The sequence below is a fragment of the Citrus sinensis genome, chromosome 5, assembly GCF_022201045.2.
Source record: "Citrus sinensis cultivar Valencia sweet orange chromosome 5, DVS_A1.0, whole genome shotgun sequence".
Taxonomy (NCBI): domain Eukaryota; kingdom Viridiplantae; phylum Streptophyta; class Magnoliopsida; order Sapindales; family Rutaceae; genus Citrus; species Citrus sinensis.
In genome coordinates this window covers 21,292,006-21,355,786 of record NC_068560.1, presented here as the reverse complement: position 1 = coordinate 21,355,786, position 63,781 = coordinate 21,292,006, and the positions used below count along the sequence as shown (strand labels likewise).

The window sequence follows — 63,781 nt, the reverse complement described above, 5'->3', positions numbered from 1 at the left end:
GTTTTTACATTTAATAAAATCAGAGTCTATTTGGCTTGCACCAAAGAGACTGTTTATACAAATCACTCAAATATAATGTTAACATAAATATGTTAATAATATTGATTTTGATGATAACAAATTTTAAATGTATTTTGACAAAAATAATGGAGTTATTTCTTAATAAACGAAAACTCTTTTAATCATTGCCTTATTTCTTCATAAAAGATGGATTTCAAATTAGAAAGAAATTCTCTGCAAAAACTTGTTTAAAATTGCAATACTGGTCATAAACGGTGAACCGTTTATTTTAAACGGTTAACCGATTAAAGGCAGAGAGTAACACATTTCCTTAACCTCTAACCGTTCATGGAAAACGGAAAACACCCAAGATGGGAAGGTTACTGGAAACTAACGGTGAACCGTTTATTTTTAAACGGTTAACCGATTATCACCAGAGAGCATCATATTGCCTAAGCTCTAGCCGTTTACGCTTAACAGAAAACACCCAAGATAGGAAGGCTACTGGAAACTAACGGTGAACCGTTTCTTTTTAAACGGTTAACCGATAACGTCCAGAATTGAGGGTTGTCCGCCTCTGGTATTGATTAACTGATGTTCATTTTGCAGGTTACTGGAGACAAACGGCTAACCGATTATTGTTCAAACGGTTAACCGATAATATCCAGAAACGTTACCTCACGCAAGTCCTTAACCGTTTAGCGTAAACGTATAACGAATGCTCATCTTGCAGGTCTCTGGAAGTTAACGGCGAAAGGGCAATCCTAAACGGCAAACCGTTTATTTGAATTCTGGTCCAACGGTAACTTTGAACAAGCGAAACGGTTAACCGTTTATCGTTAACGGCGAACCGTTTTCTGCCCGACAGTTTGTAACGGCTAGATTTTCAGCTCCAGATATAAATAGGCTCATTCAAATTCAAAGAAGGTTGATCACAACACAATCATTGAGCTTATATTCGAGAATACAATCTTCATTGAGCTTTAAACACATTCTCTCTCCATCTATTCACACATTGGGCATTGATTTGTAATCTTAAATATTGTGTGAGAGAAAAATAATTTGTAATCTTCTACTTTGAGTGATTGTAAGTGTTGGGATACACTTGGGTTAAGAGATTGGGGATAATCTCTTGTTGTAAAGGTCCATTGACACCTTGGAAGTCAATTGTAAGCGTTTGAAGCCTTGGGAGGCTAGCTTAGTGAAATCCTCAAGCCCGGTGAGCTTGGAGGCGTGGACGTAGGCGGGGATTGCCGAACCACGTAAAAAATCTTTGTGTTTGTTTTCTCTTCCCTTACTCTTTTAATATTGTGCATGATTGAATTTATTGTTTTCAATTTGATTAAGGCAATAGATTAAATTGTTGAGAGAATTATATTGCATAATTTTTAAAATCCCAATTCACCCCCCCTCTTGGGTTGCATACTTGTATTTCAATTGGTATCAGAGCAAGGTGCTCTTGTGTAGACTTAACCGTCTAGAGTTAAAGATCCATGGCAACCCATAATGACTCAATTTTTAGGGAAGGACAATCCACAATTAGACCACCGTTCTTTGACGGTAATGACTACCCATATTGGAAAACTAGGATGAGAATTTATTTACAAGCTTTAGATTATGATATTTGGGAAATTGTTTGTGATGGTCCATTTATGCCTTTGACTAAAAACGAAGTCGGGGAAGATATTCCAAAACCTTCAAGGGAATGGAATGAATTAGAAAAGAGAAAAGCTTCTCTAAACTCCAAAGCTATGAATGTCTTGTTTTGTGCACTAGATAAGAAAGAGTTTCATAGAGTATCTAGTTGTGAAAGTGCTAATGAAATTTGGCACAAATTTGAAGTTGTTTATGAAGGCACAAATCAAGTGAAAGAGTCTAAAATTAGTAGGTACACTCGACAATATGAATTGTTTCAAATGGAACAAAATGAGAGTGTATATTCTATGTATACTAGATTTACGGACATAGTGAATACTCTAGGAGCCCTAGGAAAGACCTTTTCAAATAGCGAGAAAGTTAAGAAAATCATTAGGTCGTTACCTAAGGAATGGAGACAAAAAAGGACTGCCATTGAGGAAGCTAAAGATTTGAATATCTTACTTATTGATGATTTAATTGGTTCTCTTATTTCTTATGAGGAAGACATGGCAGCCGAAAGAAGCAATGAGGAGAAGAAGAAAAGCATTGCTCTCAAAGTCTCGAAATATGAGAGTGATGAGGAAAGTGAGCTGGATGAGGAGGAGTTGGATATGCTGGCTAGGAGGCTTAGAAAACTTTTTAAGAAATCCAGTGAGCTAAGAAAATCTAGAGACCTCAAGAACCGAAAGGAGAAGAAGGAAGTAATCAAATGTTATGAGTGCAAGAAGCCCGGTCATATAAGAACGGAATGCCCTCTTCTCAATAAGCTCAAGAAGAGAGCAATGGTAGCCACATGGGATGATAGCGATGAGGAAACAAGTGATCGTGAAGAACATCAAGAAATGACAAATCTAGCTCTCATGGCAATTGGAGATGAATCGGATGATGAACTTGATGAGGTAAATGATCTTTCTACTTATGATGAATTATATGATGCTTTTAAAGAATTGCATGATAATTAGATAAAAATTGGTAGAAAGAATGCTTGTCTTAAAAAGAAAATGGTAAAGCTCACAAATGAGAATGAATCTCTAAGTGCAAAGATTACATGCCTAGAATTAGAGAATAAAACATTGCATGATAGAGTTGCATTATCAAATGAGAAATCTAGCACTTCACAGAAGCATCTAGAATCACATGTAAATGACTTGAAAAATGAAAATGATGCTTTACAAAAATGCAATGGTTCATTAAATGAAAAGATTAAAGGACTAGAGTTAGATAATAAAATTTTGCATGATAGAATTGCATCATTTAAATGCAAACAAAGTACTTCATATGAGCATGAAAAATCACATGTTGGTGAATTGATGAAAGAAAATGAAGTGCTTAAGAAGAAGAGTAATGAGCTCAACGAAATTGTGTTAAAATTCACAAATGGTCAAAAGAACTTAGAAAAATTACTAAGCACTCAAAAATGTGTGTTTGATAAAGGAGGACTTGGGTATAAGCCTTACTTGAAACAAAAATATTATAAGAATTATTTTGTTAAGGCTACCTCCACAAGTGATCATAAAATTATTTGTCATTATTGTAATGGAAATGGTCATATGAGTTTTAGATGTCCAGTTAAGAGAAATGCGTATTATGGAGTAAAATGTATTTGGGTTCCAAAAGAAATTAAATCTAACGTTCAAGGACCCAAGAGTATTTGGGTACCAAAGCACACAACTTGAATTTGTTTTGTAGGTACCACAATCAAGGAATGGTGGAGAAGTTCCTTGATGGAAGCTTGTGAGGATAATCATTTGAGCATGATCTAAGAGAAAAAGATGAGGCAAGATGATTTAATTATTTTGGTAACAATTCTTGCCATATTAATTTTGTTGAATGAATCATGATAAATAAAGTTGCGAAAGTATGCTTGTATGTTTACATGATGGAATTATCATTGTGTGTAATATTGAGTGATTTATCATGATGGATTTGTTTGATGTTAATGTTTATGAAGTGTTTAAGCATGATAGTTAAGTGGTGTGTTTAATTTATTCACTTTTGAATGTTTATATGTTTAATTATTGTGAAAATCTCTAGTCTGCACAAGTTGTAATGAATTGGTCATAACTCCTTCTAGAGAACTCCAAATCCAGCTCTGTAAAATTTATTGGAAAGCTAACTTAATTATCTTTCCAACGGTATATAGTTTGCATGTTACTTTCTGCCTCAAATTGGACTACCGGTTAGCAAAACCGGAAAGCCGGATTCGCAAGGAACGCTTGTTGGACCAAACCGGATTTCCGGTTCTGTCAATTCGGAATTCTGAATTCGAGCTGCATTTTGGCAAATCGGCAAGCCGATTCTCTCTTGCTATCTTCTGGATCCAACCGGCAAGCCGGTTCGTGTTATCCAGAAAACCGGATTTGCGTGAAACATTTGCTGGAACCAACCGGATTTCCGGTTAAGCTCATTCGGCAATCCGGTTTCGGGTGCTATTTCAACTATTCATCTTCTCCCTCTCTTTCGGCTTTCCGTTTCTCTCTTTCTCACTAAAAGCCAATTACTCCTCACTTGATTTCATTCCAAAATCCATCATTCTCATTCGTTTTCAATCCAAATTGATTCATATAAATTATTCTCATCCATTCTTGTGTCTAAAATCATCTCTAAAATTGTTTTAATTGATTCCAACTTACACTTTTTACTCAATATCTTAAAAAAATTCGAATTTGTGCATTTTGAGTATTTCAAATTACCACTTCCATAGTGTGCTCTCCTTATGGATTTTACCATAGTTTTCTATTATATTATGCACCTACATTTTCATATGCATTGTTGCTTTCATTGTGGATTGATGATGATTATTATTTGATATTTGGATGCAAATGTTTTATTTTGAGCACAAAAGATAATCTTGGCAAATTTGATCCAAAATTTGATGTTGGTATTTCTCTTGGCTATTCAAACACAAGCAAAACTTATGGAGTGTATATCAAAAGAACTTTGATTGTGGAAGAATTTATACATGTTATATTTGATGAGTCTAATTCTTCCTCTATGGAGAAAGTTGTTGTTGATGATAATGTAGATGAAAAGCTACAAGAAGATTATCAAATGATAGCCAAAAGAATGCACCACTTGAAAATCAAAAGGAGCAACATGAAGAAACAAATGTGGAGTAAGATGAAGGTACTTTTCAAACACTCCCTAAAGAGAGGAGGTATATTTCTTCTCACCTTAAGAATTTAATTTTGAAGATCCATCATAAGGTGTAACTACTAGATCATCACTTAAAAATATATGTGAGCATTTGTAATAATGGATTTGATCACTTGTTCTTTAGCTCATAATGATGGCTTTTTAGCTATGTTGATTTTGATGATCTATAATGGCATATGTTGATTTTGATTATCTATATATTGCTATTATATACTTATGCTTTGATGACAAAGAATGTGCTTTGATGATTCCATTGTAGTTGATGAAATTTGATCTTATGGAATCTATGATTGGTGAATGGATACATTTTTTGTATGCTTTCTTGACGTATTGTTAAATATCCATTACTTGCTTTAAATAATATCGAAAGGGGGAGAAATACATGATCCTTGAGATCTTGGCGCATATGAGAGTGTAAATTATATTAAAATGTCACATTAGATCTTTGATGAGTTTAGTTGTCTTGATTTCTAAAATGTGATTAGTAATTATATGTTTTTTGAATTGTTGACATTATGCTCTTATGACTTTTGCATTCCCTTGCTTAGCTTATTACTTGTTCTATTTTGGATAATATGCTTTTTGAACATTTTTATTGTCCAAAGGGGGAGACAAAGTAATAAATCATTTTAATGATATAAATTGGGGGAAATAATATGCATTTTGAGCATTCTTTTAATGGTTGATATATGATTATGGAATCCTCGGATTTAATTGTTACAAGTGTTTGAGGAATTCATATTGATTTTGATGATTAATGATTATATGTGCATTGCTTGATGAATGGATGGAGTTGTTGATTTATTATAATTGTTTAAGCTTATATGGAAGTATTTTTAACCATGTTGTGTATTTAAGGATTTGTTCATTTTTAAAGGGGAGACTTTGCCGAAATTTTTTCTCGCACAAAATGGGTAATATCTTTATTAAATTATTTTTAATGATTTTGTTTCAATTGCATCTATCTATCTTTTCTTTTCTTTTTTTATGATGAAAGGGGAGATAAATATGATTTTTTTGGATAAAATCATTTTGGTTAAATTTTTAATTAGCTATTTCGAATATGATCCGGGGAGCACATCTTCTCCACCTCCATAGTTTCTGAGTTCTGTTTTCGCACATACATTCTTCATTTTGATTTTTAGCATTTTTATATTTCTCTCATGGATTTTGATGCATATATTTGTGATGTTCTTGATGATTACATGATTGATGATTTGTGATTGACTGATTGTTGGATATTATCATATTAGATTATTTGTGGATATTGGAGTGTTGATATATGTTTGTTCATGGAGTTGTTGGCTTGTTGGAAGAAGCAGTTGCTGTTAATCTATTTTTGGAAGTGTTTTTTCTCTCACTTTGTATTACTGGTTTTGCTCATTTTTAAGGGAAAACTCTGCCGAAATTTCCACTCGCCATAACCGGACAATTTTTTTTTAAACGGATTTACGTATTTCTTATTTCCTCTTTTCTTTTTGATGATGAAGGGGGAGATATTTTGTGGCTTTTTAAGATGAAGATGATTTTTTTTTGGGATTTAATGACATATTTTTTTTTGGATTTAAAATGGGAAATTTAAAGCAAGAATCCTTTTATTCACATTTCTCATTTTGGCCATACATGTAGGGGGAGCACATATTAAGGGGGAGCTAAAACTTTGAATGAAATTTGTCATCATCAAAAAGGGGGAGATTGTTAACATAAATATGTTAATAATATTGATTTTGATGATAACAAATTTTAAATGTATTTTGACAAAAATAATGGAGTTATTTCTTAATAAACGAAAACTCTTTTAATCATTGCCTTATTTCTTCATAAAAGATGGATTTCAAATTAGAAAGAAATTCTCTGCAAAAACTTGTTTAAAATTGCAATACTGGTCATAAACGGTGAACCGTTTATTTTAAACGGTTAACCGATTAAAGGCAGAGAGTAACACATTTCCTTAACCTCTAACCGTTCATGGAAAACGGAAAACACCCAAGATGGGAAGGTTACTGGAAACTAACGGTGAACCGTTTATTTTTAAACGGTTAACCGATTATCACCAGAGAGCATCATATTGCCTAAGCTCTAGCCGTTTACGCTTAACAGAAAACACCCAAGATAGGAAGGCTACTGGAAACTAACGGTGAACCGTTTCTTTTTAAACGGTTAACCGATAACGTCCAGAATTGAGGGTTGTCCGCCTCTGGTATTGATTAACTGATGTTCATTTTGCAGGTTACTGGAGACAAACGGCTAACCGATTATTGTTCAAACGGTTAACCGATAATATCCAGAAACGTTACCTCACGCAAGTCCTTAACCGTTTAGCGTAAACGTATAACGAATGCTCATCTTGCAGGTCTCTGGAAGTTAACGGCGAAAGGGCAATCCTAAACGGCAAACCGTTTATTTGAATTCTGGTCCAACGGTAACTTTGAACAAGCGAAACGGTTAACCGTTTATCGTTAACGGCGAACCGTTTTCTGCCCGACAGTTTGTAACGGCTAGATTTTCAGCTCCAGATATAAATAGGCTCATTCAAATTCAAAGAAGGTTGATCACAACACAATCATTGAGCTTATATTCGAGAATACAATCTTCATTGAGCTTTAAACACATTCTCTCTCCATCTATTCACACATTGGGCATTGATTTGTAATCTTAAATATTGTGTGAGAGAAAAATAATTTGTAATCTTCTACTTTGAGTGATTGTAAGTGTTGGGATACACTTGGGTTAAGAGATTGGGGATAATCTCTTGTTGTAAAGGTCCATTGACACCTTGGAAGTCAATTGTAAGCGTTTGAAGCCTTGGGAGGCTAGCTTAGTGAAATCCTCAAGCCCGGTGAGCTTGGAGGCGTGGACGTAGGCGGGGATTGCCGAACCACGTAAAAAATCTTTGTGTTTGTTTTCTCTTCCCTTACTCTTTTAATATTGTGCATGATTGAATTTATTGTTTTCAATTTGATTAAGGCAATAGATTAAATTGTTGAGAGAATTATATTGCATAATTTTTAAAATCCCAATTCACCCCCCCTCTTGGGTTGCATACTTGTATTTCATATAAAGTATTTGATTTCAAAGACGGATGCTAAACTAAGGTTGATTAAGTGGATTTTGTTACTACAAGAGTTTAACCAAGAGATTATGGATAGAAAAGGCACTAAGGATCAAGTAACAGATCATCTCTCAAGGCTAGAAGCAGAGGCAAGCACTCTAACTAAGCAAGACATAACAAAAACTTTTCCTGATGAGTAATTACTGATGATATAGCATGCATAGATGCTACAACAATCTGGATTCCTATAGTATGCAGATTTTGTTAGTTATTTGGTGAATATAATACTACCACCTAATTTCCATTACCAGTAGAAGAAAAGATTTCTCCATGATGTCAGAAGCTATCAGTGGGATGACCCTTACTTGTACAAATTGTGTTGAGATCATTTGATTAGAAGATGTGTTCCTAATCAATAACTTTTCAATATTTTACAGTCTTGTCATGCTACAGCATATGGTGGACACTTTAGAGGACACAAAACAACAGCAAAAGTTCTTCAAACAATTATTATTGGCCATATATTTTCTAGGATGCTTACGAGTTTGTTAAATATTGTGGCAGGTGCCAAAGAACATGAAACATCTCTAAAAAGCATGAAATTCCATTAACCAACATCTTAAAGATTGAACTTTTTTATGTATGGGGAATAGACATTATGAGACCATTTCCACCCTCCTTCGGAAACTTATATATCTTGGTTGTTGTGGACTGTGTATCCAAGTGGGTAGAAGCTGCAGTATTGACAACAAAAAAAAATGATAAGGCAATGGTGAAGTTTCTTTAGAAGAATATTTTCTCAAGGTTTGGCACTCTTAAAGCCATAGTTAGTGATAAAGGAACACATTTTTACAACATGATGTTTGTTGCAGCATTGGCAAAGTATAAGATCAAGCATAAAGTTGCTACAACATTTCATCCACAAAAAAATGGTTAGACAGAAGTGTACAATGGGGAGATAAAAAATATTTTGGAGAAAATGGTGAATCCCAATAGAAGAATTGGTTTCTTAGATTAAATGACTTCTTATGGGTTTACCGAACAGCTTATAAAACTCCACTTGGCATGTCTCCATCCATAATTATTTATGGGAAAGCATGCCATTTGCCGGTAGAGCTAGAGTACAAAGCATATTGGGTAATAAACACAACTGAACATGGATATTATTGCTACAACAGAATAGAGGAAGTTACATCTTTGTGAGACAGAAGAGTTAAGATTGTTTTCCTATGAAAATTCAAGAATCTACAAGGAGAGGACCAGGTAATGTCATGACAAGGAAATCCAGCAGAGAGAGCTCATTCTAAATCAACAAATCTTGCTTTATCATTCAAAACTAAAGCTCTTTCTTGAAAAATTAAAGTCTAGATGGTTAGGGCCTTTCAAACTTATCAAAGTTTATCCTCACAGGGCTACTTTAAGATGAAAAGACATGCCAAGAATTCAAAATGAATGGACAAAGAGTAAAGCAATACATTGGAGCTGCTATGAACAATCCAAGGGAGGATTTGTTCTTAAAGGACCCAACTTGAGCAATCAGGGATGGTCAGGTTGAAAGACTTAAAATCAAGCGCTGATTAGAAGGCAACCTAATGGAGGAAGTTGTTTTAAGTTTTTTTAAGCATTAAATTTAGTTTTAAAAATTGTTTAATTTGTCTTTTTGTTATTTTAATTGTACATCTAATTTCTTTATTTTTTTTATTTCCTTATGTTAAATTGCAGCAAGTATAAGTTGACATAAAAAAAAATGTGTGGATAAAGAAACCAAAAGGAATTGCTGCAACATCATTTACAGCGTGGTAGTTAGAAGATGGTTCTCAAACAACAGAGGCATTTATCGTTGTTGTTGTACCAACAGATTGGTTGTTATAGCAACAATTTTTACCACTGCACTGTCAACTTTGGATTTTTACTATTAGAGGGCAAACATGCTCATGTCAACAGATCAGAATTTATGACAAGGACAATTCGACAAAACCGGATTTACCGTGACATATATCCTTTGCTTTCTTTTTAAAATTTGTTTTTAAAATTCAAAGAATATTTCCAAGTTTATCCTATTAATTACCTTTCTCTTTCCATTTTTCTTTTGCTATAAATTAGGGCTTTACTTTCACTTTGAATATTTGAAATTCACTATTGCTCTTTCTTGGCCCATCAGTAACTTTCAACTTCTTTACCATTCTCATGTTCTATTCTTTTAAGCAAAACAAAACTCTGTTCAAATTGCTATGCCAAAAATTAAAGCACGTGCTGGTAAATTGATAGACCCCAAGTGTTTTTATAATTTTAAAGCTGAGGAAAAATTTGAAGACATTATCGAGCGTCGAAAAATTCTGGAAGAAAAGGGATTTCAATTTCTAAAATAGCCAAAGGGGATGATAAACAACATATACATTGTTGTAACACGAAGAGGATGGATCAAGTTTTGTGGTCACCCCCAAGACTCCGTCATTCCGGTCGTTAAAGAGTTCTATTCCAATATGTTACAACAAGACCAACACAACATCTTTGTGTGGCAAGTGCAAGTACCTTTAAACTCTCGAGTTATTAATGTTTTTTATGACTTGCCTCTTGTGATTGATTGTGAGTACACTAAATTTGCTGAGAACATGACTGTAAATAGGTGGGGGGAGGTTCTTAAAACCTTCACTGTTCAAGGTAGTAAATGGATAAATGAGGAGGGTATAGTGGTCAATGGGATAGACTTGAAGCATATTGCTAAGGTTTGGGTGAAATTATTAAAATCTAGACTAATGTCGGTTACCTACACTACAACAGTTTCTCAAGATAGACTCATACTGCTATATGTTATAGTAATGTGTTTAGTCATAAGTGTTGGAAGGATTATTGAAAAAGAAATTAGATAGTGTACAACAAAGAAGTAAAAATCTATTGCCTTGCTGTTTCCTTAACTTATCATAGGCATTTGTGTGGACTCTAGGGTAAAATTTAAGGCAAGTGATGAAATAGTGAAGAATGAGGGGCTATCACTGCTAGAACAATTGAATGAATTGCTATGATATCCACTGCTGCAGCAACCCTAGAGCACTCTGCTGCAACTAAAGTAGAACGAGCCACGAGGATTGAGCAAATGTTACAAGAGCTCAGTGATAGGATAAATGCATATGTCTAAGCACAAAATGAAGAAAATCATAGATTTGGGACTTACTTAATACATCTTGAAGAAAAAAAGCATCAATTTGCCAGATATATGAAGAGTAAACATGCAAATTTCCCTGAGTCACAGCTGCAACAATTTAATTTTTCAGAGAGCTGAGAAGGTTATTCCAGTATAAGAAAATGAAGAAAGAGAGAGTGAATGAGAGTTAGCAGAAGAGCAGCAGTAAGAAAAAGGGGAGGTTGTAGATGTTGAAACAGAAAAAGAAGAAGACAGTGAAGATGAGGAAAATGAAGATGAACCACCAATTGTGACTTCAAAGAACAAGGGTAAAAAAAAGATTTTGATCGATGAGGAGTCCAAGCCAGAGGAAGAAGAGAACATTGTTGCAGCTTTAGAGGAGGCCATTAGCAGAGTCACATAGGCAAAAGAAACAAAGATGAGTTTGAGGGAAATAATTGCGAGCATCACTGTTGAGCAACCAGCAGCAATAACTCCTTCACCAACTGCCACAAAGAAAACTCCCACCAAGTCTCCTATACCAACTCCCACCAAAACTCGCATTGCTGTAGCACCAAAAGAATCAAAACTTAAGAAAACAAAGACAAATGTGCCCAAAGTCACAGAAGCCGCTAAAACCCTTCAAACTAGCCTAAACAAGAGTCAGAAAAAGAAACAGCCAGTTGTTGTACCATTAGGTTCACCAAAGGAACATTTGAGAAGTGGAATCATAGAATAAGTGAACATTTTCAGCATGTGCTGCAGCAGAACTTCAAACAATAAGGGGAGTATCCCCTGCCTGCCCAGTTTAATTTTACTATTTCAAAAAAAAATTTCCTTTCTTTTATTTATTTTATCTTGTTTATTGAACATTTATTTTTGATAATGTATGCATGTCTGTCTTTAAATCATTTTGTGTGCATGTGAGGACACCACACTTCTCAAGTTTGAGGGGGTTGTGCTATGATGTAATGTGTCTGTGAATGAATGTGTTTGTGTTGTGTGTGTGGCTTTGTTTATCCACCATTTTTATATGGATTAGAAAACCCAATAAGGATAAATTGAGTGTTGAAATGGGGAATGAATTACTGCCAAGCATAGACAGACGTTTATAGATGAAGGTTGAAACTCTATCTGAACAATTAGGTTTTGGTTGAGTTTTGTGAGTATGTTGTACCAAAATCAGATAAAACAACAAGGTTTAAAATATCTCAAGTTGGGGGGCGGGCCTAAAATTTTTTTCAAAATTATTACAAGTGTGCTAGTTATAGAATAAAATTATACTCCAATGACTTAGTTGTTGAGTAACCAGGGCTAAGTATGCACCACATATGCAGACCTAAGTAAAAGGGTAGTGAGAGTTATAAGCATTATTGTAGCAACTATTTTTTTTTAAAAAAAAAGAGAAGAGCAAGATAGGTCTTCTGTCTAGGATATTGAGTAGCATGTCTATTTATGCAACCCATGTTCAGCCTTGAGTTAAAGGTGTCTATAGATAAGACTATGTTATAGCATCTTAGACGTTTTTGGTGCAGCAACTCTGATATGTACATTGGTCAAGTAATTGAGTGGCATTATTACAAATGATAGACATTCACATGAAGAATCAATGTTATACTGAAAGGTATGACACTGAAAAAAAAAATTTTGTTGTAGCACAGTTTGAAGTCATTTCTTAATTTTTGTTCCCTCATAAGAGGAAATGTTTGTTATTTGATCTTTAAGTCATATTTGATGCTTGTGTTATACTGCAACAACTCTGGAGCTGGATCAAAGTGCCACACACACACTTTGGGCAGAAAAAGACATAAGTCTAGAACCAAAATTGTTTATGGCAATTTTTCAGGTTTAAGAATGTGATATATGTCAGGATCAAGCGCTTACCGCTAGGCTAAAATCTTAAGTTGATAGCCACGGTGCAACTTTATTTCCTTATACCATGGAAGCACACAGTCCCATAGTAAGCGGTGGGTGGGCATGACGGGCTGCACACATTTGTAATTGTGCCAATGGGCATCCCACACTAAGCGGCGGGTGGACATGAAGGGTTGCACACATTTGTAATTGTACCAACGGGCAAGGTAGCTATGCCCTAGGTAACCTTACTGCCACCTCAATGGAATTACACGGAAGGATGTTACACCTACAAGCGCACAGAAGAATTGCTGGGGCCCTATAACCCCAACAATCTCCCTCCCACAAAATTGCTTATGTGGCGGCTTGAATCCGGGATCTCGTTCTGATACCAATTGTTAGGATCAAGCACTTACCACTAGGTTAAAAGTTTAAGCTGATAGCCAAGGTGCAACTTTATTTCCTTATACCATGGAAGCAGAGAGCCCCACACTAAGCGGTAGGTGGACATGAGGGTTACACACATTTGTAATTTTGCCAACGAACTGTGCAGTTACACCCTAAGTAACCTTACACAAAAAGATGTTACACCTACAAACGCACAGAAGAATTGCTGGGGCCTCATAACCCCAACAATATGAGGTGCAATATGATGCCTTTGAAACATAGCACCTACATTATGCATAAAACAAACCTAGATTAATTTAACACATTTAATCTATTTTAACTATATAATTTTGTAAAAGCAAAAGAAAATATTACAATTATAGTATGAATTGCTTTGTGAAAATGTCGAATGTCTCAGATGCAGACAGTTGAGGCTCCTGAAAACACCAAACAAAAATAACTCTTTAAATTAGTCACCTTAAGAAACTTTACTCAACCAATTCTTAAACTTACCCTTAAATCACACTTTCAAACTTCATAGTCAATTTTTATTTTCTCAACAGTTAACAATTCTCTTGTTCTACCCATTATGCAGGTGATCATATTCTTAAAAGAAATTAAACCACAAAATTAGCCTCATACTATTTCTTCCTGTAGCATAAGCTTTTCTGTGTGTGTATAAATATATACACAGTCCTATCAATGTTAAGAGCTCAATATTTGAATGTCAATTAATATGTGATTCAATTATTGGAGGATAAAATAATAATTTTAAAAGTTATAAAATTCATTATCCAATAAATCAATGAATTATAATAATGTATTCTCAAAAGTTAGAAGTTAAATATTGACATTATTAATATTATTTGTTAAACTTTAAACCTTTTGGTCTTACAACAAGAGGCGATCGTAAGATTCTTATATGTTTCTGGTTATAAAATATACCTGGATTACGTCAGTGTCATTTGGCATTAGTGAGGGAATAGCATCGCCCATTGCAGCAAGCAGTCGACCATATGTGAGGCAACGTTCATTTTTAACAGCTTGGATAAAGCTAGAAGTCATAGCACCTGTGACATCTTTGCCTGAAAAAGCCTGCATGCATGTATCATTCCAACCAACTAAATTAAACCATTTTTTTATTTTGATACATACATATATACAAACATACATGCATGCATACCTAGGCTAAAGAAAGTTGAGGAACAAAATCCTGCATATATATATTTAAATTTTTTTTTTTTACATATTCTCGTATTTAATAGAAATCTATCTCCACTTCATTAAATCTTATTTGAGAAAGAAAAATTCTTCAGCCTCCATATCTCAAATGGGGATTTTAACTGCGATAGTAGTAGTCCACCATTAGGAATATGATCCATCTCTTTTATAGCCAAGTTTGTTAAATATATACGTCAACTAGGGATGGCAATGGAGTGGAGAGGTCCACCCCATTCCCCACCCCATTAAAAATTTCGCTTCCATTCCCTACCTCATCCCTCAATAAATTTAGTGGGATGGGGATGATGAATCCTTATGTGGGGAATTATTTCCCCATCCCCACCTCATTGTTTATTTACTTATTTTATAATGAGTATAGATAAATGATTTCAGTAAATTCATAATAAGAAACTTAAATAAAATCGTTACCATATTACAAAGTATTTAAATTATTTAAAAAAATCTCCAACAAAATGAAACAACATCTTGAAATAATATCAAAACAAAAATGTTTAAAGAGAGCAGTACGTTGAGAGAAAAAAATAAAATATAATAATGTTTTAGGGTTAAAAAAGAATTATAATGTAGCATTTTATTTTAGTTACAACCTATTTATATTAGGTAAAAATAAAAAGAAAATTTATTATGCAATATTATTGAACAAAAATTTAAAAAAAACCATATATAATGGGATTGGAGTGGGGGTAGGGTAGGGAGTGTAAAACCAAACGTCATCCCATTAAGAATTTGGGGATTATGTTCCACCCATTTCCCACTTAATTGCCCAAAAATTATTTAAAATTCACCTCATTTGATGTGGAGCCCCGTGAGACTGCAAACTGGTGAAAGATTTAGCCACCTCTAATGTCAACATAAAAAAGAACAAGAAAAAATATTGTATGTGTCAAAAAAGTTGCTCACCGAGGTACTTGCAGAGGTTTGATTATCAGAGCAAGCACTAAACGAGAGGGCTATCCCGCCGCTTGTGCCTTTATAGCAAGCTGTTGGAATTCTTTGATCTTCCCATTTGTACTCTTCACTAGTAAAAATACCGTACAATAATTAGCCAAAATTTTCATAATGATTTCTTATTATTAATTCATTATAAGGGAGATCAACACATTCCCAATAACGATTTTCAGCTTTACCACTCTTACAAATTTTAAAATATTGCAATACCCTCTTGTGTCAAAGCCTTCATTGAAATCCGAATCATAAAACAATCATCTTTTTCAAGAATAAATATGCATCGGCGAAGAACCAGGACGACTAGCGTGGGATAAAGACTTCGGAAAAACTTCAATCAAATCCTTCTAAACAAGAAATGCTAAAATTGGCATTTAAATATTAGGGATGGCAATAGGGAGGGGATGCGATGGGAGGGAACCGACATCTCCGTACTTACACCCGATATTTTACATATGTCCCCACCCCCTCCCCGTCCTAGTTAGAATTGGTTGAGGGAATCCTAATCCCCTCCGTGAATAATATTAGGGGATCTCCAAGGGTCTCTTATCCCCAAATAACTGATACATTTTTAGTTTTTTATTTTATTTTAATTATATTAAAATAATAAATTTATTTTAAAAAAAAGTAGAGTTAAGGCGGCTGCTGTTGTCGAAACTTAGAAATTAGGTTTTACGATTTTTCTTTGACTTTTATCTTATTAGATAAAAGCTTAAAATATTTAACAAATATTGTTATTTAAAATATTTTAGGCCAACAGAATCTTGTCCGCCCTTTTTAATATCCTAAATAGAAATTTAAGATTACAACTAGTCAACCATTCCCCAAAGTTTTTTAATATATATATATATATATTGATATTTGTTATTTATACTAATATTTAATATTTTACAATTTAAATTTATTATTTATTCACTAATAATTTTAAAAAATAAAATTAAAATTAAAAATTAAATGGAGAAATGCGGAGGGGATGGAGATTCCACGTCATGTCCGTCCATTCTCGGAATGAGAAGCTCGGTAAAAAATCATTCATGTCCCGCCCACAAATGAGAAATTGGATATAAAATCGTTCCCATGCCCTCTCTGAATGGGAAAAATCTCCTAGGGTCCCCGTTCCCATGAGGATTTCTGCCATCCCTATTAAAAAATGTTATTTTGACCCCGATGAAAACAAATCGATTTAATTTTTAAACAATTTAATTTTTTCTTTTCCCTTAATATTTCTTAAATCTGCCCAACCATTCTCTATAAATTACAAAAATAAAAATTTAACTTTTTTTTTTCATTAATCGAATGTTTTAAATAAACAACAAAAGCACTACTGACAACTTTGACTAGGATTTTTGTGGTTCATCAATTTTCAGTTTTGCTTTAATTTGAAGGAACTAATCACTTATGTATAGTTAGGTTTATGAGCATACAATTTTTTTTCCCTATATATTAGTCTAGGCCGCTATCAAATTAACTGCTAGCTTGACCACTGGAAACATTGTATTACATTTTAAAACATACCTAAAAGTAAATAGTAAAACCAAAAACAATCCAAAAAATGAGTCAATCTCCTTATTATAAAAAAATTCATATATATCTAAATAGCTAAAAAGAATTCACATATATTTAAATACCCGTTGATCTTGCACACATATGGTAGGTCCAATACAGTTCCACTGTAGCAGGAATCAATGATGGCATGCAGTTTTGCACCACGGGGCAGTGGCCTTACAATGGTGGCATTGATTTCATCATCAATTATAGGGCCTTCGGTCTCATGATCAAGCGGACAGATGGTTTCATCAAACCCATCAAGCTCATCTTTGTTGTAGTCCTTTTGCCTTGATCCATGGCCTGAGTAATAAAATACCAATGAATCTCCTGGCTGGCAATCTTGCGCTAGCCATCGCATGGCCGTTCGAATGTTTTGCTTTGTTGGAATCCTATATGGATTTTTCTCTTCTTCTGTCAAATTATACGAATATTTTGTTCATATTGGTGGATATTATATAAGAATGTAAGAGTGATGGTAAATGTTTTCTTAATCATTATAATTTTGAGTCAACTACTTAGTTAATTCCTGTATTTTCAAAGTTATCTAAAAGAATTATATTATATATTTGTCTTTGTTAAAATATATTTAATTATCATCTATTTTAAACGGGTTGCATGTCAAATTTGTTTGAACTCAAAATATCCGACATCAATACTATTTCAACCTTGAAAATTTTTTAATCAAGTTCCAGTTTTGTCCACTCCTCTGCCTTATAAAAAAAATAAATCAAAGAAAAAGGAAAATTAAGATTACAGCTGCAAAGAAACAACGGGATGTTTGAAACAATTTAAAAAAATACAAAGGTTAACTGAAAAATAATTGACTCAAACTGTAGGAACGAACAGAACATGTACCCATAAAAGTAATCGAATGCCATTTATTGGTAACTGAAAAATAAGATCGAGCTTTAAACGGAAGGTATTAGACAAAAAAATGCAATAATGCTAGCTTATTAACTTAGTAGAGAGCAATTTATACCTGTCAAGATGACTACGCAGTCACTAGGAAACCCTAACATGCGAACCAAAAGAAACCACATACTCTTAACATCATTTATGCTGCCAGTAAGCATGTAATTTGTATCATTATATGTTACTCCACATAGCAATGCTTTTTTCCTCCCATAAACCGGAGGAGGAGCCCACGCAGGTCGCGGTTGGTCTATGTAATAATTATCACAGCCTTGTCGAGGATACTTGCCGTTTCCTGGACCAGCTGCCAGATAATTGCTCGGCACTGTGGTGACAACGTTATGGTGTGGTTGGCTCACTGCGCCATATACTTGAGCCCATCGCTGAGAGGATGATGGAAAGCTCGTTACAGATCGGCACGCATGGCATCGAGCGGCCACTGCCTGTGGTGGTAGCCATAGTTGCCGCCCACATCCGCCACATCTTTCAACTCTACTTGTCATATTGATTTGTATATGCTTTAGGCTAGAGAGGGCAACAAATGAAAAAACTCATATGCCTTTTCAAGGATGAAAAGGCAGTGAATGGGAGAGGGCTTTGGTAATTATTTGATTCTTTCGCCATCATGCATTGATTTCATTCCTTTGATCACTAAAGAACCAGATTCGCATATATTTTTTAGAGGCAGAATATATAACGATTCTTTATATCTTTCGGTTTCGACTTGTCTAAGTAATGACTAATGAGTTCTTTTCGTGTGATAAAATTTAAAATTGCAACCTTTATTTCTATAATTCCGCAGAAAAGTTTTTAGTTCAAAGAGAAATAGAAAATAAACTCACAAAAGTTTTCTGAGACTCCTTAATTAGATAGTTTCTATTTCATTTCTGCATTAGTTAATTGCAGATTTAATCACAATGTTTTCTCGAAAAGATGCCAAGCAACTAGATTCCATTAGGGCCACGTTTATTCAATTACCGAGAAAAGAGGTAAAGGAATACATCGTAGGTATAAAGGCCACACCTTATCTCTTGCTTTTTCATATTAAACTTTGTTGATGAATGGTTCAAGCATCAGTTCGGTCCAAAATTCTCTTTGGCTTTTCACACTATGTAAGGAAGAGTTTTCAATGAAATTCTTTATTCCTAAGGCGAATTCTAATTATTACCTTGAAGTTGAAGCTTTCTAGTTAGACCGCTAGAACAGATTTTTCTGATAGCTTGAAGTTGGAGCTTTCTAGTTAGACTGCTAGAGCAAATTTTTCTAACCATAAGGTTCTAGTGGTGATGGCAGCATAGTCCTAGCGCGACAGCCTTTACCCACGCCAGCGACAGGTTTATAAATTTTTAATTTTAGGTTGAATATAGTAATTATTTTATTAATAATTGCTTTAAACTCTTATCTTCAAATATATGGTAAAAGAAAATAGGGTGAATTTCACCCGACCCCCTTATTTGACTGAAATATGTCAATTTAACCTTCAAAAGTATGAAAACTTCAACTTACCCCTAAATGCCGTTATTTTTAACAATTAATTAATTAGGGGCGGATATAAACCCAAAACGTTTTAATGTTGAGGGTCGATTTATTTTAGAGATAAGTACAGTCTCAAATATATTTTACGTTTGGGTTCAAGAATCCGAACTCAAAATATTTCTTATTTTAAAATTAAAATATATTTTAAATTCACACAATTGAAAAATATTTAATTTAATCAAATAATAATAAATATATATATATATATATATATATATATATGACAGAGCTAAAACCCGAAGTCCAAACTTACCTCTAGGGATGGCAATTTGCGGGCTTGGGCCGGGCTTTTTAAAGCCCAGGCCCAAGCCCGCATCATTCAAACAAAGCCTAGGCCCTTCAAAAGCCCGTCCAACTTGGACGGGCCGAACTCGGGCCGGGCCTAGACGGGCCTGGGCCGGGCTCGGGTCGGGCTTGGGCTTTTTAAATCAATTATAAAATATTTTTTAAATTAAGAAAAAATATTTAAATTAAAGATAATAATCTAATATATAAATAGAATAATGGTCAAATACATGAAATATTAGTAATACAACCTAATAAAATAACAAATACTAATATAAAAAATTAAACTAATTTAATATTTTGAATTTTTTCTTTTTTATTTAAATTAAATTTATTTTTTATTCATAAATTTAAAAAGCCCGGGCCAAGTCCGGGCTTTTTTGCGAAGCCCTTGTCCAGGCCCAATATATGTGGGCTTTGTAATTTTTGGGCCCATATCCAGGCCCATCCGTGCGGGCCGGGCTTTAGGCCCGCGGGCCTGGGCTGGGCTTGGCCGGGCCTGGACAAGCCCGGGCTTTTTTGCCACCCCTACTTACCTCTCTCAAAACGCTGGTTAGACGTCGCCAAATACCAAGCTTCACCGCCAACATCGCTCTCCTCTCTCGCTCAAAGACCAAGCTTTGCCGCAAGCCGCTAACCTTTCTCGCCGGCGCTCTCATTTCTCACCGGACTCAACACTGCTCGCCGCCTTGGCCTGCGACGAGGCCGTAATCTGTGAAACATCGTTGAATATAACTAAGTGGTGTGTTCCATCCATTAGCCTTACAAATTATTATATAAGTTTGTTCAGTGATGTTGGATTTGTTATTACGGTTGTGCTTGATGGATGATCATCAATTCGCTTTGTGTTGAAATAATCTTGTTATTAATTACGGATGTGCTTGATGGCTACATTGACACTTTTCTCATGTTTGAATTTCAATTCATGCCAAATTTTCATCAAACAAAGAGATCTTTTTTATTGTTAATTTGCCAGGGGCAACTAATCATCGTTCTGTTTTGGTCAAATTATATTAGAAATTATAATAAGTCAAATTGGTCGTACTTGAGTCGTTTTGTAATTTCAGTTTAGTTAGGATTTAATTTATTTTCTTAATTTTTTTACGATTATAATTAAGTAAATTTTAAGCTGCCTCATCTTTAAAAAAATTAAGTGACCCTAATAAATAATATTCCATTTATTTCCCTAGGTACGGCAACAAAGCCTTGCGCCTTGCTCGTGCCCTAAAAATAAAAAAAAGGCAGTATCGTCCACAGCCGCCGGCTTCAGTTTAATTACCGGAAAAAAAAGAAAAATTATTTTGAGAACTTGTTAACAAAGATGGACAGTGTCTTTGTTAACAAAGATGGTATGCGTGTTCAAACGTTTCTCATTCTTTTGGTTAATATTCTTAAAAATTTCAGTTTATTTTATTTCTAATCAGTCGGTAGTAATCAAGATTACTTGAATGTATAGCCATTGCAAGATCCACTTCACATGTGCCACCGGCTCATTACATTGTCAAAATAAAATCATTTTCAGTACTTGCTGAGAAAGCAGTTGAGGAGAAATACGAATCAGGAGCATTTGAAGCTGGAGGCTACAAGTGGCATGTATATACCTATATAAATTTCTTTTTTCCTTTATTGCTGTAAATTAAATAACTTATGCCACTACCTTTTCTTTTGTTGTTGTTGTTGTTGTTGTTGTTATATCATCTTGATATATAATCAAACAACTCCTTAACTTATGGGTTGAGTGTCATTGAGTTCAATTGGTAAAATCTTTTGGGCCGAAACAGAAGATTTGGGGTTCGAACCTACTTTACAAAGATGGAAGAGAATTGGGTTGCCATTAGGCTATAACAATAACAAAAAAAATACCACAACTCAACCCTCATCCCTAATGTGATCAGGTTTCAAACCTAACTCTTGAACCATAGTCTTTGCTTGATAGTATCATATATTAGTGTATTTATGTTGATTAATTAATTATTGCAGGAAACTTGTTTTATATCCAAGTGGAAATGAGAGCAAGAATGTGAAAGACCACATTTCACTCTACTTAGCAATGGCAGACACAAGTTCACTTACTTTCGGTTGGGAAGTCTATGCAGTTTTTCGTTTGTTTTTACTTGATCAGAACCAAGACAACTACCTGGTAGTTCAAGGTTATATTATATTCTACTTTTGAAATGTTAACCTTGATCATATTTTCCAATGATCTACGTTTGACGATTTTGACGATATCATATCTTTGTAAATTTTATGCAGTGTGATCGTCTGTATTTTACAAATTAAAAACAGTCTAGCTGGTACATATAAAGTTTTACAGAAAATATTGCAGCAGAAACTCGTTCTAGTCTTTTAGTTAAGCAATTGCATAATCGGTGGTCGCTTGTAATGTGATAGATGCCATGGGAAAGGAAAGAAGGTTTAATGGATTGAAGCTTGAATGGTGTTTTGATCAGTTCATCCCGCTTAAAGCTTTCAACGATGCTTCAAATGGATACCTTGTCGAGGATACCTGTGTTTTTGGAGCTGAAGTCTTTGTTAAAGAAAGAAACATAGTCAAATGAGAGTGCCTATCCATGGAAAAATATGCATATAGTTCTAAGTATGTTTGGAAGGTTGAAAACTTTTCAAAGTTGGACAAAGGACGTCAGGAATCACAAGTGTTCAATGCTGGAAATCACAAATGGTATCAAAGATTCAATTTTTTTTTATTTAAATCAGATTATAGATGTAAATACGTTCTTGAATCTTGAGGCAAGGTTTTCGGTGAATGTACAATTGAATTCCATATCATTCTTTTCAGGCAGATAGAGCTCCACCCCATGGGAACCGGCGTTGGTGCTGGTGATCATCTTTCTCTGTTCTTGGCTTTGGGAGATTCCACAGTTGAGTCTGTGAAAGTATATGCAGAGTTCACATTGCGAATCTTGGATCAAGTGGGGGCAAAACATCGATCTTTTCAAGGTAAAATGTCTGTCTTTACATGTAATTAGTAAGTCAGCTTAATTAATTGAAGGCAAATCCAAATAATATTACGAGAATGCTCGTTTTACTCTAGCAGCTAAATACTGGTTCCGTAGACCAAGCGATGGCTGGGGCTGGCCAAGGTTCGTTTCATTGAGTAAGTTAAATGAACCAGAGACTGGGTTTCTAGTGGATAACGTTTGCGTGGTGGTTGCTTCTGGTAATGTTTGTTTGTTTCTTTGTTTGTGAAGCACATTCCTCCAGATTGGAAACGGCTGTGGTGATGGCGATCATCTTTCTCTGTACTTGGCTTTGGGAGATTCCACAGTCGAGGTGATTAAAGAATATATATGCAGAGCATACATTGCGAATCATAGATCAAGTGGGGGCAAAACATAAATCTTTTCGAGGCAAAATGTCTGTGTTTACATGCAATTAGTATTTGAGGCAAATCCAATTAATATAACGAGAATGTTCCCTTTACTCTAGCAGAGAATAAAGACTGGTTCCATACACCAAGCGATAACTGGGGCCGGCCAAGATTCGTTTCATTGAGTGAGTTAGATGAGCCACAGACTGGATTTCTAGTGAATGGCTTTTGCGTGGTGGAAGCTGAGGTCAGTGTGCTTGGAATTTCCGAGCCATTATAACAAGTAATTAATTGTCCTCCAAATGGGTTCTTCTATTGTGTGATGCTGACTGCCTGGCTAATCTAGGAAATTTATTTTAGCTATCAGGAAATTTAGGGCCCGTTTGGTATTGTTTCTAAATTTTTATTTTTTAAGAATAAAAATAAAAATGAAAATGGTGTTTTACAGTTGCTGTATTTCAAATTTAAGTATGCGTTTGGTATCATTTTCTGTATTTAGTATTTCCAAATTGAAAACAGTAATATGCGTTCGGTAATACCTTTTTCAAAAACAGTTTTTACTAAGCATTTTAACTTATAATTATAGTTAGAAAATAATTGTGACAATATTACATACACAAATATACCATAATAATTTAAGCAAAATTATTATAAAAAATTAAATGATGATAAAGTTTTATAATTACCATTAATTAAAAAAAACTTTACATTGTCATTGTTTTTACACTATAATTAAGATATATATTACAACACATGATATAAACAAAATAATTATAAAAAAATATATGGTATACATTATGCATTACGTGTGTAATCGTGCGACACTCGCTGGACATAAATCAATATTAGTAAGTGGCCTACTAGTATCTCCTTCTTCGTTGGTAACCAAATCTTGCTATCCTCACCATCAACATCATGTGGATCCATATCTTGTTACTAGAAAATTAGAAAAAATAACATATATCAAATATTAATGAAATTAAAGAAACTACTTCTAAACACACATAGCTCAAACTTTTGAAATTAATCAAATTCAACATAGCATGAAAACCATTTTACCAATATGTCATAGATTAAAAATTGAACAGTCCAAAATAAAAAATATTCCAATACAACTTCACCAATTCAAATTAATGGCATAAAGAATTTCATGGCATAAACAAAAACAGATATATGTATTCTTCATCCTTAAAACACAAATACAATGCTATTCGGCAATCATCATTTTCCCCAAATATATTTATCTGAAATTACAATTTCCAGCTTGCATTTCGATTCAATGACAGAGAGAGAAAATATTAAAACTCATAATGACCAAGCACACAAAGCAGCAGCATAGCAACAATTAAAGCAGCAGCATAAGACAAATCCCCCAATTCCAGTTCATCGCTCCCTTTTTTTTCATTCCACAAACAAAATCAAAGTGTACCAAAACTATATTTACACGGTTTTGCTTTCAAATCAACACAATTACTCATAATCTAAAACAATTACTCAAAATTATTTTGGCATGAATAGAGGGAATACACAATTAACATGCTTTAAAAAAATCTCTCACATTTATTCAAACAATTACTGAAATAAAAAAAATTTCCTGAAATAAAAAAAAAATTACCAGCAGGCCGGGAGAGATGGAGCAGTTCAGTCGATCAAGCAGGAGCGGCGGTGGCTACACGGAGATGGACACCAGTGGCTATGCTCAAACGGAGCAGCAACGGCCACGACGGAGAGAGAACGACACACCAAAGGACAGCCGCGGTAGAGACGAAGTTGCAGCGGCGGCAGAGAAAGTGTTGTTGGAGGGAGAAAAGGAGAGAGAGAGCTGCTGCCATGACCACATCGAGAAAGATGAGGGGGAGAGAGAAGACTGCTACCGAAGAAAATGATGAGGAGATAAGGAGAGAGAAAGTGTTGTTGGAATAAGAAAAGGAGAAAGCACTGCTGCCGTGACCAGATCGAGAACGATGAGGGGGGGGAGAGGGTTGCTGCCGAAGAGAATGGGTTTTGTTTCTTACTCTATTTTTGAGTTTAGTTTGTAATATTTAGGAAATATGTTAAACACATTTTTATGTTTGTAGTTATAACACTGGATCTGAATTTGTTATTTTGTGATTTGTTTTTTGAATCCATCTCACCGAACATATATTATGAAAACAAAAATGAAAACAATGGATAAAAAACACTACCAAACGGACCCTTATTCTCTTGTGATTTTCTAAAATAACTCTTACATTGTTTATTGTTTATGCTGTCAAGCTAACTTTTTAGTGTGATTTTGGTGTTGTATTTCTCTGCATCTCTTTAAGGAGAAATTCATTATATCCCCTAATCTGTAATTCTTCTCTTCTAAGATTTTGATTTTAAAAAAAGTAGTTGAAACGAAGAAAGTATTAAGTGGGGATGGTTTAGATTAACTCGGGTCAGATATGAGCCCAAACCTTTTTGAAACTGAAAACGGATCTGTTTCAAAAGTAAGTCCAAGTCCCAAATGTATTTTGCATTTGGGTTCAGGAATCCGAACCCAAATATTTTTTTATTTTAAAAGTAAAATATATTTTGAATTCACGCGATTAAAAAATATTTAATTTAATCAAATAATTAAAAAAAATTACTCGACGCGCTTTCCGAATAAGTTTAATCAAATAATAAAAAAAGGCATCAGAAAACTAAAACCCAGACCGAAACCCACCACTCTCAAAACGCTAGACATCGCCACCTCCAAGTCTCCAACGGTCAACGGAGCTTCCCCTTTCCGGCCGTCGCGTCCAACACCAAAAGTCCAAGATTGCGCCGTTAACATCGCTCTACTCTCTAGCCTAAAGACCAAGCATTACCGCAAGCCGCTAACCCTTTCTCGCCGGCGCTCTCATTTCTCACCGGACTCAACCACCCGTCGCCGCCTTCGCTGCCATTTGATCAGTCAAGGTAATTTTAGAAATTAGCGCCTTTGCTTGCGACGAGGTATTCTTTGAAACTTGGTTGAATATTACTAAGTGGTATTATTGTACAAGTTTGTTCAGTGATATTGGATTTGTTATTACGGATATCCTTGATGGATGATCATCAATTCGTTTCGTGTTGAAATAATCTTGTTATTAATTACGGGTATGCTTCATAGCTGAATTCGTTCGTTTGAAATGTTGTTTGGGCTATTAATTTGCTCATTTGTAATTTTTTTTCAAAGCTATGTATGCAAAATAATTAATTTTTTTGAAGGACCCGAATATTCAAAATTATCAATTTTTTAAAAAATAAATAAATGGGATTATCGGGAATATCCCCAGTTAAAGTTTTTCGGTTATGGTACGGAGATTGCTTCCAGCTCGGGTTTGGGGATCATGATCTCTGCCCCGAGCCCGGCCCATTGCCATCCCTAGCAATAAGTGAGCTACTGACAATTATGGCTCTGTTTTGGACTTCAGTACCTTTGAAGAGCTAGCTAGCTGTCTTTGTAGTTGTTGTTTGACATTATATGCTAGGGGGGAAGGTTATGTTCTGTTTTGGTATCATCGCTTCTACATTAACACTTTTCCCATGTTTGAATTTCAATTCATGCCAATTTTTCATCAAACAAAGAGATCTTTTTCATTGTTAATATGCAAGGGGCAAGTAGTCATCATTCTATTTTGGTAAAATTATATTAGAAATTATAATCAGTCAAATTGGTCGTATTTGAGCCGTTTTGTAATTTCAGTTTAGTTAGGATTTAATTTATTTTCTTAATTTTTTAGGATTATAATTAAGTAATTTTTTTTTTGAAAAGATAATTAAGTAAATTTTAAGTTACCTTATCTTAATAAAAAAAAAAGTTACCCTAATAAATAATAGTCCATTTATTTCCCTAGGATCGGTAGCAGAGCCTTGTGCCTTGCCCTCGCCAACAAAAACAGTACCGTCCAGGTAGCGTCTACAGCCTCCGGCTTCAGTTTAATTACCAAAAAAGAAAAAAAATGAACAATTTAACAAAGATGGACAGCGTCTTTGTTGACAAAGATGGTATGTATGTTCAAACCTTTCACGTTCTTTTGGTCAACATTCTTAAAATTTTCAGTTTATTTTATTTATAATCAGTGGGTGTTAATTAAAATTGCTTGAATGTATAGCCATTGCAAGATCCACTTCACATGTACCACCGGCTCATTACATTGTCAAAATAAAATCATTTTCAGTACTTGCGGAAAAAGCAGTTGATGAGAAATACGAATCAGGAGCATTTGAAGCTGGAGGCTACAAGTGGTATATATATACATATATAAATATATATTTTTTTCCTTTATTGCTGTAAATTAAATAACTTATGCCACTACCTTTTCTTTTGTTATTATCGTCAGCATTATTATTATTTCATCTTGATATATAATCAAACAACTCCTCAACTTGTGGGTTGAGTGTCGTTTAGTTCAATTGGGTAAAATCTCTTGTGCTGAAACATGAAATCTGGGGTTCGAACCTACTTTACAAAGATGGGAGAGACTTGGGTTGCCATTAAGCTATAATGATAATAAGAAAAATGCTACAACTCAACCCTCATCCCTAATGTGATCAGGATTCAAACCTAACTCTTGAACCATAGTCTTTGCTTGGTAGTATCATATATTAGTGTATTTATGTTGATCAATTAATTATTGCAGGAAACTTGTACTGTATCCAAATGGAAATAAGAGCAAGAATGTGCAAGACCACATTTCACTCTACTTAGCAGTGGCAGACACAAATTCAGTTACTCTTGGTTGGGAAGTCTATGCAGTTTTTCGTTTATTTTTACTTGATCAGAACCAAGACAACTACTTGGTGGTTCAAGGTTATATTATATTCTACTTTTGAAATGCTAACCTTGATCATTTTTTCCAATGATCTATGTTTGACAATTTTGACGATATCGTATGTTTATAAATTTTATCTAGTGCGATCGTCAGTATTTCACAAATTAAATACAGTCTAGCTGGTACATATAAAGTTTTACAGAAAATATTGCAGCAGAAACTCGTTCTGGTCTTTTAGATAAACAATTGCATAATCGGTGGTCGCTTGTAATGTGATAGATGCCATGGGAAAGGAAAGAAGGTTTAATGGATTGAAGCTTGAATGGGGTTTTGATCAGTTCATCCCGCTTAAAGCTTTCAACGATGCTTCAAATGGATACCTTGTCGAGGATACATGTATTTTTGGAGCTGAAGTCTTTGTTAAAGAAAGAAACATAGTCAAAGGAGAGTGCCTATCCATGGAAAAATATGCATATAGTTCTAAGTATGTTTGGAAGGTTGAAAACTTTTCAAAGTTGGGCGAAGGACGTCAGGAATCGCAAGTGTTCAGTGCTGGAAATCACAAATGGTATCAAAGATTCAATTTCTTTTTTTAAAATCAGATTATAGATGTAAATACATTCTTGGGACAAAGTTTTTAGTGAATGAACAATTAAATTCCATAAAATTCTTTTCAGGAAGATACGGCTCTATCCCATGGGAAATGGCTTCGGTGATGGCGATCATCTTTCTCTGTTCTTGGCTTTGGCAGATTCTGCAGTTGAGGCTGTTAAAGTATATGCAGACTATTCATTGCGAATTTTAGATCAAGTGGGGGAAAAACATAAATCTTTTCAAGGTAAGATGTCTGTCTTTACATGCAATTAGTAAGTCAGCTTAATTAATTGAAGGCAAATCCAAATAATACTACGAGAGTGCTCCTTTTACTCTAACAGGTAAAGCCTGGTTCCTTGCACCAACCTTTGCCTTGGGCTCTCAAAGATTCCTTTCGATGAGTAAGTTAAATGAGCCAGAGACTGGGTTTCTAGTGAATGACGTATGCCTGGTGGAAGCTGAGGTCACTGTGCTTGGAGTTTCCGAGCCATTATAACAAGTAATTAATTGTCCTCCAATTCGGTTCTTCTACTGTGTGATGCTGACTGCCTGGCTAAAGTTGGATATTAATTTCTCTAGTGGTTTTCCAAAATATAGCTTTGTTCTTATGAAATATATATATATAGCTTTGTTGTTTGTTGTTGCTGCTGTCAACTTATTAGTGTAATTTTTGTGCTCTAGTTTTATGCATCTATTAAGGGGTAAGGTTTATTATGTCCTCTAGGATCTAATTCTTCTTTCTTCTAAGATTTTGATTTCCAACAAAAAAATAAATAAATAAATAAAGAGAGAAGTAATTGGTACAAAGAAATCTGGGATGTAAGAGAACTAATAATTCCGCTTACTAAAAGAATGAAAACCAAGTATATAATCATTAGTCCAAGCAACTGAAGGCTGTTAAACCAACGAGTGTGAAGGAAAAACAATAAATAAACAAATAAAGAGGATTACGACCCAGGAACATAGCTAAGCTGCCAATCCATAAATAAGCAATTAGGCAGTGTTTACTTTATGGAGTGGGAGTGTGGAGTGTGGATTTCTCCCACTTCAGTATTTACTTACCTTAAAAAAGGGAGGAGTGGAAGTGGGAATCCGTGGGTCTCACCTAATTTTAGAGTGGGGAGTGGGATTCTCACTCCCATGGGGGGAGGTGGGAGTGGGAATCCACTCCCTCTTCTTCCCATTTTATCCTTATAAAAATAAATAAATAAATAATATTTAATAAAATAAATAATATCATATTTAATAAAATAAATTATATCATATTTATTTTATTAAATTTAATAAAATAAAAATAAATAAATATTATATTTAAATTAATAATATTAAACATTAATTTTAATAAATATTAATTATTTATTTAATTAATAATAATAAATATTTTATTCTAAAAAAATATTAATTTTGTACTATATTATCAATAATAATATTTCATTTGTTTTTCTATTATTAATAATTTTTATTCACATAATTTAAATTTAAATTAATAAAAAATTATGATTTACATAATTAAGAATATTAGTAATTATTATTAATTTATAAATATAATAAAATATTTATTTTATTTTCCAAATATATTTTTATTAATTTTTTAATTACAAATTATAATTCTGTACATAAGGATAAAATTGTAATTTAAAATAATTTACTCTCAATCCAAGACAAAGTAAACAAATAATTAGGATTCTGATTGACAATCCATACTTTCATTTAGTCTAAGTAAACACCCTACTCTCACTCCCACTCCACACTCCTAATCCAAGGATTCCCACTCCTCAGGATTCCCACTCCAATCCAAAAGTAAACGTAGCATTAGTGTAGCCACTTTGGGAGCTTTAGCCAAGTTTGAATCAATATGCTAATGAGCAAATTAAAAATGATCAGATCATCAAAGTTAGCCAAATTATAAATCCAAGCAAGCTGCTGAGATTACTTGTTTCTACCAGAAAATTGGGATCCTGGTTGTACTTTGATCGAATAGAGTGAATTTAATTAACAAATAATCTGATCACATGGAATATTATTATTATTTTTTTAATTTATATACCAAGCTTTATTTATTATTAATTTTTTTTCCTTTGCTGGATTACAATGAATAACAAATTGGTGACCGGGTTTCAAAATTTTGGTGAATCTCAATGGTCACACTAATTCATACTATTCAGATTTTCTTAGTACTGAACTATTGTCTAATATCTTATTGAAGTCACAGTGGTTGCGATACAACAGTTCAGATTCAAGTATTTTACCCTTAAAAAATAATTAGATAAATTCTTCAATTTAATTTTGACATACTACAGTTTAGATTTACATTTTATTAATAAATTTTATGACTTTAGGTGTATGGACTACAAGTCCAAAATTCATAAAAATTCACTAATTAATTTTACGTCCTTTAGTGTATGGACTACAAATCCAAATATTTTACAATTTTGGCCAATCATATAATTTGATGATCTATACATTTTGTAATTTAGAATTCTAAAAATTTTTTATCATAACAATTATATTTTATTGACAAATATCTAATGTCAATTTCAATTTTTTCTCTTGCACCAAGTACCAACATTTATTAAATATTTCTCACTTTCAATATACATGCACAATTGAGATCTTTCAAAATTTCTAATACATATATCTTTGCAAGGACTGAAGATCGGCCTTTTTTAGTATACATGAGCATCTTTTATAGGACAATTTCAATCTCTTTGTTTTTTAGTATCTACCTCTTCAAGAGTATTTAAGATTCATTTATTAGTTGGTATGCCTTTCCAGGGGCAATATATTCAATAATCTAATTATAGATCAAATGTGTTTCTATATACAAACATGGTCTCTTCAGGTGCGCCTAATTATTTTAAAAGATTTTGTCATTTTCCCGAGATTTAAATTATTTTTTACTGTTTGATGTATTACATGCAAGCAGCAAGCTTCAAGTATTTGTGTATTTATTTTGTATCACCATTTCATCCTTCAAGGACATCAACCCATATTAGTGGTAATTTTTTTTTAATTCTCTATGTCAATGAGTTTATCAATTAATTGATCAACAATGCACATTGTACAATAATCCTGTTGAACTTTAAGTTCAAATAAATTAATTCATATAAAAATCAAATGGGGTAGAGGTGATACATGGCATTTATATTGTCCATCAAATATATATATCACTTTGCTCTCCCTAATTTTAGGAGCAGTTTCACAAAAATTATTAAACTTGAACAGCAAAGTTACTAAGCCAAATTAGTGAAGATTTTGGATTTGAATTTCCGGTCCATCATCAATATTGATTCAACTTCATACTAATTACGTTTGTATAATATTCACTTATTGATTTCTTATGATGAGGTCTATAATTGTTATAATTTTGAAAAGTTATTTGAATAATGGTTACATCCATTACTACTTCCACAAAAACAGGAATCTATTAAGGAGATAAATTAACTATGAATTTCTTTTTAATCAAAAAATCATATTTTGTGTTTTAGTAAAATAAAACATAACATCAATCCATATTGACACTCGTGATTTCCTATTGCAGGAGATATTTTTTAGTTTTCAGGAAGATAGTGCTCTATCTCATGGGAAATGGCTGTGGTGATGGCAATCATCTTTCTCTGGTCTTGGCTTTGGTAGATTGCACAGTTGAGGCTGTTAAAGTATATGCAGAGTATTATTCATTGCGAATCTTAGATCAAGTGGGGGAAAAACATATATCTTTTCGAGGTAAGATGTCTGTCTTTACATGTAATTAGTAAGTCAGCTTAGTTAATTGAAGCCAAATCCAACTAATACTACGAGAGTGCTTGCACCAGCCTTTGCCTTGGGCTCTCAAATATTCCTTTCGTTGAGTAAGTTAACTGAGCCAGAGACTGGGTTTCTAGCGAATTACGATTGCGTGGTGGAGGCTGAGGTCACCGTGCTTGGAATTTCCGAGTCATTATAACAAGCAGTTAATTGTCCTCCAATTGGGTTCTTTGATTGTGAGATGCTGACTGCCTTCCAGCCTAATCTAGGAAATTTATTTTAGCTGTCAGAAAATTTATTTCCCTTGTGGTTTTCAAAAGTATAGCTATGTTGTTTATTGTTTATGCTGTAGAAAATTTATTTCTCTTGTGGTTTTCAAAAGTACAGCTATGTTGTTTATTGTTTATGCTGTCCAGTTAACTTTTTAGTGTGATTTTGGTGCTCTAGTTTTATGCATCTCTTAAGGGGTGAGGTTTATTATATCCTCTAGGCTATAATTCTTCTTTCTTCTAAGATTTTGATTTCCCAAAAAAAAAAAAAAAAAAAGAAGTGGTGATTGGTACAAAGAAAATTAGGACGTAAGAGAACTAATAATTCCATTACTAAGAGAATGAAAACCAAGTACAATAAAATCTCAATTAAATTAATATTGATGACGTTGATTAAATAATAATTTTTGTTAGTTTCGACTAGGGGCCAATAAGATAAATTAATAATTTGATATATTAATTGGATAATATTTTTTCAAAAGAAAATTATTTTTCTGTAGGACCTAATTAATAAATAAATTGATAATTAATTAATTTGAAACTAATTACATATGATATGTTTATGATTTTCTTTGTTATACTGGCATAATGCTTTATGCGTTTTTTCGATCATTACTACTTTCTTTACACCTTCCATATTGGAAGCCATTGTTGTATTACGTGTTTTATTAAGAAAAATAAGAGAGAGATTGATTCAATCAGTTGCTTCAAAAAAGTCTCCTTTGATAAGTTACCATCTAATCTTGATCTAACCATGCAATCTAGCTAAAGGATTATCAAGTAATTCACTCACTCACTCAAGATCCTATCGTACAACGTGACATAATCATTAAATTATCTAATTATACTAACTCAAAATCACTAAATTCTCTAATTATAATATCTTTATATTTCATAGAAAATCCTAATATGAATGCAATATTAGTTTTATAAAGATATATTAATAAATTAATTTATTGATATACTAATGTTCGATAAATTAATAAAATTTTTATGGTCCCAATACTATTAATGTACCGAGATTATACTATATATCATTAGCCAAAGTATTTTCCATTTTATTAGTAATATATTGAGCGAAGCAATTGAAGACAATTATTCCACGCACTACTAGAAAGATGGGCTACCATGACAGAGAATTTTTGTCATCCGACCCCCCTTATGACAAAGTTTTTATGTGTCATTGTAGCCCCTACGATAAATCCATAACATTATTTTATCTATCACATCTTCCATGACAATGTATATCTATCACACATATGTCATTAGCCATGCAACGTTGTTTTGCAAGACTTTTTGAAATTAATAGAAAATTTTAGTGGGTAATTTAAATTGTTTTGAATTTGGTGGGCTTCTTCAAAATATGCCATATATTAATGATTTGTATTCTCTGTCATGAGATTTAAGGTTTAAAGAAAAATAAAATTATTATTTTTTATTTTGAAATTATAATAATACTAATTATTATTATTTAAATTCCAGAATTTTGAAATAGAAATAATAAAAATCACATTTTAAAACTTGAATTAACTGAAATAAAAATTACATTCAAATTCATAAAAACTATTAAATACCAAATAACATCATATACTAAAAATTTCAATCACTCGAAACTTCCAACAAATAGCATCATCAAAATACATGATGAATCAAATCCATAATAATATCTCATAAATCCTTTACAATATCTAATCACCAACCCATCCTAGAAAAACAATTAATCCATAAAAAAAATATTGATGGTAAATTCTCAAAAGCCACCAACATCACCTGAAAAACAGATTACATTAAGATGAGTACCAAAAAAATGCAAATTAACATATCGGCCACTTATAGTTAATCAAATTCATAAGGAGTCATCACACACTTCAATAATCAAGAATAATGAAGAATTTCACATATGTAACAAAAACCTATAATTACTAACAACAATCAATGTAACTTCATTTTTGAACTCTTAAATTCCTTGTCTAGAAGCTTTTGACAGCCTTTTAACTGGAATTTCTTGCCTTTCTACCTATGTACCACATATATGCTAATTAGTTAGTATAAAAAGAAAACACGATTTAATATGAGCAGAATACCACAATATTACCTTGTACACTAGCCCAAATCTACCTTCTCCCAGTTTATTGTAACTTGAGAAGTTATCTGTGGCCTTTGCTATACTGGCAGAAACAAATTCCCATAATTCCATATCTTATTTTGCTCCTTCATTATTATAATTTTTCATATGATTCATCTTTGTTAATCCTAAAATTGTAGGAGAATTCCATCATGGATAGTGAATTTATTTAGCTACTAATTAGAAACAATGAATTTTATTTGCAACTAATCCAAATGAATGATATTAGCAAAACGCTTCGAATAACGAGTTTAAAGTCTCCAGAGCTCACCAGAGCTAGTTGGGTGTGTATTTTGAAGATATAATATCCACACAATCTCAACTTGTGTGGTATGGTTACTTATGATCTTTTTCTATATTTATTCCATTAATATTAATGCAAACTATATATATATATATATAATCATGCACATTTGGATTAATATTTTTTGTAACTGTAAGAACAACTAATAAAATTACATAATCAACCCATAAAAAAAACCAACAGCAGTTAAATTCAATAAAAAAAAACTAGCAGTTAAAATAGCAACAACGGTTAAAAAAACAACAACATAAATTAGAGAAATGAAAAGTTTCTTCCAGGACAGAAATCAGAGAAATCAACACATTAGTGCCCATCATAGCAGAGGGCGTCCTAGACAAGTATTTTGCAGTAAACTTATCATACTCATCAAGGAACTAGTAATTTCCACTTTAAAAAGTGAAGAAATTAGATATCTAACTAATCCATAAATTCAGATATCAAAAATCTTGACAATTACATAAAAGTTTTTCTACTACTTATTTAGATTCCAGTTCTTGTTCTGAGATTACCAAAAGTATTAACGCAGATGAAACCAAGTTTCCAGTATAGAGCCACTGTTTAGAACTTCACTTCTCAATTAGTAAAGGCAACAGCCCAATGCTATGCTAGCCTTTCAGTCTGAGAAAGAGATGAGGTTATTCAGATTTTGAAATAATGCTAGTGACATGGGTAGTTTAAGCCAAAACATAATTTTAAAATAATCGATAATTAGTCCAGCATGTTGTCCTTAATCTCTTGAACATGATATTCCTTCTCATCTACTTTTTTCTTCCCAATGCTAAATGAACTTCATCACATGGCCATGATTAATTCAAACAAACAAAATTAATTCAAAGAGAAGTGTATTAACCGAAGATAAAATAAATTAATTCAAAGAAACAAAATTATCACATGGCAATGACTGAGAATAAAATGAAAACTATTTGTGCGTACTTATTTTTTGAATGGGAACAGAGATGAGACTTAGAATCAATTAAATCCAACCCTAAGTTGATTAAAAGAATAATTAATTCAAGCATAACCCTAAAATTATCTAAATTAGAATGAGAGAAGTAAAAAAAATCAAAATTAAAGGAAAAAACATGTCGATACATAACTACTAAACTAATAAGCCAATACAAAACCCTAGATCTAGCAAATAAATCAAAATCAATTGAAAGCTAATGGTTCACCAAAAAATAAACAACATCATAGAATAGCAATCAGATCGATCAAAATAAACGGCGTATAGATCACAGAAAAATCAAATCAAATCAAAAGAATATAATATAAAAAAAAAAAGAGGAAGTAAAGACCTGGCTGAACGTGTGCGTGTTGTTCATCGGCAAGTAGTAGCAGCAGCAGATCGAAGAGTAAGGATGAAGACAGATAAGAATCAAGACGTTTGGAAACTAAGAAAATATTGAGAGAAAATGAGAAGATTCTGGAAATTTGTTTTCTACTTCATTCATCAAAAATTACAAAAGAAACTGTACAGAGTTTGCTTTATATACTCACGTATCTACACAACTAATTTTGCTTAGCTAACTAAACATGCTAAACATGCTTAATAGCTACTATAACAAAACTAAAACTAATATTCACGTGTACAAGAAACTATATAACCACCGGGTGCCAGCTGGCATGCCAAGTCATCAACTTGTAACTATGAACTGCAACTGTTACAATCCTCTGCTTTGCCGACCATTTTGCTCAAATGAGCTTCCTTAACAAAGACGAAGACGAAGACGAAGAGTGGCAATTTGTTGTCGGCAAGCAGCGCAGTAGAGGACCAAATTTTTTGTCAGCAGCGTGATTTAGAAATTAGGGTTTGTCATTTGAAGTCAAAGGAGAGTCTACCACTTATGGTTTTTTTTTTTTTTGTGGTTTTAAGATACATTGTTGTTCTATGCCTAAATTAATCCATTCAAAACTCACCGTTTCATTAAATATTAATATGCTATCATGTGTATGTGATAGATAAATAAGTTATTACAAATCTATCATGTTTCTATGATCTATAAAAATTCTATCACGAATCTATCATATTTTTGTGATAAATAATTCATTTTTAAGTATCTCACAAGAAATCTGTTATAGTAGCCTATTTTTATTTTTTTAGTAGTGACGAGTGTAAAGTGCCGCCACGGAGAGGAGTAAAACAAATTCTAAAGTCAATGGAAAAAATCAAAAAGTCAAAAAGTAAAAGAACCAAGGATTGACGACCCACGTCACATGATTTTAGTATGGTTGGTAGTATCATTTTTTATAAATTTCTGAGACTTTGTTTCGGGGTTGTGGTTATAAGTTTTCGGGTCCCACGTCACATGATTTTAGTATGCTTTGTCGTATTTTCACATTGCCCAAGCAGAATTTAGTTCCCCTTTTGTCAGCCAATTCGTTTCAGAACTAATGATGATGATCAAATTCATGCTTCTATTCATTTGTCAATGCAGTAAACGAGCAACTGACAATCGTGGCTCTGTTTTGGACTTCAATACCTTTTAAGAGTTAGCTAGCAGTCTTGTAATTGCTTGACATTTATATGCTAGGGAGGAAGGTTGTGTTCTTTTCTGGTAGTGGTATCATTCCTCCTACATTGACACTTTGCCCATGCCAAATTTTCATCAAACATAGAGCTCTTTTGATTGTTAATATGCAAGGTGTACGCAATTAATCATGGTTCTGTTTTGGTAAAATTCAATTAGAAATTATAATCAGTCAAACTGGTCGTATTTCAGTCGTTTTTGTAATTTCAGTTTGGATAGAATTTAATTTATTTTATTTCTAATCAATAAAAATCAACAATTCTTTGGAGAACTTGTTAACAAAGATGGACAGTTTCTTTGAAGCCGGAGGCTACAAGTGATACGTATATTTATTTTCTTGACTGCCGTATATTAAATAACTCAAGGCACCACGCCACCACCATTCCTTTTCTTTATTATTTCTATTATTATTATTATTTTTTCCCATTTTGCGATATAAATCAAGCAACTCCTCGAGCCTAGTGTAATCCGAATTCGAACCCGAACCTCTTGAACCACTACTGTTACGGTATTAGTGTATGTATATTGATTAATTAGGATTAAATAATATCATATTTTTCAATATTCTTGTACATTTTTAGCTTAAGAATATTCCTTCGATCTAAACTTAGTTTAGCTTTCGGCTTTGAAGTACATTTTAATAGTTGCACACTGTTATACGTGTGATTGATATCTATTTATTTTGTTATGTTTACTTTAATTATTAACAATCAAGAAATTTTCTCCCCACAAAAGAATACGTGAATTAAACTATCGCTATATGAGCATAGAATATTCTAACTGATGTAACGGATCGAGATTAGTGCAAACAAAAGAAAATTTAAATTGAGTTTATATGTTTTCGAGTTTGTTGAATCAGAAAGTAGAATGTAAACAGTCCAATCAGTAGGCCTTTTATTAATTTTTTTTGTATTTATCCCCTAATTTAGTAGTTAATGAAGATTCATTGTATATTTAGTTAAATTATCTTTATTCATTGTATTTTCATGTTCAGATTCTATGATTTTCTTGAGAGATCGATAAAACTTAGTATACGACCTCCCAGTAATTTTATTTTTCTTTTATTTAAACTGACTTCGTGCTGTCGAAGTTGCCAAAAATAAAAATAAAACTCCAACAACATTTTAGAAAACTTTTCGCAATGGAAAATGTCTTTGTTAACAAAGATGGTATGTATGTTGAAGCTTTTCTCACTTTATTCTCTTGGTCAATATTCTTAAAATTTTCATCTTATTTTTGTTTCTAACCAGTCGATGTTGATTAAAATTACTTTACTTTATAGCCATCGCAAGATCCACTTCACATGTACCACCGGCTCATTACATCGTCAAAATAAAATCATTTTCATTACTTGCCCAAAAAGCAGTTCATAAGAAGTACGAATCAGGAGCATTTGAAGCTGGAGGCTACAAGTGGTGCGTGCGTGCGTGTGCATATATATCTATATATATATATAGTTCCTTTATTGCAGTAAATTAAATAACTTATGCCACCACCTTTTCTTTTGTTATTATCGTTATTATTATTATTATTATTATTCCATCTTGATATTAATAATCAAACGACACCTCAACCTACGGGCTGAGTGTTATTTAGTTAAATTGGTAAAATCTTTTGTGGTGAAACATCAGATCCCGGGTTCAAAATCACTTTTCAAAGATGACAAGAAAATTGGGCTGCTGTTAAACTATAATGATTATAAAAAAAAATACAACAACTCCCCAACCCTAATGTGATCAGGATTTGAACCTAACTTTTGAATGATAGTCTTTGCTTGGTAGTATCATTTATTAGTGTATTTATGTTGATTAATTAATTATTGCAGGAAACTTGTTATATACCCCAAGGGAAACAACAGCAAGAATGTGAAAGATCACATTTCCCTCTACCTAGAAATGGCAGATACAAGTTCACTTACTTTTGGTTGGGAAGTCTATGCAGTTTTTCGTTTGTTTTTACTTGATCAGAACCAAGACAACTACCTGGTAGTTCAAGGTTATATTATATTCTACTTTTGAAATGTTAACCTTGATCATATTTTCCAATGATCTACGTTTGACGATTTTGACGATATCATATCTTTGTAAATTTTATCTAGTGTGATCGTCTGTATTTTACAAATTAAATACAGTCTAGCTGGTACATATAAAGTTTTACAGAAAATATTGCAGCAGAAACTCGTTCTAGTCTTTTAGATAAGCAATTGCATAATCGGTGGTCGCTTGTAATGTGATAGATGCCATGGGAAAGGAAAGAAGGTTTAATGGATTGAAGCTTGAATGGGGTTTTGATCAGTTCATCCCGCTTAAAGCTTTCAACGATGCTTCAAATGGATACCTTGTCGAGGATACCTGTGTTTTTGGAGCTGAAGTCTTTGTTAAAGAAAGAAACATAGTCAAAGGAGAGTGCCTATCCATGGAAAAATATGCATATAGTTCTAAGTATGTTTGGAAGGTTGAAAACTTTTCAAAGTTGGACAAAGGACGTCAGGAATCACAAGTGTTCTGTGCTGGAAATCACAAATGGTATCAAAGATTCAATTTTTTTTTTTTTAAATCAGATTATAGATGTAAATACGTTCTTGAATCTTGAGGCAAGGTTTTCGGTGAATCTACAACTAAGTTCCATATAATTGTTTTCAGGAAGATAAAGCTCTACCCCGCGGGAATTGACATTGGTGCTGCCGATCATCTTTCTCTGTTCTTGGCTTTGGGAGATTCCACAGTTGAGTCTGTGAAAGTATATGCAGAGTTCACATTGCGAATCTTGGATCAACTGGGGGCAAAGCATAAATCTTTTCAAGGTAAAATGTCTGTCTTTACATGCAATTAGTAAGTCAGCTTAATTAATTGAAGGCAAATCCAAATAATATTACGAGAGCGCTCGTTTTACTCTAGCAGATAAATACTGGTTCCATACACCAAAGTCTAGCTGGGGCTGGCCAAGATTCGTTTCATTGAGTAAGTTAAATGATCCAGAGACTGGGTTCCTAGTGGATGACGTTTGCGTGGTGGAAGCTGAGGTCACTGTGCTTGGAATTTCCAAGGCAATATAACAAGTAGTTACTTGTTGTCCAATTGGGTTCTTTTATTGTGTGATGCTGACTGCCATCCTGGCTAATATAGGAAATTTATTTTAGCTTGCAAGAAAATTATTTCTCTCCTGGATTTCCAAATTATAGCTATGTTGCTTATTGTTTCAGTTGTCCAGTTAACTTTTAGTGTGATTTTGGTGATCTAATTTTATGCATCTATGAACGTGAAGATTTATTATATGCTCTTGGCAGTAATTCTTCTTTCTTCTAAGATTTTGATTTCCAAAAATAAAGAAGTGATTGGTACAAAGAAAATTGGGATGTAAGAGAGAAATCGAAGGCAGTGAAACCAACTGAAACAATTAATCCAATCACATGGAATATTATTATATGATTTTCTTTTGATTTATCTACCAAACTTTATTTATTATTACTTTTTTTTTTCCTTCGCTGGATTACAATGAAAAACAAATTGATGACCCAGTTTCAGAAATTTGATGAATATCAATAGCCAGACTAATTCATTTAATATTCAGATTTTCTTATTACTGAACTACGGCCGTCTAATATCTCATTGAATTCATGGTGGTTGCAAGAAACTTATTGTAATGAAAATAAATGCAAAAAAGCTAATATTCTTCATGAAGAAAAAGCTGATCTGCTGTTCTCGATTTTGGTATATTCGACTGTTAAAAGTATATGCAAAGCTCAGACCCTATATTTTGGATCAAGTGCGGGCAAGGCACACAACTTTTAAGGGTGGGAATTTATTGATCATTTGTAACATTTAAATGAGATACTTACGAATTTTATTAGTTAAAAGCAGTCTTTCATATTTTATTAGGATTTACCTTATTTAGCATTTGTTTTTGAGTCAGTTTTTGTAATTCCATTTTTATTTGGATTTAAATTTATTTCTCTTATTTATTTGGGATTTGGACAAAGTTATTAGCTATTAAGTTGTATCAAGCGGAGCATTCCTGAAGCCATCATCGGACTTAGCATGAACCACCCTCAAAAGACGGCTGCCTAAACGCCGTCCGAGAATTCCCACGAGGCAGAATGTGCATTCGACAATTATTTGGAAGAATTTTTTTCCGTGGAATGTTTGTTCTCTCTCCTTCTCTTCTTGGTCAAATTAATATACATAAAATCTTCAGCTTCTTATTTTATTTCCTAATTAATCAATCGGTGTATAAAATTACTTTAATAGCTAGTGAAAGATCCACTTCAAAAGCGCCACCGGCTCATTACATTGTCAAAATAAAATCATTTTCATTACTTGCGGAAAAAGCAGAAGAGGAATATGAATCAGGAGAATTTGAAGTTGGAGGCTACAAGTGGTATGTACGTATGTATGTATGTGTGTGCGTGTGTGTGTGTCCTTAATTGACGTAATTAAATTTAATTATCAAGTTAGTGTATTATTTATTAATGTCGATTAATTATTACAAGGAACTTGTTCTGTACCCAAATGGAAATTAGAGCAAGAATGTGAAAGACTACATCTCACTCTACTTAGCAATTGCAGGCACAAGTTCATTTACTTTGGATTGGGAAGTCTCTGCAGTTTTTGTCTGTTCTTACTTGATTAGAACCAAGACAACTACCTTGTAGTTCAAGGTTAAATCAAATTTGATGTCCAGAATTGTATATTGAAAGCAAAAATTTTGCTCGAATCTTTAGGAAAGAAATTGAATGCATGCATAATCAGTGGCTGCTTTTAATGTGATAGATTGCATGGGAAAGGAAAGACGGTTTAATGGACTGAAGCATGTATGGGGTTTTGATAAATTCATCCCGCTTAGAGCTTTCAATGATGCTTCGAATGGATACCTTGTCGAAGGTACGTGTGTTTTTGACGCTGAAGAGCTTGTTAAAGAAAGAAACAAATTCAAAGGAGAGTGCCTATCTATGAAAGAAATTGCAAGTAGTTGTAAGTATGTTTGGAAGATCGAGAACTTTTCAAAGTTAGACGCAGGATATGAGGAATCACAAGTTTTCGATGCTGGAAATCACAAATGGTATCAAAGATTTTATTTTATTTTTAATTTATACAGGTATAATAAATAATAAGTTCTTGAGACAAAGTTGTCAGTGAGTGTACAATTAATTAAATACCATTTCGTTTTTTTCAGGAAGATAGAGCTACACCCATGGGAGCTGGCCCCGGTGCTGGCGATTATCTTTCCTTGTTCTTGGGTTTTGGAGATTCCGCAGTTCGGAGTATTGTTAAAGTATGCGCAGAGTTTACATTTCGAATCATGGATCAAATTCGGCCAATGCATGAATCTTCTTAAGGTATATAGCTTGTTTTTTATATGCAACTAATTTGGTTGCCACCGACAATTTGATCGAGCGATTTTCAAGCAGTTTTTTTTTTCTTTTTTTACCTTTTGATTTTGAAAGTACCTGTAACCTAAAAAAAATCAGCTTAATTTGAGGTTATAGAATTCAAATAATATGTATAATGAGAATGATGTTGGGAATTTGCGGGTACATCAGACACGCAACTAAAGTGAAATTAAGAAATAATGAACATACATGGACACCATAATTTACGTGGTTCAGCTTTTAGCCTACATCCACAGACAAAGACAAAAGGAAATATTTTACTAGTGAAAAAGAGTTACAAATATTATAATATTTTTTCTCTCAACCTGAAATCTCAATACACTCAAACTCTCAAAACACTAGAACTACAGCTCAAAGCTCTCAACACTCTCAACTTACACCTCTTGGCACTCTCACTTGAATTGGAGAAAATGAGATAAATAAAGAGGGCAAATGAGGTCTCTATTTATAGGTCAAGCCATGCCCAAAAATCAACAATGGTGGGCATTAAAATAATATAAATTTCCACCCAAGATTTCAACTTTGGTGCCAAAGTCAAAAGTTGATTCCTTCCACTTACCTTTGTTTTCCACTTACTCAACAACTTTATGCTAAGAGTTAAAAAATTGCATGCTAGCCACGTGCAATTGTTTGCCACATGCATGCACATGTTCAACAAATGATTCTTTTTCTCTAGGAGGTAGAAAATGGTTCTATGCACCATGCGATAATAAGTGGGGTTGGTCAAGATTCGTTTCATTAAGTAAGTTTAATGACCCCAAGAATGGGTATCTTGTGAACGACATTTGCGTGGTGGAAGCTGAGATCACGTGCTCAGAATCTCCGAGCTAGGCATTATAATAACAAGTAATTCGAGCAAAATATGAAGAAACTTGAGATGTTTATTCTTCTTGGTTTCACACAAAATAAAGAAATTCATTGATTTTATGGCTTACTTATGCGATCACATTTGTTCATTGACATAATTCTTAATCCTGGAAGAAAATCTCTGACAATCTTAATCCTGGAATAAAATTACTATCTATCAAATATTAACAAGTGAGATGGTGATAAAAACTCTTAGTTTTTAATTAAAGAGAAGCATTAATAAGATAAATTGAGTACAATAGAGCAAGAAATTAATGTTACATGAAAGAAATATCATATATGGACATTTAAGAATTCAAAAGAAGTAGTTTCTAAACTAAAAAAAGGATCAGAAGCTAGCATGTTCGGTATGGTTTTTAAATTTATATTTTCTTAGAATAAAAATGAGAACGAAAATGGTGTTTTGAAGTTCTTATATTTCTAATTTAAATATGTGTTTGGTATTATTTTGTATATCCTATATTTAGAAAATGAAATTAATAATACACGCTCAGTATCTATTAATAGTTTTTACTTCATGCAAGTTAAATTTGTGTTTAAAATTCATATAAAAACTAATTTATTTTTCAATATACCAACTTACAACAACAACAGCAATAATAATAACAATAATTCTAATATCCAATTTTAACTTTTTTAAATAATTATTTTTTGTTAACAGGCTCACTTTTCGATCGATCTTTCTACCTTATACACTTGATTCGAAAAGGATATAAAAGGAGGAAAAATAATTTTATAACTATTAAATCTAATTCTCCTTTTTATCAAAAAAGAAAAAAAAATATTGAATTCTTACAACATTTTAACATTTGATCAAATTAAAATGATTAAATATGGCGTTTCTGGGGAACAAAAAAAAAAAGATTACATGCTTGCTTACAATTAAGAACCAAATACCCATATCTGCAAAGTTCAGTGTAAATCTCTATAGATCTTTGGTGATTTTATCAAAGCAAAACTAAATAAAATGTATAAGAACCCAGAAATATGTTGAAAAAAATGATCGAGCTAATAAAGAAAAGAATTATGAAGGAAAGGTAGAAAAAACAGAGGAAGAAGAAAAGAAGAAGAAAGGAAGAACGAGATGCAGTTCATAAATGATGAAGGGAGATGAGAGTTAAGAGATAAGGTTAGTGAGATAGACGGGGTGTCAAGAGTCTTAAAGATGGAGACTATCTGCTATTTTTATTAACCGTGTATATTATTATATTTTATTTTACAATTTGTTTTATAAAACAAGTAAAGCATGTATAAGTTGTTTTATAATTTATAACTATCAAAGCTAAGTCAGATTCTATGTTTTACAATTAGGTTTTACGAGAAGGGCTACCGAACACTTATTCCACTTGAATTTATAAAAAGAAAATGAGAATGGCCCATGAAAAACGGTGCCGAACGTAAAAAATATGTTATTGCAAAATAAGATAATTAATTTGGTCATAACTATCCACAACAGTGAATTAGATATTAGATTATTATTTGTGCTTGATCAGAAGAGAGACGAATTCTTGATTCTTCAAGGTTAATTATTACACTCAACAATGTTTATGATTATTTTGTTCTTATTTAATTATTTAACTAAGAGCTAATCAATGATTTGGTCAACTTCATGTAATAGATGCCATGGGAAATGAAAGAAGCTTGAATTAGGTTTTGATCAATTCAGAATTTAATGATATCTGGATTTGATGCTCAAGTCAGGACGTTCAGAGTCTATAAAACCTCGATTCGAACTATAATCAAAGTTGTACGTTTTATAATGATGCACAACTCTAATATATAATAGCCGAAATCTAGACATCTGTACCTGAACATGACTAATACTTAAGGTTCATTTATACATGTGCGATATATTTCTAATGGTAATGTAGAAGAAATTTGAATAGTACAACTTGTTAAAAAGGTGCCTCATGTTATGATCACTTCTTCGAATGTATAATGTAAATGATTTGCTAAAATTTACTTGTTTCTCTGTTCATATATATAAACTAAATGCCACATTTGAAAGTTAATGTTTTAATAATTTGTTAAGTGGAACCTCTTAGTAAATAAGTACAATTGAATGCCGAGACTTAAACTTTACCCTTGTTGATTTTTTCAGGAAGGTATGCCTCTATCCCGAGGGACAGAGAGAAGGACCTGGCAATCATATTTCTATGTACCTGGTATTTGGCTGACTTCTCAACTATAACTCGTGGTTTTAAAAATACCTTTGTTTCACACTGCAAATCCAGGATCAAGTTTAGTAAAACCATAATCATAAAACTTTACCCTTGTTATTATTAACCCAAGCTTTAACAGGTATTGAAGTTCATCAATAAGCGTAGTAGCTAGATACAGATAACTTCAGGTTTCTATTGTTGTTCCTGTAGCCAGTACATGGTTTAGGAACTCAATCGAAGATTGGGGCTGGCACAAATTTGTTGAACCCAGTTACTTGAACAAGGGAAGCAATGGTTTTCTTGTGAACGATGTGTGCATTGCTGAAGTAGAGGTGTCTGCGCTTAGAATTCCCAAAGCCCTGTAATATATACTCTAATAAGCATTATTACTCTTACAAGAAAATTGGGATGCCAATTTTTTAATTTTATTCTCATAATAACAGTTAATCTCATCGTACCCATATATTTTGACAAAGAAATTCAGTTGCCGCCGCTTGATAATTGGTGGTTAATTGGTTGTTAAGTCTCCACATGGAAAGTAGATGGGGATGCTTCTTATAGGTTTAGCCTGTGATATCTTATTCACTATTGCCCCCTTTTTTTTTCTCTCTGTATTCTACTAGTCGCAATAGGTTTTTTTATTTTACGAGCGTGAAATAAAATCAACTTAACTTTCAGATTAGATTAATAAGTATTTACCGAACACAAAGTGCTGCTCAACCATAATACTAAATCAGGCCTAAATTTTGGAAGCTAATTTTATAATATTTGATAATAGAAAATAGAACTAAAATATTGCTTCGGCTCGTTGAAATAGACGTTTTTTGAGTGGAGGGTACATATTCTTGTTCATTTGTATTGTAGTTGTTTTCTTACCCCTTACCATCCATTCTTGCAACCAAGCAAAGAAATCAATATTCCTTGACCAAACCAAACAAATTAAAGAATCAATATCCCTTCCCCCCATTGCATTCCCCTTTCCATTTCATTCTTGCAACCACCAATTTCCAAAACTTGGCGAATATCAATAGTTATTCTGACTCTTTCTGAAAATTTAATGTTGAATTGTATAAACCATCAACCTTGGTACTTTATATATGCCATTGTCCCTTTTAGATATTTTAAAGAAGAAATATTATTCTTGAGAGACCTGTAACCCTTGAAAAATCTTATCCTAATAAATTTGTCTTCGGTACTAGTTTTAATACTCGAGAAATTATTGTAATTTGGAGGGATTTGTTGCAATGGAAAATGAATTTGTAGACCAAGTTGGTATGTTGTCTAACTCTTTCCTCAGCTTCCCTTCTCTACGTATGTTTATATATGTGTAAAAGGACAGAATCAATCTCCTCCTTAAATTAAGATGATTCACACGATTGTGCTTGACTTTAGGAGTAATCTCTGCAATTCCATAGACTAAGGAATCCTCTGTAACTTTCCTTTTTCAGCTTCATGAACTTGTATATATAATTGCTTGACTTTACAGTAATAAATTATCTGTTGTATTATGAAGCAAATCAGTTGGTAAAACGACCAGCTGATGTCGCGTTTTGGAAAGCAACACACTTACTCCTTTGAACGATATAAATAAAGGTCGTTTTGGTTTAAGTGATGCACGAGAGTTTCACGTGCACGGATAAGTTGCTTTCTTGGTTCGTTAGAATCAGTTAATTCACATGCTAGTCATGTGGGCTTCTGGGTTCGTTACTGATTCGTTAACAAGCTGTTATATACAGCTGATTCTGCCAACAGAGGATAGCGTGAGTGAGAGCTATTGTGAGTTGAGGAGATTGAAACAAAGGCTTCTTGAAAGACTCTGTAATCAGCTTGAAAAGCTCTCTGTAACTTCTGTAAACAATCAATAGAGTTGGGGAAAATTCTATGATGCCGTAATTATTATGAACCGTTAGATTAAATCAACGATTCACAATAATTATGAAATAATAAAATTTTTAATTAAATTAAATCTAACCGGTTATAAGCCGGTTAAGTACTTTTTAAAGATAAAATTTGACCGGTGTAAGTTTAAAGGAAAAAAAAAAGAGGATTTACCTTTTAAAGAAATAAAAAATTAGAAAGGGAAACTTCCGTTCATATTTTTCATTAAACCCTAATTAACGAATTCCTAAAGAAACCTCTCATACGTCTACAGATTGCAGCCATTCTTGAGTTGATTTTCTGTCTTGATTTTCTATCTTGTTCGAATTGCTGAGTCTCTGCTGTTGCTGCCTCTATCTTGGTTTGGCCGTCGTCACCTGTGCAAGGTAAATTTAATCCTCTATCTCGTTCGAATTGCTAAGCATTTTAGTTTTCTTTCATGGTCATAATTTGTTCACGGCATTGAATCTAAGAATTAAGAAGTCGCTGCAAGTGTTTGGGTTTGCATAGTTTTATTTCATAGTCATAATTTCCGCATTTGTTCACGGAATTAAGAAGTTCCAGTGCACTCCTGCCTTTGCCTCTTGAGAAAATTAGAAGCTTTGCCAATAGCAGTAGCAGTGGCATTAGCAGAAGCTTTCCATATTCAATACTCTGTTTAGATGCCTCTCCAGTTGCTTATCTAAGCTTTTCAGATCAATCTGATCTGCTCTCACGAACCCATCACTGCTTTCTTTCATTCTTTCTTTCAAGGATGCTTCTGTTCAAATCACTCCCTCCTCCTCTTTCTTCTTCTTCTTCCTGTTGATGATATTCAGTTGTTATAACTTGTTGCTGTTGTTGGAGTTATTATTTCTCTACGAGAATTTGCTTGTCAAAATTTCTCAATAGGAAGGAAGCGAAGAGTATGCAAACATTTTTTTTATTATTATTTTTCTTTTCTATTGAAGCATGTGGGCACATGGCATTGCCTGAACGCAGCATGTGTTTGTGACCCACTTTCCTCTTCACAGTTATTATTATTATTATTATTGTTTTGTTTTTTCTTTTTTTTTTCTTCGATTTTGATTGGCCATCAATTTTTTTTTGGGTGAACAATATAGAGTGCTATATGAGTTATGCTAATTGTTGTGACCTTGATTTTGTATTATTGTTTGCATTGATTTTGGTTGATAAACAAATGTGTGGTGGATCATGGATGGATGTATGGATGAGGATAATAAATAAATGAAATATACATCAGACACAAGTAGATAAATTAAAGGTAATGGATCATAATTCTGAAACTGGAAGTGGGTTTTTGTCTCAAATATAATTGAAGTGATAGAGAATTATGTGAAGTTGCAGAAAAATTTTGGGTTTGAAATGCTTTTGTTTCTAGGCAAATTTTCTGCTGTATTTTGGATGATTTGCTGCTGTTTTTGGTTAAATTTTTCTGGTGTTTTGGGCTTCATTTGGTGCTGTTTTTAGGTTAAATTTTTGCGTTTTTGGGTTAATTGGCTGCTGTTTCTCAGTTTATTTTTTTGCTGTTTTTAGATAAATTTACTGCTGTTTTTTTGTTATATTTTCTGCTATTTGCAGGTAAATTTTTCTGGTGTTTTGGGCTTCATTTGTTGCTGGTTCTGGGTTAAATATTTTGCTGTTTCTGGGTAAATATACTGCTGTTTTTCAGTTAAATTTTTCTGGTGTGTTTTGGATAAAGTTTCTGCTGTATTTGGGATGATTTGCTGCCCTTTTTGGTTAAATTTTTTTGGTGTTTTGGGCTTCATTTGGTGCTGTTTTTAGGTTAAATTTTTTGTTGTTTCTGGGTTAATTGGTTGCTATTTTTTAGTTTATTTTTCTGTTGTATTTGAGATGATTTGTTGCCGTTTTTGGTTAAATTTTTTTGGTGTTTTGGGCTTCATTTGCTGCTTATTTTGGGTTAAATTTTCTGCTGTTTTTGGTTAAATTTCCTTCTATTTTTCAGTTAAATTTTTTGTTCTTTTTGGATAAATTTATTACTGTTTTTGGGTTAAATTTTCTGTTGTTTTACAGGATCCAAAACTTGTGATATTTCCCATTTCTTTTTGTGCCTAATATCTTCATGTACAGGTTCTTGTAAACTCGAAAATGGCTGAAAATGTAGATGAGGGTAACGAGAATGATTTCAAGGAGAATGATAATGTGAGCCAGGAAAATGAAATTTCAAGAAGAAATCGACCTTTCATTGAGTATTTGTAAGTCTTCTTAAATTAAATATTATGTGTTTGACTATTGGTAAATTTATGAGTATTTAGTAAAGCCAAGCACAATAATGTTAACATGCACTGATTATATATATTTTTTTCAAAATATTTAATTGACTGCAGCAAGCAAGAAGCAAAAATATTACGGGAACAAGGAAAAAAAGTGGTGAGTGTAGGTGCGATAATTAATTTCCATTAAATTTGGGACGTGTTACAAGCAATAACTTATTGTCATATTTTTTTTTAATTTTTTAGGATAGAATTAAATTAGGGAAATGTTTCAAAAATTTGAGTGAAGAAGAGAAGGCTAAAGTTAGAATGGTTGGTAGTGATATAGCACAGAATAAAGACAAAGAAGATGATTTTGTGAAGGGAACTCAAAAAGCCATGGAAACTAGATGCGCTCCAGATCGTTTTGCAAAACTGGTCACAAAATTGTCAGAAAATAAAAAAAAGCTGTTGTGGAGTTAGGATTTGAAAGTCTTCTGCACATAAAATGTGGTCGACTGAAACGAGATTTATGTTCATGGTTGGTTCAAAATTTTGATCCATTTACTTCATGTATTTTTTTGCATGGTAAGAGTATCAGTTTGTCGCCTCGAGATTTTGAGTACATTATAGGAATAAAAGATGGTGGAGTCGACATTGATGTGGATCTTGGTATTGATGATATAGATAAATTGAGGAATGAATATTGTGATGACAGTGGATACATTAAGCTGAAAACTTTAGAGTCAAAATTGGTGAATCAAAGGGAGGTGAATGATGACTTTAAAAGAAGCTTTGTTTTGTTTGCTCTAGCTACAATTATTTTTCCTAAATCAGGGTTGAATTTAGCCCCGTATTACTTGGTTTTTTTGAAAGACACCAGTGCCATAAATAAAAAAAATTGGGCAACGTGGGCTTTTAAAGGGCTAGTTGAGGGCATACAAAAGTTCAAGGCAGGACAACATAAAGTTGTTAATGGTTGTGTACTATTTTTGGAGGTAATAATTTTTTTTAAAAATAATTTCATCAGTTTTATTGTGTTTTTTTTTTTTTGCTTTGTTTTGATCATTTTGTTAATATTGTAGCTTTTTTACATGGATTCTATATCATTTGCACGAAAATTTATTGATAAATCTTTGAGTCCAATAACAACATGGACAAATCGAGATGTAACTAACTTATTGAGTTTTGTTAAGAAAAATGGCGGTTATGGGAGCTCAAAGGTATGACATCTACTTTTTATTAATTAAATATTAACGTATCATATTGAAATGACATGTATTTAATAATATGTGGTATTTATTAGGTTAATTTGCGAGAAATCCATCCTCAACAAAACACGGCCCAGGAAACATTTGATGGAACAAGTCGGAAGAATGAAGAATGCATACATAATTGTCAACATCAAAAGGAATTATCACTTGTTCGAAAAGATATTGGCCGTATGGCATTGGAGCTTGATGGTTTAAAGCATTCAATGGGTAGCTGGATGCAGCAAATGCAACAAGTAATGGAAACCTTTAAAGAGAACTTAACACAAAAGCAAGTTGAGCAGCAAAAGGAGAATAATGGCGCTGCTATTGGAATTACTTCTCCTTCCTGAAAGCAACAAAAGAACGATGAATCAAGCCATGAAATTTTAACTTTTGCGGAACTAATGAAGAGAGCCAAAGAAAGGCCAGATGGAGATGATATTCTTGAGAAGAAATTACTGGATGAGGAGAATGTTGAAGAGAAACATGATGAGAGAATTTTGACGGGCGAGTCAGACCTAAATGAGGGAAAGCGTAAGCAAATTTTCTACAATGCAGCTATACAGGTATTTAGCAATAAACGACGATCTTCTTTTTTGCACAAGTAAAACATAATAGTGCATAGATGAGTATTAAGTTATAAATCATAATTTTTGTAGGATAATGGCCGGAATGATGATTGTTCTATTGAAGAGGAATCATCAAACCAACTTAGTGTATTTGAGGTTAAAGATATGCGCTCCCGAAAGCGAAAGCCTGGTCCATACCAAAAATCCCCTTATAATCAGTTTCCCAAAAGACGAAGCAAACAAAATTTTTTTCATGATTCAATCACTCTACTAAATTCATTTTCAGAGGAAGATATGAAGTTGCTGCAATATATATTTCAAGGAGAATTGCCTATGGAGTAATTGGATTTTCGCATGACCCATTTTCCATATGTTATTATTTTTGCATTAACACTGTTATAGTTTTAATTCTATTTTTGGATTCTTAATACAGTGAGCATATTGTTGATGGAATTAGTTTTTTCGTCTCTCGCCAAGAGATGTTTTCTTTGGCTCCTAATACTTGGATCATTGACACAGTAAGCATACCTTCCTTATATTTAGTTTAATCATTCAATTTATTTATTTTCTTTCTAAGTATTTAAGTCTTCTTGTTTAATGGCTCTATTCGTAGGTCATAGATTGTTTCGTCAACTACTTGACAAACAAAGAACGTGCAAAAACGAGCCTAGAGATGCGTATTTGGTATTTGCCCACCATATTTTCGGTAAGTTGTAAATGTTATACTATGAATTTGTTTACTGACAGTTGACCCTATATGTTGATAATATACTAATTTTGTATTTATTTTATGAGTTTTGCAGCAAAAAATAGTGGCAAACATGGACTCTAAAAAGAAATCAAGCATCGAAGACTTTGTCAAAAATCATAATATTCGAGATAAGTACATGTCAGAACTTGCAGTATGTGAAAAGGTAAGAAATTAAATACAAAATTACAATAAATCATGGCATTGTTTAAGACATTTAATGGTAATTATTAAAAATTATGCATTTGTCAGGTAGATCTATGTTCCTATAAATGATGGCTTTGCACATTGGTATCTGGCGGTGTTGATTGTTAAAACGCAAACCGTTGAAAATTGGGACTCTTTACCTAGTAATAGTTCGAATTCACATCGAGAGGAAATTGTTAGAGCAATTGTAAGTGAAGCTTGCATTTCACCTGTATTATTACCAATAAATGCAAATGTATGCTGACTATTATCATCATTATCACAGTTACAGGGACTCGACGAAGTTTTCCTCGATGATTTTTTGGGAAATTTTCATTCATGTTGAGATTTTTTTAGTTTTAAAATTTTATATCTAGATAATGTCTCAGTACAACCAAATGGAACTGACTGCGGTTTGTTTGTGATCAAGTTCATGGAGACGCAATGTGATCTATTATCTATAAAACATGTATGTGACATTAATTTTATATCATATTGATTAAAAGTTTTACAATGAATGATGACTCTGTTTCTCACTTTTTTATTTTTTCTCGTACTATATTTAGTATAACTCAACAATAGAAAGATATCGCATTGCACTCCACCTTGTCATATCGCATTGCACTCCACCTTGTCAACGGAGATACAAATAAAGTGAGAGATAGTATCAGATGTAAGGCTGAAGAATTTCATGATTCGCACAAGAATAATCTTCCACCGAACAAAGTGACGAACAAAGTTAATGGTCAAAAGAATTTGAAGAAGAAAAAGTAGAGTCCAAAAGCATGCAGCATATTAAAAGTAAGTTCTCTTTAACTGTTTTTTTCTTGCTTTTTTTTTCTCCTATTACATTTCATGATTTGTATTAGTTATTTATTAGTTATTGCAATTATAATTGTTGTTTCACATAAAATTAATTAGAAACAATTTCCAATTTGCAATTGCCTACCGAGTATAAGCAGAATGTGGACTGGAAATAGTCAATGTTTTACTGCAAGTTTTCCTTTATTCTCCAGGTGGCTCACAATTTCCTCTTCAGTGACATCTTGTGGGAAAGTGGATCATCTTTGTTGGGGAGCAGTAGTAACGATAGTTCCTTTAGAATACTTTCACTTTAGCTTCCAGAAACTGAAGCAATTAACAAATTATAATCTGGAATTAAGGTTGATTAATTCATCGCAATCACATGTACCATCATCACAGTGTTGGAAAAACTGCAGTGTACAAGAGTTCCGATTTTACCAAATGGGAATTCATGTAAACTTCTCTATATTAGAGCAGTTCTTTACCATAGAGAGAAAGTGAAACATATAGTTTGTGAGAAACTCTAGAAAGCAATTAATTGAGCTACCGGAACTTTGCATGCTAAAGATTCTACGAAGCAAGAATTTTCAACTTTTCTTTCCTCACTGCATGTTCTTGGCAACAAAAAACAACAAAAGCCAAGTCACTCTTCTTCAATTGAAACAGTTTAAACAAGACCAAAATAAAGAAAACAAGTTAGATGTACAATCTTTGTGCAGAACTTAAAGTTTGCTTGTGAAAGATCATACACGAATAAATATATGTAGTATGCCTTGAAGGAACATTTAAAGCCATTCATTTGTCAAATTGTGAAGTTATGTGTCTGTTAAAGCTTCTTAGGTCTAGTGGCCTTGAATTTGCCTTTCAAATGATTTTGTCTTTTTAGATAAATCTAAATAAAAAAAAAGTGGCACATCAAATCAACGCATATTAGAAATATTTTCCCTTTCAACAATAATATATGTGGTGGAGACTTGAGATCAACTGTGTCTTTGTGTGTCGTATATTTAATATATAGTAATTTAATAATACTGGGGGAACCGAGGAACTTTCGTGGAGGGGATATTTGATAGATTCCAAGTGGGACTCAGAAGAAAATAAAATTAAAAGGACCCCCAATTTGAACTGGCCACTGTCAATCGCATGTATTTGTTATGCAGGTATCAGAATTCATCTCATGCCCACATCAAGAATCTATAAACGATAACCAGACAATATCCGAACAACCAAGTAGTTGGTTTTTGTGGCACAGATTGGCCCCGGGGTAAAACTCATCATTACTCCCTCAAAATCTTGGATTTGTTCTGATTATATAGCGAATAAGTCGGGGTAGTTTTGTCCCTTTAGAAAAAAAAAATTACATGGATGCATATGTTTGCTGCCAAAAAGTGCTAGGGTTGCTCAAGAGTATTGCACGAATGCACGTCTTCTATTCACTCCAAAACTCCAAAAGCTTTTACTACCATCACTGCCAAAATTGAAAAACAAGAAGCAAGCAAGGCCCAGTCAATAATAAAAAATAGTTGAGGTTTTACACAACCATCATGACTGTCCAAACTTGCTGCGATAGCATGATAATGATCTAATTATTTAGAAAAATTAAATTACAAGCATAATAGTAACCTAGCTAGAAAAATAAGACCTAATATAACTCCTACGGACATGAACACGACACATTATTTTGCAACAAATAATTTTTAGAACATTATAAGAGAAACTAGAGGCAAAACGGGAAAAAATTATAATTCTAAAATTACAACCACAGTAGTAATCGATTTATTTAGGGACATTGTTAATATTTTGACACTTACAATAATACTCAACAGGCAAAACATAATTAAGGCTGACTTTATACTTCTGGGGCTGGATGAGTATTTTTAAAATAAATGGGGTTATTTGTAATATTTTGACTTAGTGGGGACTAATTTGAAATTAGCCATATTAAAACTTTTGCAACTTGTCTAGAAACGACAGAATTTGAATACTTAATGGGGACTAGTTTGAAATTTGCCATATTAACAACTTTTGCAACTTGTCCAGAATACGTCTTTTCCTAATTCAATAGTTCCATTCAAATTTAAAGACTTAATGGGTACTAATTTGAAATTAGCCATAATAAAAACTATTGCAACTTGTCCAGAATACGTCTTTTCCTAATTCAATAGTTCCATTCAAATTTAAAGACTTAATGGGTACTAATTTGAAATTAGCCATAATAAAAACTATTGCAACTTGTCCAGAATACGTCTTTTCCTAATTCAATAGTTCCATTCAAATTTAAAGACTTAATGGGTACTAATTTGAAATTAGCCATAATAAAAACTATTGCAACTTGTCCAGAATACGTCTTTTCCTAATTCAATAGTTCCATTCAATCCTACAATTTCCTTGCCCAGTTTTTTCTAACGACCACATAGAACACAATGAATGATGATCAACAAGGTTAATTCTTCATTGTCTTTTAATGATTTGTTACTCTTTGCTATTATTTTTTATGTTATTTTCTCTCTTTCTAAAAAGAGTAGTGTTTTTTAACCTTTTAAAATTAATATTAATTGTGTCTATTATAATTTACAGGCTATTGTCTAGCAGTGCCATTTCACTTATTGTAATATTTTCTTATTGTATTATGACAGGCATTAACAAAAATTACAAAGTGCCAGAGCTTGATGTTCCATCATCATATGATATTCCTTCAACAGCTCAAGCAGGAATACAATCAGGTTTTTTAGTTGTTCATAACAAAACAATTGAACCAAATTATTTTTGTAATATTTTGAAAATCAAATAACAGTATCAGTTTATTTTAGTTGTTGATAATAAAATAATAGAATTAGACTATTTTAGTTGTCAATAATAAAATAATAGTATCAATTGAAGTTAGCTATTCATGATAAAAAAAATAATTATTCATACTCTATTATGACAGGGAAGGATGGTTCAAACTCTATTTATTGGGATGATAAAAGCATGTATGAACTTACTGCTGAAGACGTTATTGGAAAGCGATTTGCATCACTTGAAGAAGCTACAGATTTTTATAAAAAATACTCAAAAATAATGGGTTTTAGTGTTCGCATTTATGATGGGAGACGTGATACAAATGGTGCACCCATAATGAAACATTGGGTTTGCAGTAGAGAAGGTGAAAGGGATAAAAAGTATATTGAGCATACAAACAGAATCCGTGAACCTAGAGCTATTACAAGAGTCAACTGTCGAGCAGCATTCAGGGTAAATTTAGATAAGGAGTCCAAAACTTGGGTTGCTAGAAGCTTTGTTCCGAAACACTCTCATGAGTTGGCAGCAGATTTTGAGACTCAATTTCTTCGATCTCATCGAATGGTTAAAGATTCTGACAATGCTCTAGCTAATTCAATGCAAACATTTGGTATAAAGACAAGTCAGATTATGGACTTCTTTGTCAACCAGGCTGGGGGTTATGACAATTTGGGCTTCGGATTAAAGGATTTATATAACAATTTAGATAATGAACGTAGATCCATGATACTCGAAACAGACTCAGAAGCTGCACTTGCATACTTAAATGCAAAAGCTGACATGGATCCAGATTTCTTTTGTAAGTGGATCATCTTTGCTCAACTGAAGAGTGAGATAAAGGAGTTGAGAATGTGTGACAACGGAGATACAGATAGACCATGCAGTGCAGAAAAGAAAGCAAGAATTGTAAAAGATCCTCTAGTTGTGAAGACAAAGGGTGCACCCAGTACGAAATTTAACAAAGGTGTTAACACAAGAAAATGTGGATATTGCAAACAAGATGGACATACTGCACGGAAATGCCCAAGTAAGAACGGCCATGTTACAAGTGTGGACAACTTCGCTGGACCATTAAACAGCTTCACAAAATTTATTTGGTATGGGAAAATAGGTCATTATTTCTATAATTTTTTTTTAGTCCAAATCAATGTGTTGTATCAATAATTTTGTTCAAATTTTCTGCAGATTATATCCTAAGGAGGCTGCCTCACTTGCGTCAATGCACACAAAATTATCCTAAAATAATCTGCATATGCCTGAGGGTGTGGATTTGGACAAGCTATTTGCATTTTAAGAAAACACAATTTTGACCAAGTATTTTTTAGACTATAGTTATGGCCATGTGATGTAGTCTTATATTTTAATGCATTTTTTGTTATAATAATAATGAAATATTACACCTCTCAGGCTTAAGGTTCTTACATATTAAAACAATAATAATTCATTCATTTTGAACATGAGATGCAACTTGGACTATTTCAAGTTATTCCAAAAGAAAGCATTAAAAGAAATTTGTTCATCCTACGTGATAAGCATTAGAAACTTCAGAATCCACAACCTATGTGATAAGCATATGAATTTACGTATCCATAGGATAATCCCAATAGATATACAAGAGATAAGCAATATTACTTGAAATTAATGACAAACAATAAAATAACCACCCAAAATAAATAAATAAATAAATAATGGAGATTTCTAAACAGACGATGATCTGTCTTAAAGACTCATCAAGAGAAGGTATTCATTAAGCATTTCCATCTCAACAGGAATTCACTTGTGAAGTTATAGGTCTAACATATATGCTCACACGAAGAAACATGTTTAAACAGTTATAACTTACAGGGTTGACACATGCATGGAATTAAAAGAAAGAACAGACATAGAAAATGGTTATTTTAAAAAATCATTTTGCATTATACCATAACAGGATATATATGCTCAGAGTGAGCTAAAAGTAACCAAGGATTTAATATATATGATTCCCGTGAAGTGAATAGTCTCTAACGGGGATGGAGAGGCATCAAAAAAAAAAAAAGTGTACCTCAATGGCCATGCAACCCCCTTGGCCCATATTTGGTTGCATAGCATGGACCAAGTCTCCAAGCAAAGTAACACGACTCCTTCCCCACGTGAAGGTAGGTGTCCGGTCATATATGTCACGTCGAAGAATGGCTTCGTCGTCTGTAGCAAGCATCAAATCTATCACATTATCACACCAACCCTCAAATATTTTCAGCAACCTTTCCTTTACACCTGCCAAATTGGAATTGAAATGAATCAAAGAAAATTAAAGATTACTGAATATGAAGGAGCATCATATTTTCAATATTTAAGTCCTTTTTAGCCTCTTGACTCTGGAATAAATTTTTTCCTAATACTGAATGCCAGCTTTTCTATTATGACCATCCTCCTTCAAATAATGTATTTTCAGAAAAGCTGGAAAATTGATATAAACTCCTATTTCACTTCACCTTGATCCATACAAAACTATATATAAAAGGCATTACAATGGAACTTAGGAGAAAAGCCTGACCTATTACAACTGCCATTTGTAGCAGATCGCAAATCTCTTACAAGCCCCTCTGTGTTGATAGGACCTCTTACACAAATCAGGATAAACTCCAGAGGCACAACATCCTTATTTACGGAATTCATTTGTGCATGTTTTTACTTTCATCTTATTGGATTTAAAAATTCTTACATACTCCCTCAAATAAAACCTCAACGACAATGACAACTTACCAGTCTCCTCATCAGGCCTGGACGGTGGGCCCTGGCACCACAAGGCAGTTCCTCACTGCATCTTCTAACAGGTATTCTACTCAATCACAAGCTTGCCACTAAAATCCCCTTTCATCTAGCTTAGAAGCCACATGATCAGTATCTCCGAGCCTTACTAGAAGCGAAAGGGTGAGAAAAGTAAGGGGGCAGAAAAAAGTGGCAGAAAACCCTCAGCTACTTGCTTGCAAATATTAGGACCAGATCTTACCAGATCTAAAATGATTTTCCAGATTGCTTACCTCGCGCGATGCGCGCCAAACCGATCTGCAAAGTTTTGGAGTTGGAAGACAGTTTCAGGGTTAAAACTAGCGGATGCTTTTGGTGCTCTTCTTGGTTTCTTCCACAGCCTTACCATCACCAGAATCTGAAAGGCAATCTGCATCTCATCTCTTCGACAATCTGCATTCCCAACTATTTGGATTGTGATCGACGGTTTCACGGTTCACGTGCCAGCGGATTCGGGTTCGGATTTGGTGAATCTTGGCTTAAAATTTTGGAGATTTGAGACAAAAATTCACATTTGGAAATGAACATTAAGGGCGGATAGGGCGGTGCTCTTTGTTTTGATTTTTTTTCTTCTACAGTGACGTTGAGACTCAATGGGAAATGTTTTTTTTTCCGCCTTTTATTTTTAAAAAAGGAGAAAAAATAGATAATATAAAAAAAAGTTTTTTTTTAACTTTTTTGCTGTTGATGGTGCCATAATTGTTATAATATTGAATTTTTTTAATAAATAATAACCATAAAAATATTTTAATTAATTATTATAAATTTTAATTAGGTAATATTAAATAAATAAATAAATAATAAAATATTAATAAATTATAATGAATTATAATTATAATAATATTATAATAAATAATAATGAAATAATTTCATACTGATAATAATAACAATAAAATTATAAATATAATAATATTTTTATGAAATAATAATATAATAAAATATTAATACTAATAACTTATTATTATAATAATTATTATAAAGTTTGATTACAATAATATTTTCATAAATAATAATCATAAAACAAAATCATGAAATTAATAAATAATAACAATAATGAATTAGTAATCATAATTATAATACTATTTTAATAAATATGATGATGATGATGATGATTATTATTATTATTACCACCAATTGACAATAATCAACAAAGGGCATTTAAGAAATTATGATAATTCATTCTGATTTCAAGACAAATTAAACACATCGATGGAAATAAATCTCATTCCAACTTCAATTTCTACAGCTCAAATAAATAACTTATTCTTATTCACATTCTTGATTCTGATTGTAGCTCGTTCCGATTACTGATTAGTAAATGCACCATGAGCAGATTATTGTGGTTTAATTGGGTCTGTTTTTTTCAAACCTAATTAATAATTACTTTGGGTTGGATAAATTATAATTAACCAGTCTAACCCAACCAAATCTATAATAATAATAAGAAGAAGAAGAAGAAGAAGAAGAAGAAGGATAATGATAATGTGTTAATTCTCAATTGCAAAATTATAAAGACTTAAATGGCTTATCTAATTTTTTATTCTTTTTAATCTTTTAATACAAGAGGCTATTTCATTCTTGCATCTGCTGCTCTAGACTACAATTCCAAAACCAAAATCACACTCTCTTATAAGTAAATTTATTATTTTATAAGATTAATATAAAAGTAAGTTGGTTTTAATTTTTTTAATTTTTTTAGTGAATACTTAACGGCACATAATTATATATCACTTTCATTTTATTTTTGTATATGATGCTAGCTAATTATCTAAAAAGTCCTAATTTGGAATTGGAAAAGGAGATGCAGGAGAAATAAAGTCTAAAAAGTTTTTTTATTTTTTTGTGAAAATTTTCTTAATTTAAAGATAGTTAATTTATTAACTTTCTTTACGTACACTAGATAGTGAATGAAAATTTCATGTTATAAAATATTTATATTTGATTTTAATAAGTTTCATTTCAAGTTTCATATCATTTTCATTGTTCAATTTAAATTTTTGATTTGACCTTCAACCTAATCAACTTAACCAGACGATATAAGGTTTGGGTAGAATTGGGTTAAATAAGTTTATTTAGTTAAGTTGGATGAATTTTATCTCAGCTCATTAAAAAGTAGACCAAGTTATAATTTCACTAACCCTATCAAACCCAACTCATGCCCACCCTTATATCATTCTATCTAAATCATAAAATGCCAATAATCCAACTCCTTAATCATTTTCACGTTGGATTTAAGTTGAGGCAATTGACTTAAACTAAATAACCTAAATTCCAAACAAATGTGAAATAAGACAAAAAATTTCTAAACCACACGTATGACTCGTAGATTGAAGGTAAAACGGATAAATTAGCGTTAGAGTGGTAAATTGGTCTACAAAATTTAAAAAATTAAAAAATAGAAAAAAACTAGTAAATTTATAGAAAATGTAGTAAATTAATATTGGAGTTGTAATTTGTACGAAGAACTTGTAAACAAAACAAAAATTTAGAAAAATGAGATAGAACTTGTAAATTCACATTAAGTGTGAAATAAAATAAAAAATATGTAAACCACACATAAAACTAGTAAATTAATGAAAAAATGGTAAATTAATGTTGGAATTGTAAATTGCACGAATAACTTGTAAACAAAATAAAAACTTATAAAAATGACATAGAACTAGTAAATTCACATTAATTGTGAAATAAAACATAAAATATGTACACTACACATAAAACTCGTAAATTAATGAAAAAAAATGGTAAATTAATGTTGGAATTGTAATTTGCACAAAGAACTTGTAAACAAAACAAAAACTTATAAAAATGACATAGAACTAGTAAATTGACATTAATTGTGAAATAAAATAAAAAATGTGTAAATCACACATAAAACTAGTAAATTGATGGAAAAATGAGTAAATTAATGTTGGCGTTGTAATTTGTATGAAGAACTTGTAAACAAAACAAAAACTTAGAAAAATGACATAGACCTAGTAAATTCACATTAAGTATGAAATAAAACATAAAATATGTAAACCACACATAAAACTCGTAAATTAATATTGGAATTGTAATTTGCACGAAAAACTTATAAACAAAACAAAAACTTAGAAAAATGACATAGAACTAGTAAATTCACATTAAGTGTGAAATAAAACATAAAATATGTAAACCACACATAAAACTCGTAAATTATTGAAAAAATGGAAAATTAGTATTGGAATTGTAATTTGCACGAAGAACTTGTAAACAAAACAAAAACTTATAAAAATAACATAGAACTAGTAAATTGACATTAAGTGTGAAATAAAACAAAAAATGTGTAAATCACACATAAAACTAGTAAATTGATGGAAAAATGAGTAAATTAATGTTGGAGTTGTAATTTGTATGAAGAACTTGTAAACAAAACAAAAACTTAGAAAAATGATATAGAACTAGTAAAGTCACATTAAGTGTGAAATAAAACAAAAAATATGTAAACCACACATAAAACTAGTAAATTTACGAAAAAAAATGGTAAATTAATGTTGGAATTGTAATTTGCACGAAGAACTTGTAAACAAAATAAAAACTTATAAAAATGACAGAGAACTAGTGAATTCACATTAATTGTGAAATAAAACAAAAAATGTATAAATCACACATAAAACTAGTAAATTGATGGAAAAATGAGTAAATTAATGTTGAGTTGTAATTTGTACGAAGAACTTGTAAACAAAACAAAAACTTAGAAAAAGGACATAAAACTAGTAAATTCACATTAAGTGTGAAATAAAACAAAAAATATGTAAATCACACATAAAACTCGTAAATTAATGAAAAAAATGATAAATTAATGTTCGAATTGTAATTTGCACGAAAAACTTGTCAACAAAACAAAAACTTATCAAAATGACATAGAACTAGTAAATTGACATTAATTGTGAAATAAAACAAAAAATGTGTAAATCACACATAAAACTAGTAAATTTATGGAAAAATGAGTAAATTAATGCTGGAGTTGTAATTTATACGAAGAACTTGTAAACCAAACAAAAACTTATAAAAATGACATAGAACTTGTAAATTGACATTAATTGTGAAATAAAACAAAAAATGTGTAAATTACACATAAAACTAGTAAATTGATGGAACAATGAGTAAATTAATGTTAGAGTTGTAATTTGTACGAAAAACTTGTAAACAAAACAAAAACTTAGAAAAATGACATAGAACTAGTAAATTCACATTAAGTGTGAAATAAAACATAAAATATGTACGCTACACATAAAACTAGTAAATTAATGAAAAAAATGGTAAATTAATGTTGGAATTGTAATTTGCACGAAGAACTTGTAAACCAAACAAAAACTTGTAAAAATGACATAGAACTAGTAAATTGACATTAATTGTGAAATAAGACAAAAAATGTATAAATTACACATAAAACTAGTAAATTGATGGAAAAATGAGTAAATTAATGTTGGAGTTGTAATTTGTACGAAGAACTTGTAAACCAAACAAAAACTTAGAAAAATGATATAAAACTAGTAAAGTCACATTAATTGTGAAATAAGACAAAAAAATGTGTAAATTACACATAAAACTAGTAAATTGATGGAAAAATGAGTAAATTAATGTTGGAGTTGTAATTTATACGAAGAACTTGCAAACCAAACAAAAACTTAGAAAAATGATATAAAACTAATAAAGTCACATTAGGTGTGAAATAAAACAAAATATATGTAAACCACACATAAAACTAGTAAATTTATGAAAAAAATAGTAAATTAATGTTGGAATTATAATTTGCACGAAGAACTTGTAACCAAAACAAAAACTT

The 63,781-nt window shown here is 32.4% G+C and overlaps 5 protein-coding genes, 3 long non-coding RNA genes and 3 pseudogenes across 16 annotated transcripts; 7 read left to right on the top strand and 4 right to left on the bottom strand.

The window, feature by feature from the left end:
• Positions 1-13,258: 13,258 nt before the first annotated feature.
• Positions 13,259-18,603, bottom strand: LOC102615779 (metacaspase-3-like). 4 transcript variants are annotated; one of them, XM_052440557.1, is made up of 7 exons: positions 17,923-18,603; positions 17,799-17,831; positions 17,024-17,243; positions 15,351-15,468; positions 14,154-14,303; positions 13,584-13,645; positions 13,259-13,493 (listed from the first exon to the last, which is right to left on the bottom strand). In XM_052440557.1, the coding sequence occupies exons 1-6, from the start codon at positions 18,356-18,358 to the stop codon at positions 13,586-13,588; spliced, it is 1,017 nt and encodes a 338-aa protein (XP_052296517.1). In that variant the 5' UTR covers positions 18,359-18,603; the 3' UTR covers positions 13,259-13,493; positions 13,584-13,585. The 4 variants fall into 4 exon arrangements, with proteins under 4 accessions (XP_052296517.1, XP_052296515.1, XP_052296518.1 ...); XM_052440555.1 differs by having other exon boundaries at positions 17,024-17,354; positions 17,923-18,597; XM_052440558.1 differs by lacking the exon at positions 17,799-17,831 and having other exon boundaries at positions 17,923-18,572.
• Positions 18,604-21,543: 2,940 nt separating this feature from the next.
• Positions 21,544-23,284, top strand: LOC127902330 (uncharacterized; annotated as a pseudogene).
• Positions 23,285-23,667: 383 nt separating this feature from the next.
• LOC127902096 (uncharacterized) lies at positions 23,668-25,330 on the bottom strand. Its single transcript, XR_008054575.1, has 2 exons — positions 24,620-25,330; positions 23,668-23,940 (listed from the first exon to the last, which is right to left on the bottom strand). It is a non-coding gene; the product is annotated as an uncharacterized LOC127902096 (long non-coding RNA).
• Positions 25,331-25,781: 451 nt separating this feature from the next.
• On the top strand, positions 25,782-29,004 carry LOC102626859 (uncharacterized). 2 transcript variants are annotated; one of them, XM_052440561.1, is made up of 7 exons: positions 25,782-25,929; positions 26,850-27,000; positions 27,174-27,240; positions 27,636-27,805; positions 28,047-28,335; positions 28,445-28,605; positions 28,703-29,004. In XM_052440561.1, exons 2-7 carry the CDS (start codon positions 26,955-26,957, stop codon positions 28,855-28,857), a joined length of 888 nt encoding a protein of 295 aa, XP_052296521.1. In that variant the 5' UTR covers positions 25,782-25,929; positions 26,850-26,954; the 3' UTR covers positions 28,858-29,004. The 2 variants fall into 2 exon arrangements, with proteins under 2 accessions (XP_052296521.1, XP_052296520.1); XM_052440560.1 differs by having other exon boundaries at positions 27,108-27,240.
• A 4,937-nt stretch (positions 29,005-33,941) lies between these two features.
• On the bottom strand, positions 33,942-36,306 carry LOC107176184 (uncharacterized). Its single transcript, XR_008054574.1, has 2 exons — positions 36,102-36,306; positions 33,942-34,147 (listed from the first exon to the last, which is right to left on the bottom strand). It is a non-coding gene; the product is annotated as an uncharacterized LOC107176184 (long non-coding RNA).
• A 2,169-nt stretch (positions 36,307-38,475) lies between these two features.
• LOC102627730 (BTB/POZ and MATH domain-containing protein 3-like) lies at positions 38,476-40,303 on the top strand (annotated as a pseudogene).
• A 1,102-nt stretch (positions 40,304-41,405) lies between these two features.
• LOC127902093 (ubiquitin C-terminal hydrolase 12-like) lies at positions 41,406-46,077 on the top strand (annotated as a pseudogene).
• A 3,160-nt stretch (positions 46,078-49,237) lies between these two features.
• LOC102611957 (uncharacterized) lies at positions 49,238-51,446 on the top strand. The gene is made up of 5 exons (XM_052441196.1): positions 49,238-49,279; positions 49,722-49,846; positions 49,979-50,021; positions 50,929-51,066; positions 51,150-51,446. The coding sequence occupies exons 2-5, from the start codon at positions 49,740-49,742 to the stop codon at positions 51,444-51,446; spliced, it is 585 nt and encodes a 194-aa protein (XP_052297156.1). The 5' UTR covers positions 49,238-49,279; positions 49,722-49,739.
• LOC102607107 (uncharacterized) lies at positions 51,428-53,198 on the top strand. Of its 2 annotated transcripts, XR_008054570.1 has the most exons (8): positions 51,428-51,662; positions 51,756-52,003; positions 52,099-52,183; positions 52,279-52,371; positions 52,469-52,579; positions 52,670-52,807; positions 52,886-53,068; positions 53,166-53,198. XR_008054570.1 is itself a non-coding variant. In XM_052440570.1 (7 exons), exons 1-7 carry the CDS (start codon positions 51,501-51,503, stop codon positions 52,943-52,945), a joined length of 897 nt encoding a protein of 298 aa, XP_052296530.1. In that variant the 5' UTR covers positions 51,428-51,500; the 3' UTR covers positions 52,946-53,113. The 2 variants fall into 2 exon arrangements, 1 of the variants encoding a protein (XP_052296530.1); XM_052440570.1 differs by lacking the exon at positions 53,166-53,198 and having other exon boundaries at positions 52,886-53,113.
• Positions 53,199-54,637: 1,439 nt separating this feature from the next.
• LOC127902095 (zeaxanthin epoxidase, chloroplastic-like) lies at positions 54,638-59,577 on the bottom strand. 4 transcript variants are annotated; one of them, XR_008054571.1, is made up of 4 exons: positions 59,208-59,577; positions 58,930-59,083; positions 58,229-58,440; positions 54,638-54,871 (listed from the first exon to the last, which is right to left on the bottom strand). XR_008054571.1 is itself a non-coding variant. In XM_052440572.1 (3 exons), the coding sequence occupies exons 1-3, from the start codon at positions 58,734-58,736 to the stop codon at positions 54,869-54,871; spliced, it is 231 nt and encodes a 76-aa protein (XP_052296532.1). In that variant the 5' UTR covers positions 58,737-58,923; the 3' UTR covers positions 54,638-54,868. The 4 variants fall into 4 exon arrangements, 1 of the variants encoding a protein (XP_052296532.1); XR_008054572.1 differs by having other exon boundaries at positions 58,930-59,079; XR_008054573.1 differs by lacking the exon at positions 58,930-59,083.
• On the top strand, positions 57,154-57,498 carry LOC127902098 (uncharacterized). Its single transcript, XR_008054576.1, has 2 exons — positions 57,154-57,281; positions 57,370-57,498. It is a non-coding gene; the product is annotated as an uncharacterized LOC127902098 (long non-coding RNA).
• Positions 59,578-63,781: the final 4,204 nt, after the last annotated feature.

Coding starts and splice junctions, on each gene's coding strand:
- LOC102615779 (XM_052440555.1), bottom strand. CDS start 18,358: ATGACAAGTAGAGTTGAAAGATGTGGCGGATGTGGGCGGCAACTATGG. Junction 15,469..17,023: donor TATGTGTGCAAGATCAACGG/GTATTTAAATAT, acceptor TATTTTTACTAG/TGAAGAGTACAAATGGGAAG. Junction 13,646..14,153: donor ATGACACTGACGTAATCCAG/GTATATTTTATA, acceptor TGGTGTTTTCAG/GAGCCTCAACTGTCTGCATC.
- LOC102626859 (XM_052440560.1), top strand. CDS start 26,955: ATGAACAATTTAACAAAGATGGACAGCGTCTTTGTTGACAAAGATG. Junction 27,241..27,635: donor GAAGCTGGAGGCTACAAGTG/GTATATATATAC, acceptor TAATTATTGCAG/GAAACTTGTACTGTATCCAA. Junction 28,336..28,444: donor AGTGCTGGAAATCACAAATG/GTATCAAAGATT, acceptor AATTCTTTTCAG/GAAGATACGGCTCTATCCCA.
- LOC102611957 (XM_052441196.1), top strand. CDS start 49,740: ATGGCTGAAAATGTAGATGAGGGTAACGAGAATGATTTCAAGGAGAAT. Junction 49,847..49,978: donor CGACCTTTCATTGAGTATTT/GTAAGTCTTCTT, acceptor AATTGACTGCAG/CAAGCAAGAAGCAAAAATAT. Junction 51,067..51,149: donor GCGGTTATGGGAGCTCAAAG/GTATGACATCTA, acceptor GGTATTTATTAG/GTTAATTTGCGAGAAATCCA.
- LOC102607107 (XM_052440570.1), top strand. CDS start 51,501: ATGAAGAGAGCCAAAGAAAGGCCAGATGGAGATGATATTCTTGAGAAG. Junction 52,184..52,278: donor ATACTTGGATCATTGACACA/GTAAGCATACCT, acceptor CTCTATTCGTAG/GTCATAGATTGTTTCGTCAA. Junction 52,808..52,885: donor AGGAAATTGTTAGAGCAATT/GTAAGTGAAGCT, acceptor TCATTATCACAG/TTACAGGGACTCGACGAAGT.